General features: G+C 55.1%; 3 protein-coding genes across 8 annotated transcripts; 2 read left to right on the top strand and 1 right to left on the bottom strand.

Annotated features, from left to right (window-relative positions):
* Positions 1-12764: 12764 nt before the first annotated feature.
* On the top strand, positions 12765-19237 carry LOC140901086 (uncharacterized). Of its 6 annotated transcripts, none has more exons than XM_073319293.1 (3): positions 12765-12911; positions 16815-16916; positions 17321-19236. In XM_073319293.1, the coding sequence occupies exons 1-3, from the start codon at positions 12845-12847 to the stop codon at positions 18718-18720; spliced, it is 1569 nt and encodes a 522-aa protein (XP_073175394.1). In that variant the 5' UTR covers positions 12765-12844; the 3' UTR covers positions 18721-19236. The 6 variants fall into 6 exon arrangements, with proteins under 6 accessions (XP_073175394.1, XP_073175398.1, XP_073175396.1 ...); XM_073319295.1 differs by having other exon boundaries at positions 12827-12911; positions 16715-16916; XM_073319298.1 differs by lacking the exon at positions 12765-12911 and adding an exon at positions 13240-13437.
* Positions 19238-25473: 6236 nt separating this feature from the next.
* LOC140901046 (patatin-like phospholipase domain-containing protein 6) lies at positions 25474-39597 on the bottom strand. Its single transcript, XM_073319215.1, has 11 exons — positions 39592-39597; positions 37475-37513; positions 36240-36472; positions 35619-35775; positions 34740-34828; positions 34115-34142; positions 33862-33931; positions 30105-30221; positions 27208-27356; positions 26490-26642; positions 25474-25897 (listed from the first exon to the last, which is right to left on the bottom strand). Exons 1-11 carry the CDS (start codon positions 39595-39597, stop codon positions 25850-25852), a joined length of 1089 nt encoding a protein of 362 aa, XP_073175316.1. The 3' UTR covers positions 25474-25849.
* A 229-nt stretch (positions 39598-39826) lies between these two features.
* MCOLN1 (mucolipin TRP cation channel 1) lies at positions 39827-51997 on the top strand. The gene is made up of 8 exons (XM_073319216.1): positions 39827-39834; positions 40091-40187; positions 41005-41104; positions 41725-41831; positions 42510-42659; positions 44341-44442; positions 51300-51506; positions 51968-51997. The coding sequence occupies exons 1-8, from the start codon at positions 39827-39829 to the stop codon at positions 51995-51997; spliced, it is 801 nt and encodes a 266-aa protein (XP_073175317.1).
* Positions 51998-68754: the final 16757 nt, after the last annotated feature.

Genomic DNA, 68754 nt, shown 5'->3' on the forward strand with positions numbered 1-68754 from the left:
ACAGGAGGAATTCTCTAACATCAAGCTGCAGCTAGTTTAAGTTCACTTAGTGCTACTTACATGGTGCAAAATGAACTTGGTGGGCCAGAGAATACAGCCCTCTGAGCTCACAAGCCACAACTCTGAATAGCTGCCTATTAACATTTATTAAAGAGACAAGTTGGGTGAGATCATAGCTTTTATTGGACCAAGTTGGAAGTGGGAAGTTATTTGAAAGTTAGTCAAATAAAAAAATATTACCTTGTGCACCTTATCTTTCTAATATCCTGGGACCAACTCGGCTGTGACAACACTGCAGAGTAACATTTGTGTCCTGCACTTTCCTTGCATGTAGGATGGTGAATTATAACCAGTGCCGAGAAGAGCAGGACAATGACCTCCTGCATCTTCCAGCCCACACTTCCGTTCATACACCTCAGAATGACAATAACCCTTCTTGCAGCTGCTGTGTTGATTCATATTCAGTTTGTGAGGTGCCATAACCGCTGCTGTTTGTGTTGCAGAGACTTGTTACGGCGGCTAGCGTGGCTGTTCTTGGAGCTCCGGCATTAGCGGATTCAGCAGACCTCCACATTGCTCAGAAAGGAAGACCACAGGCTCAGTTCGGGGGGCGAAGCCCCTCGGTCAAGTTTATTGTTGACGAAGCGCGGTATTAGTGCCCTGGCTTACTGGTTACTGACACATGGCCACATGTATGCCTGTGACAAGGTAAAGGCTCAGTCGGGACACCGGGATCCTGTCCCCTCAGTCCAGGCAAAGATACCCTGTCTATGACTTCTCCTTTTCTACCTAGATACAAACAAGTTACGTATTACACCAGATATTGTTAGTTACCACCCATATCCTTGGACCTGCTAGTTCAAACAAAACACCCTCATCCATTACCTTGTCTTCCCCTCCTTATCTTACGAGGGGTCGACAAGTTCTGGTACCATCTCTTAAGAACATGTTTACATCATTACTTGAGAGATCTGTATGTTTTTGTACTGTCCTCTCCAGTCAGGAATGTGCTGACTTGGTTACCTGACACCTGGTGTGTTGCTATTTTGCAAAAGCCAGGCCTGCCCTGGTTCACAGCCTTTAGTTCACACTGTTACTTATGCTTCGGGCTCCAGCAAGGCCTACACCCCCAGATCCTTTCAAGCAGCATTACTGCTATGACCCCAAGCACCCCAGCATTCACACCCAACACACCATTGCAATAATATTTGTACACAATATGCCTTGTGCAGTATTGTATGAAAGCTAATAACACGCTGGTTATTAATATATTTGTATAATGTTATATGTGCAATTATTAACTCCCTGTCACAGACTCACAGGTCATACCCACTCTTGGCTCCATGTGGTCCCTGGGGAGAACCCCCTTCAGTGCCACAGCCCTTCTAGGGTGTCCACTCTCTCTCAGGGGTTAAGCCCCTCTGCCTCCTGGAACCGCACCTCTCTGAGCCTTAGCATGCCTGTCTCTTGTCATGGGCTCCCACAGGGAGTCCACTCTCTCTGGACCCCTGGGACACTCCCACTTTCCCTTCCTGCAAAGCTCCGTGAGGGGAGCTGCCAGGGAGCTAAAGTGTGGCACAAACCTCCGGTAGGACCCCAACATCCCAATGAAAGCCTGGACCTGCTTCTTAGTCTGGGGAGGGGGCCAGTCCTTGATTGCCTCCACTTTGGCCAGCTCCGGCTTCAGGTGGCCGCTCCCCACCTTGTGGCCCAGGGATGACACCTCTGCCATTCCCACCTTGCACTTTCCAGCTTTTATGGTCAGTCCTGCATCCTGGAGGTGACCCAGCACCCTCTTCACCTGGGACACATGTTCTTCCCAGGTCTGGCTAAAGACACAGATATCATCAATATACACTAGAGCAAAGTCCTCCATCCCTCTTAGTAACTGGTCCACCCGGGGCTGGAAGGTGGCAGGTGCCCCCTTGAGGCCGAAAGGCAGGACCAGGAACTTGAAGAGCCCTATTGGGGTGTTGAAGGCAGACTTCGCCCTGGCCTCTGGGTCCAAAGGCATCTGCCAGTAGCCTTTGGTGAGACCCATGGTAGTGGGGTACCGGGCGCCCCCCAACTTGTCTAGGATTTTTATCGGTCCTAGGGATGGGGTAGCATCGGACACCATGATGGCATTGAGCTTCCGATATCCACACAGAACCGGATCGACCCGTCCTTCTTGGGGACCAGCACCATGGGAGAGGCCCAGGGGCTGGAGGACGGCTGGATCACCCCTAAAGCCAGCATGTCTCCAACCTCTCTCTCCAGGTCCTGGGCTGTTTTCCCAGTGACTCTGAATGGGGAACACCTGATGGGAAGGTTGGCTCCCGTCTCCACCCGGTGAACAGCCAGGTTAGTGAGCCCAGGCCGGCTGGAGAACAGCTGCAGGTGTGAAGGCAGCACCTCTCTGATCTCTGCCTGCTGGGCAGGGGTTAGCTGGTCTGAGAGGAGAATTGATTCCAGCGAGGGGTCAGCCCCACCTCAGGGAGGAGTCCCACCAGGGGATCCTCTCCCTTCTCCTCCCACTGCCCACACCCAGCCAGCCCCAACTTCTCCCTGGCCCAGTATGGCTTCATCATGTTGACATGGTGCACCCGGTGGCGGTGTGCCCGGTTGGACAGTTCCACGACATATTTCACCTCATTTACCTGCCTGATGACCTTGAAGGGGCCGTCCCAGGCAGCTTGCAGCTTGTGCTTCCTCATGGGGATGAGAAGCATCCCCTGGTCCCCGGTAGCATAGAAGTAGGCACGTGCTGAGCGGTCGTACCAGACCTTCTGCTTCCTCTGTGCCCTGGCTAGGTTTCCCCAGGCCAAGCCCATGAGCTCCACGAGGTTTTCCCGGAAGGTCAGTACATACTCCATTGGGGGAGGCCTTCCCCCCGCACTCGTCCCTCATCAAGTCAAGGGGTCCCCTCACTCTTCTCCCATACAGCAACTCAAAAGGGGAAAATCCTTTGGATTCCTGGGGCACTTCCCTGTATGTGAACAGGAGGTGGGGTAAATACTTCTCTCAGTCCTGTGGGTGCTGGTCCATAAAGGTTTTCATCTTTAGGGTCCCATTGAACCTCTCCCCCAGCCTGTTGGACTGAGGGTGACACGCCGAGGCCCAGGTGTGTCAGACCCCACACTTCTCCCACAAGCACTGGAGCAGGGTTGACATGAAGTTGGACCTCTGGTCTGTAAGGACCTCCTTGGGGAACCCCACTCTGCTGAAAATGGTGAGCAGCGCGTCTGCCACGGTGTCTGCCTCCATAGAGGACATGGCTCTAGACTGTTCTCAATGGTAGCAGATGACAGAACGAGGAGTAATGGTCTCAAGTTGCAGTGGGGGAGGTTTAGATTGGATATTAGGAAAAACTTTTTCACTATGAGGGTGGTGAAACACTGGAATGCGTTACCTAGGGAGGTGGTAGAATCTCCTTCCTTAGAGGTTTTTAAGGTCAGGCTTGACAAAGCCCTGGCTGGGATGATTTAACTGGGAATTGGTCCTGCTTCGAGCAGGGGGTTGGACTAGATGACCTTCAGGGGTCCCTTCCAACCCTGATATTCTATGATTCTGTGGCCACTGCCTCGGGGTAGCGCACAGCGAAATCTACCACCACCAGAATGTATTTCTTCCCTGACCGCATTGCTCTGCTGAGGGGCCCCACTATGTCCATGGCCACCCTCTGGAAAGGCTCCTCTACGATGGGCAGAGGTCTCAGAGCTGCTTTACACTTCTCCTGGGCCTTCCCCTCCCTCTGGCAGGAGTCCCAGGACCTGCAATACTGTTGGACGGCATCAAAGACCAGTAAAATTCTGTTGCAGCCTCTGCCTGGTGCGCCAGATGCCCTGAAAGGGGAATATTGTGGGCCAAGTACAACAGTCTGTGGTGGTACCTCTGGGGGAGGACCACCAATTGCCTCCTGGCTTTCCAAGGTTCAGTTTGCCCTGAATCAGCCCATTCCCAGTAGAGGAATCCCTTCTCCCACAGGAATCTCTCCTGGCGGTCCTCCCCCTGGGATACTGCACCACTATGGCCAGCCAGGGCCCTCAGCTTCTCTAAGCAGGGATCCTCCTGCAGCTCCATCTGGAATTCGGCTGCTGGATTTGAGGGGACAGCCCTGGTTGGAGGTGCCTCAGTTTCCCCACCTTGGGACGGAGGCTCCTGCCCAGCACTGTCAAGCCCTACCCTCGTGCTTCGGTGTCCCCCCTGCCCCTGGCATAGCCCTATCAACTGCGGCCCCCTGGACCCACGGTGCCCCCTCTCAGTGGGCTTCCACCCAGTTGACTCCCCGTGGGTTCTGCCATTGGCTGCCATTTCCTCCATCTTCAGGCATTGAGCTACCTTGTGTCCTTTTTGGCCACAGTAATTACATTTCAGGTCCCTCAAGTCCCTCGGGGGGTTGGCCTGCCCCGGCCTTCACGGGCACCCATGAGTTGGGCTTCCTGGAATCCCACCTTTGAGAGGTCTCTGTGTGACTCCCCTTCTGAATCCCTGATGTGGGTCTCCCTCCTGTCCCTGATCTGCTGTTCACAAACTCATCCACTAGTGCCCCTGCACTGCGCAGATCTTTAGGCTTCTGGTCCACTAATCACATCTTAAGGTCTGGAGGGCAGATGTCATACAGCTGCCCCAACCCCACCAGGTTACACACCTCCTCTGCGGTAGTGGCCCCTGTGCCCTTCCCCCACTTGCGGAGATATTCCCCCAGCCGGTTGGCGACCTCCTTGTAAGTGACACCTGGGGTCTTGCGTACACCCCGGAATCGTTTCCTGTACGCCTCGGGGGTCAGTTTAAACTTCAGCAGTAAAGCCTGTTTGAACAGGTCATAGTCCCCCGTCTCAATACCATCTATTTGGCTGAGTGGCTCTATGGCCTTGGGACCCAGCAGGGGAGTCAGACAGCAAAGCCTGTCTGCGGGGTCAATCTGGTTCAGATCACAAGCCTTCTCAAAGGCTGTGAGATATGCATCAATATTCCCCCCCTTCCCCCGCTCCTTAAACTGTGGCAGCAGTTTGGTGTCTAGATTCCCCACAACACTGGCGCCTCGGGGCCCTTCCCCACTTACCCCCCGGCAGGCCCTCTTGGCCCGCTGCTCCTCCAACTCCAACTCGTGCTTCTGCTGTTCTGCACAGTCCACCAGCCTCCGCTCCTCCAGCTCCCGTCTCCACAGCTCCTCCAGGGAGAAACCTGACTGGGGTCCCCCTGTGCTGACTGGGGAGTTGGGTCTGATGGACTCTCGGCTGCTACACGGACTGCTCCCACGACTACTCCCTGGCTCTCTGGACACCCCGGGAGCCCCCCTGGGGTCTGGAGCCTGTTCCTCAGACTGGTCATTCTCTACAAGCTGAGCCATCAGCTGCTCCTTAGAGAGCCTCCCCACGCTTAGCCCTCTCTCTCTGCACAGACGTGCCAGGTCTTTCTTACGGAGCGGGGTATAGGCCATTCCTGCGCTGGTTCATTCAATTCCCTCGTTTTATCGCTGGCAGCCACTCCCTGCAAAGTGCCTGCGCTCACAGCCAGCCGTCTACAGGGTGCATCTGCCAATCATCCTCTGCTACCACGTTGTTATGGACTCACAGGTCATGCCCTCTCTTGGCCCTGTGCGGTCCCTGGGGGTTAAGCCCCTCTGCCTCCTGGAATCGCAACTCTCTGAGCCTTAGCAGGCCTGTCTCTCGCCGTGGGCCCCACTCTCTCTGGACCCCAGGGGCCTCCACTCCCAGAGGAAATAATGCAACCCTGTTCTCTAGACTGGAGTGACTCTCAGCCAGCATAAAGCAGGAGGGTATATTGAGCGTCTGAACACAACATAGGAAACTCTCAGGGCCCTCAGGCCTGGCCTCCCTCAGCACAGCAAATTCAAGTCTCCCCCGCATCCAGGTGTCTGGGCATCCGATATCAGCTCCCCCAAGCCCCACCTCTGTCCATTGTCTTCTGTCCAGGTAAACAGGGTCGCCTGGGCCTCCTCTCTTCTCTTCCGTCCTTTGTTCCCCTCTGGTTGGAACCAGCTGGTCAGGTCACCGGGGTCCTCTCTCCACAGCCCATTGTCCTCCCACTGGAAGAACTGGCTGTGACTCCCAAGCTGGGCCTCCCAGTCACCAGGTCACCAGTTGCTGGGGTATCCATTCTCCAGGCCATAGGCTGGGGTCTCAAGTTCTGTCACTGGTCCTTTGTAACAACAAACTCCCTCTCCCATCACCTCATTAAACCAGTAACACCCAAGGAAACCGTCCCACCCTCTCTGCATACAAACCATTGAAAAAACCAAGAAAAACCCCATTTCATCATACTCCCTCTCTATGAAGTTACTAAAATGTGTTTGAACCAGACAAGGCTGGGATGTGGGTAAACAGAGTAATTTGCATAGAGGAACGCAGCGGGAAGGAAACAGCAGGAATCTTCATCATCAGACTCCCTGGAACCTCTCCTCACCACAGTGCACTGAACTTTGACAATGCATTTCAAAAGTTCACTGGGCCATAAAAGAGGGGGGCAATGTTTCCTCCTCCATGTGGAAGTTTAATGCAGTGTTTGCTTGTGCGAGGATTACAGACCAGAAAAGCTCTTTATGCAGAGGCAGAGAACACCAAATGATGCAGCAAGTCCATGCAGAAATTCACGAAGAACCTTTCCTTTTGTGCAAAACAGGGGCTTATTGTACAAATCCTCACTAACGCTTAAATATAGGGGTTACCGGTGGTCAGCACTAACAGCAACAATTGCTCATTTATTTCAAATATTTTGAAAGTAGCAATTTCTTGAGTCAAAGTGAACAAGTTTAATAGATTAGGTCAAGAATGTGCACATCATTACATTACTGGTGAGCCATGCATATCACTTGTTTCACTTGCAGTTAAGTCTGATCACAGAAAGATTAAAGTCTTTGGCCCTTAACTATTTCCATTGGAGAATTCTGTGCATGATGGCAAGTAAATTGAAAGAAAACAAGATGTGTCTTGGTTAATGCATCTCAAAGTAGTGACCTGCCTCTTTTCAAATACCATTCACTGGCCATACAGACAAAAATGAAATGCCCCTACCCCACAAAAATGCTTCATTTGACCTCTCTGGAGCATTTTTCATGTAACCTGAATATGGCATTCATATTTACAATGCAGTTTCAAATAAGGATTAGTGCCACGTTCTGGAGTGCATTTCAGCTCAGTGAGATGTTGTGTCACTGCTGGTATTATAACCCTACGTGCCCCAAAATGCTTCTGCTCCTGTGGCTGCCTGCCTGGGGGTACACAGCCTTCAACCAGCATGCACTGTGTTCTGTGTTGTGACGAAGTGGGACTGTTCTTAATGTTTCCTCCAAATATTGTGGGGTGCCTCAGTTTCCCCTATGCAGTTCTTAAGTATCTAGGTGGTGGGGTAAGGGTGTATGATCACTGCAGAGCCCTAGAGGGCAGGTGTGTGCAGGGGTCTGGATACAGAGAATGGCCAACACCCTGTTTCCTGGCCACTGATGGCCTGGGCCCTTCCCCCCCTGCAAGGTGAAAGCTGAAGGGTTGGAGAACAACGGAATCAGGTGACCACCTGGCCCAGGAAAGAAACAAAGCCCAGAGGAGGAGGGGCTGGAGGGAGTTTCAGTTTGGGGCTGGCTGGGACATGGAGTGAAGGGCAAACGTGGTTGTCTGGCTCACTGCCCCCCAAAATGGACCCAGCTGAGGGGTCCTGTTCTCTGCACCTACCAGCTCTGTGTTAGACCATGTTCCTGTCATCTAATAAATCTCTGTTTTACTGGCTAGCTGAGAGTCACGTCTGACTGTGAAGTTGGGGTGCAGGACCCTCTGGCTTCCCCAGGAGCCCTGCCTGAGCGGACTCGCTGGGGGAAGCACATGGAGGGGCAGAGGATGCTGAATGCTCCAAGGTCAGACCCAGGGAGGTGGAAGCAGTGTGAGCTGTGTGTCCTGAAGACAGGCTGCTCACAGAAAGGCGACTGCCCCAGAGTCCTGACTGGCTTCATGGGGAGCAGTTCCAGAGCATCGCCCAGGGACTCCGTGACATGTGTACTGTACATGAGAACATAAAAACATGTGAACAGCCATACTGGGTCAGACCAAATGTCTATCTGGCCCAGTATCCTGTCTTCTGAGAGTGGCCAATGCCAGGTGCCCCAGAGAGCTTCTGACAATCAGAGGCTAGGGACACCATCCCTGCCTATCCTGGCTAATAGCAATTGATGGACCTATCTTCCATGAACTTATCTAGTTCTTTTTTTAATCCTGTTATAGCCTTGGCCTTCACAACATCCTCCGGCAAGGAGTTCCACAGGTTGACTGTGTATTATGTGAAAAAATACTTCTTTTTGTTTGTTTTAAATCTGCTGCCTATTAATTTCATTTGGTGACCCCTAGTTCTTGTGTTATGAGAAGGAGTAAATAACACTTCCTTATTTACTTTCTCCACACCAGTTATGATTTTATAGACCTCTGTCATATCCCCCCCTTAGTCCTCTCTTTTCCAAGCTGAAAATTCCCAATCTTATTAATCGCTCCTCATATGGCAGCCATTCTATACCCCTAATCATTTCTGTTGCCCTTTTCTGAACCTTTTCCAATTCCAATATATCTTTTTTGAGATGGGACAACCACATCTGCATGCAGTATTCAAGATGTGGCCGTACCATGGATTCATATAGAAGCAATATGATATTTTCTGTCTTATTATCTGTCCCTTTCTTAACGATTCCCAACATTCTGTTCATTTTTTCAATTGCCACTGCACATTGAGTGGATGTTTTCAGAGAACTATCCACAATGACTCCAAGATCTGAGTGGTAACAGCTAATTTATACCCCATCATTTTATATGTATAGTTGGGATTATGTTTTCCAGTGTGTATTACTTTGCATTTATAAACATTAAATTTGATCTGCCATTTTCTTGCCCAGTCACCCAGTTTTGAGAGATCCTTTTGTAGCTCTTTGCAGTCTGCCTGGGACCAAACTGTCTTGAGTAGTTTTGTATCATCTGCAAATTTTGCCACTTCACTGTTTACCCCTTTTTCCAGATCATTTATGAATATGTCAAATAGGACTGGGCCCAGTACAGAACCCTGCGGTGGGGGGACACCACTATTTACCTCTCTCATTCATGTATAGCTCTGATTCAGCCATTTTGTATCCAACAGCCTGCCACCACTTTTCACAGACATACTCTTGGCTTCCTGACTTGGCTGATGTTAGCAGGTGACCCCAGCACACCTCCCGTCTCAAACCTATGTGCTCTGCGATGTCCAGCCCTCTCCTGCAGCATTCAGAGGAAAATAAGGTCTGTTTCCTCCTCTAAAGAGACAAAATGCACAGCTTGCCACATTCAGTGGAGTTAGCTACACTTTTTATTCAAATACAGCACTGTTGGTTTAGCTCAAAAGTAAAACAAGTTTAGTAACAAAAGAAGATAGGATTTGATGTGAGTTCAGGTATAAGAGATAAAGGCAGAAGTGGTTTCAAACAGATAAAAGTGAAACGCTTTCCAGTGACTAAAACTGAACCTAGCAAGATACAGCCTTTGTTCAAGATGGCTTTTCTCACCCAAAGTCTTCCAGCAGGATGGCGGCTGTCCCTCCCACCTTCGGTCAGAATCTCCTCTAGAAGCCAAAGTGCTGGCTCCTTTGTCTTCTTAGGTGAAAGAGATCATTTGGGGGTCTTTGGCCTTCTCTTTTATAGTCCAGGGAACCTTTGCAATGGCTCCTTCTGAAGGTTACACCTCAACATTTAGTCAAGCTGTGAGAAAGGTGATGCTGAGCCTGGTGGTGAAGGAAGGGCCATGGATCATTGGTGTGCAGCTGCTTCTGCTTCCACAGCCCATCAGTATGCTTCTTCTTGCTGCTGCTTTTCTGCCTCCCGCTCCTGGGCTCCTGCTTCCCAGTTTTGGTGTTCACACTCTTTGGCTTCCTGCTCAGCTAAACAGTTCTGGCGTTCATGCTTCTGTCTTGATTTGTCACTCTCCAATTTGGCCAGCTCTAGCTTTGCAGTTGCTCTGCTGATTCTCCTGTTTTTGCTTTACTTTTGTTCTGTTTCCTTTACCCAAAATAAACAAACAGAAAATAATAAAATTGTAACCTTTCCTTTGGCTGTTTTCAGTCCCTACACTTGAGAATCACATAAGTGGTTCTCACCCAGGGGTATGTGTGTACTGGAGGTACGCAGAGGTGTCCCCAGGGTACATCAACTCATCTAGATATTTGCCTAGTTTTACCACAGGCTACATAAAAAGCACTAGTGAAGTCAGTACAAACTAAAATTTCATACAATGGCTTGTTTAGACTGCTCTATATGTCGTACACTGACAAGTAAGTACAATATTTCCATTCCAGTTGATTTATTTTATAATTATATGGCAAAAATGAGACAGTCAGCAATTTTTCAGTAATAGTGTGGCTATGACACTTTTGTATTTTTATGTCTGATTTTGTAAGCAAGTAGTTTTTAAGTGAGGTGAAACTTGGGGTGCGCAAGACAAATCAGACTCCTGAAAGGGGTTCATTAGTCTGGAAAGGTTGAGAGCCACTGACTTAAACTGTTACCCCAGTGCTTGAGCTGTAAATCTGTTAAAATAGCAAGCAGTATGTAAATCCTGCATGATTACACCACTGTCCCACAAAATTCTTCGTCTGCCCTCTCTGTAGCACTTTTCCATGTAACTTGAATGTAGCATTAATATTTAAAATAATGTTTCAACTATTGATCAGTTCAATAGAAATCATCAAAATTATTTGCATAAACAGTAGCATGTATTAAAGCAAAGGTGTCATGATAGCTTCAAAGCTGTCGGGATAACATACGACAGTGAGAACCACTTTGTACATATATTTATATATTTCCACAAACATGGTCAAACGGAGAACTGGAGTACTTGTGGCACCTTAGAGACTAACAAATTTATTTGAGCATAAGCTTTCGTGAGCTCACTTCATCGGATGAAGCTGTAGCTCACGAAAGCTTATGTTCATGTTTGTTAGACTCTAAGGTGCCACAAGTACCCTTTTCTTTTTGCGAATACAGACTAACACGGCTGCTACTCTGAAAACTGAGAGCTGGCATTTCTATGATGGAGTTTGGGGAATGTAAGAGGAAAGGAGGTATAGGTATTCTAGCAATACGATAGAGTTTCCAAACTCTATTAACGCATACCAAGCCACATTGCTGCTGTACGAGTCTCCCGAAAACACTAAGGATGCTAGCGGGTTTAACTTAGTGTAGTATCTAGGACTAGGAGAGTACTTCTTTAAATAGTTTGCGTACACTCTACTGCTTTGAGACAGACTTGAAGTTGAAGAAGGACTCAGAGATCGGACCCCATAGTGATGGGATTAGGGCTAGAAGACAAAGAGTTTGTGAGAACTGTAGTGCTATTCACTGTTGTCTATATTTTAGAAGCCATCAGAAATCACTCACAACTTCAGGATAGGTTAAGCTAGACCTTGGATTTTTGCACATAGTTAATAAACATGGTTATTTGAGAGCCAGCTATGCCCGAGCAGTGTCTTCATATGAATTTTGCTGTGTAACATGCAAAACACACAACTTTAATAATGTGTTTTATTATTTTGATTAACACAATGAAACAAATTTAGATAAATGTTGCCATTTTCCTGTTCTTAATTCACCAAACAACAAACTCCTTCCTTTGTAACTAGTGTATAATGTCCCCAGAAGGGGTGTACCAGACCCTCTGCTGGAGGTCTTGTGCCTTGCCACTCCCTGCCCCAGAAAAGGGCAGTGGAGAGGGTCCTCCAAATTGCCTAGAGTGGGTGCTTGGGACACAGCCAATCAGAAAGGGGCTGAAGGGAGCAGCTAATCAGGCCCCAGCAGCTTAGTATAAGAAGAAATGCAGGGCCATTATAAAATCAGGTCCTTGCTAGAGTTTGAGGAATGTGGTGGGGTGAGGGAGTAATTGGACCTCAGACAGAGCAATGCTGGTGGAAAGAAGAAGCTCTGGGCTGATTGCTGCTGAGGAAGTTGCAGTGGGGGAGGTTTAGATTGGATATTAGGAAAAACTTTTTCACTAAGAGGGTGGTGAAACACTGGAATGCGTTACCTAGGGAGGTGGTAGAATCTCCTTCCTTAGAGGTTTTTAAGGTCAGGCTTGACAAAGCCCTGGCTGGGATGATTTAACTGGGAATTGGTCCTGCTTCGAGCAGGGGGTTGGACTAGATGACCTTCTGGGGTCCCTTCCAACCCTGGTATTCTATGATTCTATGAAGGCGTAGGGCTACTGGGAAGCGGCCCTGGGAATTAGAGCGGTGGTGTAGATAAAGGGGCATGATGGACAACTGCTATCCGCAGGGGTAGCGAGTGGACCAGGGTCTTCCTCACCTGCCATTAACCACTGTGGGAAGTGGCCTGGATTTTGAGATACCCCAGAAGGGGAACTTGAATTCTTTAGTGGCCCAGTAGGAGAGCTGGGGCCTGAGATGCCCTCTGAGGACATGGCCTCAGGGGGAAGCCCTGGAGTAAGGCCTGCTGTCAGAGCTGAAACCACTACTAGACTATGGGACTGATTACGGATAAGGACCTAAGCCCAAGAAGGGCTTTAGGGGGAGGCCCTGCAGGCGCTCAAGCCCGGGGGACTGGGGAGACATGAGCGCTCTCCTCCTCTACAGCGAGTGGAAAAAATGATCGCTGGATTTGAAACCCACGGACTATGGCTTGTTGTTGATTTGTATGTAGGTATTGGGTGTGAAGGGACAAAGTAAACCCAAAATAAAAACGGGGTAAGGCATCTGTCAGGCCAGAAACCCCTCTGTGGGCTCTGGGAGGGGCGTAGCCGCCTCTCTCCATAGCACAAGAAGGGTCAGGTGGGGGGGCCAGCGTGTCACATCCCGGCGGGCTGCTCCGTGTGGCATTCACGGGCAGTTGATGAGTCGCAGGCCGGCCCGGGACGCTGGTGGCCTTGCGGGACACGGGCTCTTGTCCGGAGCTAGCAGTAAGGAGCGGTGATTTCCACGGGAGCCGGGCCTGGGGGGGGAAGCGGGTGTCAGGAGCGGGGCAGCCCGGCGGGGACAGGCAGGGAGCCCTTCCCCGGCATTGCTGCTTCGTGCGGCCGCTCGGCGTCCCCGCGCTGCACGGAGCCCCGGCCGCCGGCGGGCGAGGCCCCTGGTAAACAGCCGAGGCCAGGCTGGAGCCGAGCGGGGCGGAGGGCGCGGGCTGCGGCCGGAGCTCGGGGAGGCCGGGTCCTTCGGCGGCGGGGCGGGCATTGGAAGTGCTCGCGCTGGGGCGGGAGGGGCCGGGCGGCTGAGCCCCCGCGGCGCGGGGCCGGACGGAGGGGGCGGAAGCGGGGCCGGGCTGCTCCCGGGCAGCTCTGGGCACGCCGCGGGCAGCCCGGTCCGCTCCCCCGCCCGCAGCTGGCTCAGCGTGTGGGGCGGGCAGGCGCCCTCCAGCAGCCAGGCCGCTCCACGGTGGGGTGCACGGCTGCAGCCCGCGGATCTGCCCCGCCGGCTCCGGGACAGCTGGTACGGTGCGCTGGGGGGGGTGACCCCTGTCCGTGCAGGGCTCGGGGTGTGTGTGTGTGGGGGGGTGATCTGTGTCTGTGCAGGGGTGGGGGTTGGCTGCTCTTTGTGCAGGACTGTGTGTGTGTGTGGGGGTGATCTGTGTCTGTGCAGGAGTGTGTAGGGGGGGGGGTTGGCTGCTCTCTGTGCAGGGCTCTGTGTGTGTAGGGGGTGTGTGTGTGTGTGGGGGGGTGACCCCTGTCTGTGCAGGGCTCGGGGTGTGTGTGTGGGGGGGTGACCCCTGTCCGTGCAGGGCTCGGGGTGTGTGTGTGTGTGTGATCGGTGTCTGTGCAGGGGTGGGGGTTGGCTGCTCTTTGTGCAGGACTGTGTGTGTGTGTGGGGGGGTGATCTGTGTCTGTGCAGGAGTGTGTATGGGGGGTTGGCTGCTCTCTGTGCAGGGCTCTGTGTGTGAAGGGTGTGTGTGTGTGTGATCGGTGTCTGTGCAGGGTGTGTGTGTGTGGGGGGGGGGGGGTGACCCCTGTCTGTGCAGGGCTCGGGGTGTGTGTGTGTGATCGGTGTCTGTGCAGGGGTGTGTGTGGGGGTTGGCTGCTCTTTGTGCAGGACTGTGTGTGTGTGGGGGGGTGATCTGTGTCTGTGCAGGAGTGTGTATGGGGGGGGGTTGGCTGCTCTCTGTGCAGGGCTCTGTGTGTGTAGGGGGTGTGTGTGTGTGTGGGGGGTGACCCCTGTCTGTGCAGGGCTCGGGGTGTGTGTGTGTGGGGGGGTGATCTGTGTCTGTGCAGGAGTGTGTAGGGGGGGGGGTTGGCTGCTCTCTGTGCAGGGCTCTGTGTGTGTAGGGGGTGTGTGTGTGTGTGTGGGGGTGACCCCTGTCTGTGCAGGGCTCGGGGTGTGTGTGTGTGATCGGTGTCTGTGCAGGGGTGTGTGTGGGGGTTGGCTGCTCTTTGTGCAGGACTGTGTGTGTGTGGGGGGGTGATCTGTGTCTGTGCAGGAGTGTGTATGGGGGGGGGGTTGGCTGCTCTCTGTGCAGAGCTCTGTGTGTGTAGGGGGTGTGTGTGTGTGTGGGGGGGTGACCCCTGTCTGTGCAGGGCTCGGGGTGTGTGTGTGTGGGGGGGTGATCTGTGTCTGTGCAGGAGTGTGTATGGGGGGTTGGCTGCTCTCTGTGCAGGGCTCTGTGTGTGAAGGGTGTGTGTGTGTGTGATCGGTGTCTGTGCAGGGTGTGTGTGTGTGGGGGGGTGATCTGTGTCTGTGCAGGAGTGTGTATGGGGGGGGGGTTGGCTGCTCTCTGTGCAGAGCTCTGTGTGTGTAGGGGGTGTGTGTGTGTGTGGGGGGGTGACCCCTGTCTGTGCAGGGCTCGGGGTGTGTGTGTGTGGGGGGGTGATCTGTGTCTGTGCAGGAGTGTGTATGGGGGGGGGTTGGCTGCTCTCTGTGCAGAGCTCTGTGTGTACGTGTGAGGGGTGCCTGTGACTGGTGTCTGTGCAGGGGTATGGGGGGAGGCGGTGTGACCTGTGTGTGTGTTTGGGGGGTGGGGAGGATCAGTTCTGGGTTAGGGTTACAGTTCTGTCTGGTTCTGTTCAATATCTTCAGTGACTTAGATGATGGCGCAGAGAGTGCACTAATAATGTTTGTGGACGATACCAAGCAGAGAGGGGTTGCAAGTGCTTTGGAAGATAGGATTAAAATTGAAAATGATCTGGAAAAATGGTCTAAAGTAAATACGATGAAATTCAATACGAACAAATGCAAAGTACTCCCCTTAGGAAGGAACAATCAGTTGCGCGCATACAAACTGGGAAATGACTGCCTAGGAAGGAGTATTGCGGAAAGGGATTTGGGGGTCAGAGTGGATCACAAGCTAAATATGAATCAACAATGTAACACTGTTTCAAAAAAAGCAAACGTCGTTCCGGGATGTATTCGCAGGAGTGTTGTAAGCAAGACTCAAGAAGTAGTTCTTACACTCTACTCCACATTGATATGCCCTCAGCTGAGTATTGTGTCCAGTTCTGAGCACCACCTTTCAGGAAAGATGTGGACAAATTGGAGAAAAGCAACAAAAATGATTAAAGGTCTAAAAAACATGATTTATGAGGGAAGATTGAAAAAACTGGGTTCGTTTAGTCTGGAAAAGAAAAGACTGAGGGGGGACATGCTCCCCATTTTCGAGTACATAAAAGGCTGTTACCAGGAGGAGGGAGGTAAATTGTTCTCCTTAACCCTGAGGATAAAGCAGCAATGGGCTTAAATTGCAGCAAGGGCAGTTTAGGTTGGACATTAGGAAAAACTTCCTACCTGTCAGAGTAGTTAAGCAGTGGAATCAATTGCCTAGGGAGGCTGTGGAATCTCCATCACTGGAGATTTTTAGGAGCAGGTTAGACAAACCCGTCAGGGATAATGCTCACTCCTGCTATGAGTGCAGGGGACTGGACTAGATGACCTCCCGAGGTCCCTTCCAGTTCTATGATTGGGGGTATCGGGAGAGGTGCTGCTTTGCAATGGCAGCACCAGCTGGTGATTGCTCTTTGGCCCATGGTAGTACTCGGAGCCATTTGGAGATCAGGCCTTATGGCACCGGGCCCTGCACAAGCCCAGAACGAAGACGCTCCTTGTGCCAAGGAGCTGGGGTGCTGTCCTAGCGGCAGGGGTCCCTGGGTGTGCTGTGGAGCGAGGGGGGTTTCCTCATTAGTGTGAGGCACTTCCTCCCTAGGTCGAATCCAGTGGTGTGATGCTGTCAGATGTCTCCAGCACGAGCGCGCTCAGGGCTCTGTGGCTCAGAAGACCACAGAGCTGTTCCCTGTAGAGCTCTGATGGCCAGGCTGTGCGCTCTGAGGCTGGTTTGGGGCTCTTTCTGGAGGGCCGTGGTCTGTTTCCCCTGCAGGGCCTGAGTACGCGGTCTGCTCTGGAAAGTGCAGGAGTCTCTGCCACCCTCTTGTGACCGAGGGGATTGCTGGCTCTCTGCTCCATGCAGTGGGGTCCCCGGGGGGGCTGTTGGCTCACAGGACATGGGCGCTTCCCTGGCTTGCTCTTTTGCACGGAGTTGGTGTTCACCACACAGGGTGGCATTAGCCAGGCCAACTGTTTCCTACCAGTTCCGTTCAGAGGCTCAGTCCTGGCGCTGCACGGAGCCAGTTTGGTTCAAGTCTGAAGCTGGCAGGGGACTTTTATACCCCTGTGTTAGTGAACGGCTGTGGGGCCTCGCTGGCACCATGGCTCGGGGAGTCCGTGGGGTCGTCTCCCCTCCACTCTGATTGTTTGTGTCTGAATTGACCCTCCTGTGTTTCCACAGGTGTTTCCTGGCTGTTCTGTCCATGCCAGCCCAGAGTGGCAGATGAACGCTGAGCTGGGTGGGTATTTAGCTGGATCCCACCTGCTCCGTTCTCTCCCAGCAGGGCCCCAATCCCAATACTGGATGGAGCTAGGGGAAGAGCTGCAAGTCCCAGATCTCAGCAAAGGCGAGGACGATGAGAGCTGGCCCGGCTCCCAAACAGGTGGGGGATCAATAAGCCCAGCTGAGAGGGATGGGGGCAGATGGGACCCCCCCAAAGCCACCCCTGCAAGCCCTCCTGGCCCAGCTCCTCTCAGAGGTTGTCACCACCCTCTCCCTGATCTGTGTGCACCACGGCCCCCAGAACCAGATGAGAGCCGTGTCTTGGCTCTCCCTGAAAATGCAAATAATAATTCCAGCCTACACAGAGGCAAAGAAAGGCTTGTGAACCTGAGCTGGGTGGTGCTGACGCCTGCCTGAGTCTGCAGCCGCCTGAAAAAGCTGCAAGAGGTGTGTGGAAACCGGCTCCGGGGGGGCGGGGGCCACGTGGGTGGTGCCTCAGGGGCCCTGTCCTAGCTGGCCTCCTGTGGGGACGGCTCATGCCCGATTGCCCATTTGTTCCTGCAGGTGAGAGGCTGGCGAGCGTGGCTGGGGCAGAGGATGCTGCTCCGGGAAGGGGCAGCAGCAGCACTGGTGTGGAGCTGGTGAGGGGAGCGTGGCACGAAGACCCGGCTGCGGGGGCAGAGGCAGCTGTGCGAGGAGGCAGGGCCAGGGCGGAGGAGGCTGTGCCGGGAGGTAGCGCTGCTGCAGAGCCGGCGCGGCACAGAGACCCCGCAGCCAGGTGGCCCTTTAAATGCAGCGAGTGTGGGAAGAGCTTCCGGCAGAGCGCCACGCTGACAAGGCACCAGCTCCTCCATGCGAGCGAGAGGCCCTACGTCTGCACCACCTGCAGCAAAGGCTTTTGCGACCGCGCGGCGCTGGCCACGCACCAGCGGGCGCACACGGGCGAGCGCCCCTTCCCCTGCCCGGTGTGCGGCAAGGCCTTCGCGGGCAGCTCGGCGCTGCTGGTGCATCAGCGCGTGCACACCGGCGAGCGCCCCTACCGCTGCGGGGAGTGCGGGCAGAGCTTCCGGCAGAGCGCCCACCTGACGCAGCACCAGCAGGGCGCCCACGCCAGCCAGCGCCCTCACACCTGCGGTCGCTGCGGCAAGAGCTTCGGGCTGCGCTCCACGCTGGCACGGCACCTGCAGACCCACAGCGTCGAACGCCCCCACGCCTGCCCTGACTGCCCTCGCCGCTTCCGCCAGCGAGCCCACCTGCTCCGGCACCGGCTAGCGCACACGGGCGAGCGCCCCTTCCCCTGCCCGGTCTGCGGCAAGGCCTTTGCCCTGAGCGCCACGTTGCTGCGGCACCAGCTGGTGCACACGGGCGAGCGCCCCTTCCGCTGCGGGGAGTGCGGGCGCGGCTACACCCAGAGCTCCTACCTGCGGCAGCACCAGCGCAGTGCCCACGCTGGCCAGCGCCCCCACGCCTGCCCGGACTGCGGCCGCGCCTTCGCCGACCGTGCCAACCTCCTGCGGCACCAGCGGGGCCACGCAGGCGCCCGACCCCACGCCTGTGCCGAGTGCGGGCGGTGCTTTGCCCAGCTGGCACACCTCCGGGAGCACGGGCGCACACACAGCGGGGAGCAGCCGTTCGGCTGCAGCCAGTGCGGCCGAGCCTTTGGGCACCGTTCAGCCCTGGCAGCGCACCAGCGGGCACACAGCGGGGAGCGCCCCTACCCCTGTGCCCAGTGCGGGTGCCACTTTGCCCAGCTGGCCAGCCTGGTGGAGCACCGCCGGCGGCACACGGGTGAGAAACCGCACGCCTGCCCCCGCTGCGGGCGCCGCTTCCGCCACCGCTCGGCCCTGCTTCGCCACCAGCGCTCCCATGCCGGAGCCTGCCCCTTCCGCTGCGGGCAGTGCGGGCGCGGCTACACCCGCAGCTCCAACCTCCTGCTGCACCAGCGGGTGCACGCTGCTGAGTGACATCCCAGCCCCCGGGACATCACTGGCAGCCGGTGACTCCCACCCCCCTCATGCTGGGATGGTCCTGGCCTGGTCTGGCCCTGACCAGAGTCCATACTTGTGCGTGGCCACTCCCCCGCCCACTGCCAGGAATGGGGCTGGCTGGGCCAGGCCTGCGTTGCCTGTCCAGGTACTGAGAGCGAGTGAAGCTGCTGCCACCAGTCATGGTTTCTCCAGCCCAGGTAGCAAACATGGGGGCAGAGCTTCCTGCAGGTGGGGCCCTGCTCAGGGGTGGGGCTCAGGGAATGGGGGCTGTGCCCAGGCAGTGCCTGACCCCATTTTTCTCCCCTCTTGCTGGCTGGTGCTGCCCGGGCTGCTGCTCCAGCACCCTGGGCCCTGCGGTGTGGCCCAGCCAAGCCAAAGCCCGCCCTGCAGCTGCCCAGACGTGTGCGGGGCTGGGGAACAGAAGCAGGGGGACGCCAGCACTCAATGCAGGCTTGTGGGAAACGGGAGGGGCTGGGTGGAGGGATGGGGGGGCTGGCTGCGGGAGCAGCTTCTAATGAATTTTCTAAAATGTTTTGTTACAAAGTGAAAATAAACCTGTGAAATTCCCAGGGGCCCTGTGTCATGTCTGCAGCGGGCAGGCTGGGCCCCATGGCCTGACTGCACCAAGCGCTCCCGAGGGGAATGCCAGCTGGGCACAGGCACCCGGTGTTGCTAGGTCTTCATTGGTGCTGCCACATCCTGGCTCCGTTTTGGAGAAATGTCTCTCTGGGGGCTTTTGTTGTCACCACATTGTGTGTGAACGTGGGCAGTGCCACCTCCCTGCTCCGCGCCAGTCACTCTGAGAGGAGCTAGCTGTCTCCCTCGTCTCAGCAGGGCATGATCCTTTGCACTGTCAGTGACTGTTTTGCTTCCCAGCTCTTAGCACCGCAGCGGGAGGGTTCTGTTCAGCTTGCAGCCCCGCAGCATGCCCTCTCTTCCATCCCAGTTTCTCCGGCCGCCAGGTGGGACGGGGCTCTGTTGGCTCTGGCCACAATCCTGCTGCGCTGCGAGACCAGTCTGCATGAGGACACTGCCGTCAGCTGCCTGTGGAAATCACCAGCCCGCTGTGGCCCTGCGCGGGCTCTGCATTTCCTCTGCCTGGAAGTGTCTAAAGCTGCTGCAGAACGGCCTGCGGCAGGCCTGGGTACTCGGGGCCTTGCTTATGGGCCCAGAGCCCCAGATCAGCTTTATGCCTCATCTGCCACCTGTGGGGTGGGACATGGCTGCAGCAGCACGGCCAGGCAGCCACTGCCTGGTGTCAGCAAGGCGGGCTGACAATGAGCAGAGGGGAGATGGCTTCAGGCCAGGGGGTCTGTGCCCAGGTCTGGTGGAAAGGGGCAGCGATTGGGTCTTGGCTTTCCTAGGAGCCGCAGCTCCTCATAGTTCCAGCTCCCTAGACCTGAACACTCCCCGCTAGGCAGCAGGCTGAGGGGCACCAGCTCTGCTGCATGCTACTGTGGGCCTGGTCACTGGCAGCAGGCACCCTGGCCGTTAACCCCTGGAGCATCGATTCCCGGTGATGGGGCCTGCATGCTGCATGGGTGCCTTGGCCCTGGATTTAGTGTGAGCATCACAGGTGCCCAGCTGAGGGGTGTCTCTGTGCTAGGGGCCTAGTGCCTGGGGGAGGGGGCTCTTGGGGGTTGCAGTAACGGGGGGACCCTGCAGTTTGGGTCTCTGGGCAGGCCTAAGCTTTTCCATATAGTGGAGGCTTCCTAGAGCAAAGCTGGGGGACAGCTTGTCACGGAGTCCCTGGGCAATGCTCTGGAACTGCTCCCCATGAAGCCAGTCAGGACTCTGGGGTAGTCGCCTTTCTGTGAGCAGCCTGTCTTCAGGACACACAGCTCACACAGCTTCCACCTTCCTGGGTCTGATCTCGGAGCATTCAGCATCCTCTGCCCCTCCGTGTGCTTCCCCCCAGCGAGTCCGCTCAGGCGGGGCTCCTGGGGAAGCCAGAGGGTCCTGCACCCCAACTTCGCAGTCAGACGTGACTCTCAGCCAGCCAGTAAAACAGAAGGTTTATTAGACGACAGGAACATGGTCTAAAACAGAGCTTGCAGGTGCAGAGAACGGGACCCCTCAGCTGGGTCCATTTTGGGGGGCCGTGAGCCAGACAACCACGTCTGCACTTCACTCCATGTCCCAGCCAGCCCCAAACTGACACTCCCTCCAGCCCCTCCTCCTCTGGGCTTTGTTCCTTTCCCGGGCCAGGAGGTCACCTGATTCCTTTGTTCTCCAATCCTTTAGCTCTCACCTCCCAGGGGGGAAGGGCCCAGGCCATCAGTGGCCAGGAAACAGGGTGTCGGCCATTCTCTGTGTCCAGACTCCTGCACACACCGGCCCTCTAGGGCTCTGCAATGATCATACACCCTTACCCCACCACCTAGATACTTAAGAACTGCCTAGGGGAAACTGAGGCACCCCCATACTATTCAGAGGAAACATTAAGAAGAGTCCCACTTCGTCACATCTCTCCCCCCTTCGAGATCGAACTGAGCGGGGTCACTTTAGCTGGTGACCTGGGGAAGTTCGAAGCCACCAACGTTCCCATGGATGCCCCAGCCTTCCTTGGTAGGAGTTACACCAGGCCCTTCCAGTTTCACGCCCTCCCTTAGGTCGGGGGTGGTCGATAGCACTCGCAGGCCGCATGTGGGAAGGTTTATGCAGCCCATGCCCTTTGGCCACCCCAAGAATGTCTCCCCATTGACCATCACCTTCTGCTCCCACTGGAGATCCGAGGGGCCTGGCCCCAGGAAACTCCACACAGACATATAGGTTGGGACCAGGAGTGGGAGCCTGTCCACATCCCCACCCATCTGGATGACGGAGTCTATGGCCTTGGGACCCAGCAAGGGAGCTAGACACCGGGGCTTTTCCGCAGGGTCCCCTTGGTTCAAATCGCCAGCCTGCTCAAAGGCAGTGAGGTGGCATCCACATCCCCCCCTCCTTAACCAGGGACAGCAATTTAGTCTCGAGGTTCCCTGCGGAACTGGCCCCCTGGGGTCTATCCCCACTCACCCCGGGGAGGTCCCCTAGGCCTCTCCGCCCCACCACCACCAGTTCATGCTGCTGCTGCTTCTGCAGCTCTTTCTCGGGCTCTCGCTGTCTCCCACAGTCCTCTTGCTCCCTCGGACTCAGCTCCAATCCCGTCCATCTCCGATCCCCCGATGGGGAACCCGATCGTGAAGACCCTCGTCTGGTCGGGGACAGGAGTCTTGGGGATGCCTGGCTACCACTCCAGCTGCTCCCAGATCCTGCTATAGCCCCACTGGGGGTCAGGAATCTGTTCCTTAGAGCGGTCATCCTCCTCCAGCTGCACGATTAACTGTGCTTTGGTGAACTTTCCAACGCTCAACCCTCTCTTTTTGCACAGGGTTACAATGTCCTTCTTAAGGAGACGGTGACAGACCATCACTCCGCTCCTCCCAAGTTGTTGTGGACTCACAGGCCCGTGTGTTCTCAGCTCCCCACGGTTTCCAGGGAGAACCCCTAGTGTGCCAGCCCTTCTCGAGGTCACCACCTCTTTGCCAGGGTCGAGCTTCAGACTCCTCCGCCCCTTGGACTGCTCACTGCAATCCCCAGGGGAACCCTGTTACTGCAAAAGTCCTTCTCTCTCCCCGGGCCAAGCTGCAGGCTCCTCCGCCCCTGAGACTGCTCACTGCAGTCCCCAGGGGGACCCCATTACTGCACAGTCCTTCTCGCTGGTCACACACTCCCAGGGGTTAACCGCCCCCCGAAACCGCTCCTCTCTGAGCCTTCAGCAGGCCTGGTCCTCGGCGATCCCCCTTCGTGTTACTGCTCCCCAGTCACTTACTGCAGGAAGCGCCATCCACGGGGTGCAGTACATCCCACCGCTGGCACCAGTTGTCACGGAGTCCCTGGGCGATGCTCTGGAACTGCTCCCCATGAAGCCAGTCAGGACTCTGGGGTAGTCGCCTTTCTGTGAGCAGCCTGTCTTCAGGACACACAGCTCACACAGCTTCCACCTTCCTGGGTCTGACCTCGGAGCATTCAGCATCCTCTGCCCCTCCGTGTGCTTCCCCCCAGCGAGTCCGCTCAGGCGGGGCTCCTGGGGAAGCCAGAGGGTCCTGCACCCCAACTTCGCAGTCAGACGTGACTCTCAGCCAGCCAGTAAAACAGAAGGTTTATTAGACGACAGGAACATGGTCTAAAACAGAGCTTGCAGGTGCAGAGAACGGGACCCCTCAGCTGGGTCCATTTTGGGGGGCCGTGAGCCAGACAACCACGTCTGCACTTCACTCCATGTCCCAGCCAGCCCCAAACTGACACTCCCTCCAGCCCCTCCTCCTCTGGGCTTTGTTCCTTTCCCCGGGCCAGGTGGTCACCTGATTCCTTTGTTCTCCAACCCTTTAGCTCTCACCTCCCAGGGGGGAAGGGCCCAGGCCATCAGTTGCCAGGAAACAGGGTGTCGGCCATTCTCTGTGTCCAGACTCCTGCACACACCGGCCCTCTAGGGCTCTGCAATGATCATACACCCTTACCCCACCACCTAGATACTTAAGGACTGCCTAGGGGAAACTGAGGCACCCCCATACTATTCAGAGGAAACATTAAGAAGAGTCCCACTTCGTCACACAGCTCCTGGACTCCCACTGGGCCCTGCTGGGAGCCAGATTGGGCCGCATCTCCTGAGCCAGAGGGAGGCCCCTAGGGCAGGTGGGAGGCCACCCGTGCAGTGATCCAAGGGCAGTAACCGGGGAGTAGCTGAGAGGAGAGCCGGGCCAAGCAGCTGACAGGGGCATGGGGCCTGCTCAGCCATGGCCAACTGCCCACCAGGTGGCTGCAATTTCTCCTTGCTGCTACTAGACCAAGGTTAATTGCAGAAGCTGGGGCTACATGGGTCCTGGTCCTTGGGTTGGGGGCTCCATGACAGTGATGGGGTGCCTGGAGGGAGGTGCAAACAGCATCCCAGCAGCTCAGCCAGGAATGTGGGGGTACCCAGGAGCCAGGGGGGGGGCATGTCTGCTGAGCCCAGGAATAGCAGCCTGACCTGGCAGAGTTACACACAGCCAGGGAGCAAGGCTCTGGCCTAAATCACCCACCACCCCCTGGCCATGGGTCCCCTGGCTTCCCCTACAAGCCAGGCAAGCTGGGGCTATAGCAGGCCCTGCTGATCCCTGATACTGAGTGCAGGGCCCAGCTCTGCCCCCCAGAAAGCCCAGGCCCTCTCTAGGGGTGTCAGGTGGGGCTGGGAAGGAGAAGCAGCTGCAGGAGAGATGCTGAGGGGCATGTCCCAAAGAAGCAATGCGGAGGAGGGCAAGAGGGAAATGACACTGCCCCATACACAGTGCATGTAGGGGAGGAGGGAGAGGCAGTGTTTTCACCAAAGCACTCAGCCTGGGTAGGGAGACGTAGGACTCCCAGGTTCTGGACTCAGTGTGGTGTTCAGGACCCCAGGTGGCAATCCAGGGGAAGAGAAGCCGGCAGAAGCTGGGGGCATCTGCCTCACCCCATCTTGCAAACCCCCCCTCACTTGAGTAGGTCATGCAGCAGCACGCGGCCAGGAGCTGAGCCCTGGCACCCAGCAAGGAGTGTGCAGGCATAGGGCCATGGGGGAAGTGTGCATGGCCCTGGCTGCCAGCTGCACCCCATGGCCCTCCATGAGGCAGGCAGAGGGCAGGTGAAGGGAGCAGCAAGGAAGGGCTATGGGCCCTCGTGTGTGTGGCGGGGAGGGGCTGGGGTAGGCCTGCCCCAGCATCCTGCCCTCATCCCCACCCCCTACCAGCAGAGGCTGCTGGACTGGGCCCTGCTGTCCCTGAAGCGATGCAGGGCCTTGGACCGAGCAGCATAGTGTTATACCAATATAATAAAAACCAGCAGGATCTTATTAAAGGGGAAAAGGCAAAATGCCACATTTATTGTGAATACAGAAAGAATCACAGTAAGCAGTTAGTTATAGCTATAACATTCCATTCAATTTCATATTTATACACACACACACACAGAGGTTCTGCAAGGTTGTTATCATAGTTACCAGCCTTAGAGTTGCTCATGCCAAGCCACTGGCCAGGTGGCCTGGATATGAGGAGGGAGCAGGGCCTTGTCAGATGCACATCTGACGCTCCTGGAAGGTGGTTTGCAGAAGCAGACCCCAAAGTTCTCACTTTCTAGAGTCCATTTTTATAGGAATTTCTTCTTAGGCCAGTCTGTGGGAATTGCTTCATCATGCTATTGCTGAATCAATCAGCAGATGGCACATTCCTGACGGCTCCGTGCTGCCAGATGTTATCTTGTTCTTTGGTTCTCCCATTCTTGAGGCTGTTGGGTGGATTCCAGTCTGCCCTCCGGGGGTCCTCTGGTTATTTCCACTTGGCGCCTTCTTCAGCCGATGGACACTGGATTCTTAGGCTGGCACCTCCCTGATCATTCAGTTATTATCCACACCAAGCATCCATCCACATCCTATCTCTATTTTAATCACAATTGTTAACAAAGCGAGATGAATACAACAAAAGGGCGGGGAGTCTCTGGGTGCTGTTTCTGTTGTTACAGAGTATTGCTTTGAGTCTCCCTCCGTGTGAGTAGTTGTTACAAAGAATTGCTTTGAGAACGGACTCTGTCTTAGAATGTACTAACACAATTAGCAGCTTGCAAGTTTTACCCAGAGAGGGAAACAAAACCAAAACCAAGAGACCTCTTAATTAGTAATACCCTGGAATTTAAACTATGGGGAATCAAACTCATTTGTGATTTTAATACAGAACTTCAATATAATCCAACAATAGGCCTGCAACTGATACAGCGGTTAGCTGAGGGCCCCCCTGGAACTGCAGCAGCGCTGGCCTGGGTCAAGTACTAGCTGATGGAGAGTGCTGGGCCTAGTGGCCGCCCCTCCACCCTGCGGTGCGTCCAGGCCAGGTCCCACTGCATACTGGAAGATGCAGAAGGGCTGCTGACCCCAGCAGAACCCTGGCCATTAACTGAGTGGAACCAGGCTGGCCTCAGGACTCCAGCAGCAGATGCAGGCCGGGGGGATCTAGCGCAGGATAGGCTCCAGTGCCCCAGCTACATGCAGGCCGCAGTCTCCAAGTGCCAGCCCTGGGCCTGCAGGCTCCATCTGTCCCAGTGCGGGAGCAGGCGGCTGGGCTCACTCCTGGGGCGGGGAGTTGCGGTGCCGCAGACTCTTCTCCTCATCCTGGAAGGAGAAGACACCGTGTGATGGCACAGCCCCAGCCCCCGGGGAGAATGGGGCCCAGCCAGCCACCAAGGGGCAGGAGGGGGCAGCAGTGCTGCTGTCATGGTGGGCCCTTGCCCTCAGGCCAGAGAGCTCAGGGCCAAGAAGGACCAGCAGGACAAGTGTGAACTCAGACTACAGCCCAGTCAGTGGCTGAGCGGAGAACACACACAGGGCCTCTCCCTACCTGGGCACAGCCCATGGCCCAGATTGGGGCCTCCCACCCACCCCGGCCAAGCGCAGCCCCCAGCCTCCCATACCCTGCTGAGCACAGACCCCACCCTCCCCCCAGATCAGGACCTCCCACCTGCCCCACCCCCGGCCGAGCACAGACCCTCCCCTGGCACCCCAGATTGGGGCCTCCCACCCTCTCCACCCCTGCCCGAGCACAGACACCCCCCCCACCAGATCAGGGCCTCTCACCCCCAGGCCAGTGCAGCCCAGGGTCCAAATCAGGGCCTCCCACCTCCCCGCCCCCAGCTGAGCACAGACACCCCCCCAATCAGGGCCTCCCACACTCCCCACCCTCACGGCCCAGGCCATCTGGACTCACGTAGATCTCGTTGAACTTGCCAAAGTCCATGGTTTTGAAGTGGTCGATGGGCGGGCGAATGTATTCGCAGTAGGAGCTCAACTTTACTACCTCCAGCTGGCGCACACACAACACATAGGCCAGATGTGACTGGATCTCCGCCATGTCGGGCACCTGTATGTGTGTGGGGAAAAACAGGAGTGTCCTGCAAGGGGCTGGATCAGCCCCACCTGGGACAGCATCCTGGGGCAGGAGGCTGCAAGGGACAGTCTCTCCTACTTTCTGCAGGTCTGACTCCCCTCCAGCTGGCTCAGTCCAGCTGAGTGGCTGGAGCCGGATCCCAGCAACTGCTCCTGGGGCATCAGGAGTGACTGTGCCCAGCCAGCCTGAGGGAAGCCACCTGGCTGCCAAGGCAGGCCCGCATGCTCAGGCAGGAGCAGCCCTGGGAGGCAGGGGCTGTGGTGGAAGGGACCCTGCCAGCACCAAGGGCTGTCGCTGCCCTTGGGGTAGAGGGCAGAGTCACAGAAGGGGAGAGGGATGGTGAAAAGCCCCAGCCCTGGGTGGGTGGGGCCCGCCTGCCTCCCCTCACATGCCCCCCCGGCCTGCAGCATGTGTCAGGTGCGGCCCAGGTGGCTGGGGGGACGTGCCTGCAGGCAGCAGGAGAGATGGGGCAGATTCCCCTTGGAGGGGGCTCGGGCACGGAAGCCCCCAGGGCAGGGCAGGGCAGGGCAGGGCTCACCTTGACCTTCTGGGTCCAGGGATTGAGGCGTTTCCACAGCAGCCACCAGCCTGAGAGGCTGTCGCCGTAGTTGCAGAGGTCAGTCTCGTCCTGGCTGCCCACGTCGATGGCGACCACTGTTTTGGCGCCCATGGTCCGGGCAATGTCCGCTGGCGTCAGAGAGAGCGTGTCAGGGGCGGCGGCCCGGCAGGGAGTGGCACTGCCGGCTCCCCATGCTCCTGCCTGTTGCCATTAGGGCAGCTCCCCGCCCCATGCCCCAACCACAGCTGGGGAGCAGGGCAGAACCCCAGCCACAAGCAGGAGGTGGGGAGCAAAGCCAGGTTTGCAGCAACCACTTTTCTCCCCTCACCCCCATTTGCGTGGGAGGCATGACCAGCATGAGAGCAGGCGGGGTAGGTGGGGGTGGCTCCGCAGCACCAGGGAGTCCAGGGACCCCTTCCCACTAGCACTGCCCAACTGGCCAGGCGTGGAGCTTCCCAGTGCAGGGTCCAGCATGGCTAGATCTTCCCCATCCCCCCTCTGACTTTCTCTGTGTGAAGTGCAGGTCCAGCTCACCCAGCCTCCCCCGGCTGGCTCTGTTGTGCCTGGGAGCTCCCCCTCCATGGCACATTCAGAGGGCAGTAGGAACCCGCAACTCGTCCCAGGCAAGGACCCCTGGCCAGACAAGCTGCAGCAGGACTGTCCCACGCTGAACTCTGGACTCCAAGCTGCGACAGGGACAGCCCATCGCAGTGCTGGGGAGGGCCCAGTGCAGCTCCAGGGGCAGTGTGTAAATGGCTGTCTGCCAAAGACCTGCTGAAGGCTTCACCCAAGCCCGTGACTGCCAATGGGTGCAGTCTCTTCTGTTAGGCTCCATGGAAGGAGCAATTAAGCCCCTTTATGGAGTGAGGTAACTAAACAGAAGCCATTGCCCAAGGCCCTGGGTGTGTCACATGGCAAGGCCAACCATCAGCTGAACTGTGTGAGCTGAAGGCTTCCCTGTAAGTTTTTGTAACATTTTTTTGAAAGTGTGTGACTCAGTTTCCCTATTGTGTAATGCTACCTCCTGGGTATGAAGGGGCTAATCACTCCTCAGGGACAGGGAGATGAGCTGTGGGTGTTACAGAGGCAGGTCTGCGGTGGTTTGAATGAACTATCAAGAACTGTCCCCACATGGACAAAGTTGCCTCGGAGACACCCTGAGCGGACAGTGACTGTCACAGACTGGGAGCTGAGGGGAGCCCTGCAGGACAGCCGCGGAGACAAAGAGAGCAGGTGTATGTGTGTGGAGGGGGTTAAGATGGCTGCTGCCCAGCCAGAAGATTGAGAATGCAGGCGGATTGGAGCAGAGGCTACTGCTAACAAAGGCTCTGAGTTCAGACAGACTTGAGCCCCTCGGTCCTGGAGTCCAGGTGACTAATGACGGGGCCGTGGTCTGAACAGGCTGTGCAGCGTCACTGCCACTCCCTGCTGGCTGCATTGTTGCCAAAAGGGTCGAGTCTCCCACGGGGTCTACACTCAGCTGGACTCACTGGGGAGCCCCGGCGAGAAGCAGGGGGGCTGGAGCCTGAAGTCTCAGAGTCGTGGGGCTCGCCCTTGCAAAGAGGAGGCCTGAGGCCTAGCACAACCATAGGGGCATCCTGAGCATGATGGGCACCCTGGGACACCAGGACAGAGGGGGGACTGGTTGAAGCTGTGAGGACCTGAACTGAGCAGCCAGCGGCAGTAGTAATGGTGGGGGCGGCCATGACGGGGACAGAGACAGAGCTCTGGGGGGACAGGACAGGCAGCTGGGAAATCGGGACCAAGGAACGTGCCTGCTGCTGTTTGCTCCTGCTGCTCCCATGTGAAGGCGGCTGGGGGCGTTCTCAGTCCACAGACAGAACCACCTGGTTCTCCCTGTAGGAGGAGGCCCCGGCAAGGCCTCACTTCACTGGGGCTGAAGGGGAACAGGGACATTCCAGGGCCTGACAGGCCCACGCTCAGCCCAGCTCCTGCATGTAGCGATGGGAACCGCCACTCGTGGAGCCCGCTCGGCCCAGGGCATCAGCAACAAGGCTGGTGCTCCGTTCCAAGCAGCCAGACCCCGCCCCTCCCCGGGGCTGCCTGCCTGCGCTGGTACCATTTGGCTGCAGCACGGATCGGCAGGTGCTGATGCACGAGGCTGAGCTCAGTGCGACTCCACGCAGCTGCAAAGGGAACCTGGTTCCTTGGGACCTGAGGCTGTTTGCTCTGGAGCCTCAGGTACAAGCCTCCCCCGTCCCTGCTCGGGGGCTTGTGGGGCCAGGGGCTGAGGGAAAAGCTCAAAACCTCCATGGGTAAAGAGCTGGGCATGGTTCCAGTTGGGGAGCAGCCTGGGGTTCTTCTGTGGCCTTTGCTCCAGTTTAAGAAGCCCTCACCCAGGCCGGGGCCCAGCACTGCGGTTCCATAATGTCCAGCCCTCAGCCTGACTCCAAGGGGGAGGCAAAGCAGGGACCCCCCGACCCCCCAAACCCATTCCCCACTTGGGATGCCAGGGACAGCAGACAGCAAGAACGCAAAGGAGCCATTGGGGAAGAGCTGCTCCCCTACACACACATATAACATGAGCCTGCCCAGCTGGCCATGGGCCCAGGTGCTGCACCAGCCCCGCAGGGTGGTGGGAGGGAAGCCCCACTCCCTGAGCAGGATCCCCACTTCGGGTGAGTTGCTGGTTTTAACGATAACATTCCTCCAGCCCCACAGAAGGGCAAGAGGCCCGGGCCCCAGCTCAGCCGTGAGGAGGCTCTAGTGCTGCGGAGACACCAGAGGGGGGCGATGGAGACGCGCCAGGGCAGAGCCAGGCGACGGGGGCAGGGAACTCTGGCAGCAGTGGTGCCTCCCCCGGTGGCCTGCTTCGCGGTCTGTGAGCAGCGTCTCCATCAGCGGCAGGTACTTGCCTGGCAGGTTGTTGGTGTAGCCACCGTCCATCAGTAAGTTGCCATCCTTTGGGTCACAGAGTGGTGGCAGGTACCCGGAAAGGGTCATGCTCGCTCGCACATACCGCCACAGTGAGCCTAACCGGCAGGAACAGACACAGTCAGGAGACGGCCTCTTGCAGGCCCGGAGCCCCGGGGAAGGGAGGGCGCCCCGGCACCCAGGCTGGGGAATCTGCACAGTCCTTGGAGCCAGCGAGAGACTAGCCAACTGCCTAGAACTCAGCCAGGGGTTGGGTCCCGTCCTTGCCCCTTGCTCTGGAAGAGCTGGTGCCTTGGATTGACTCCCAAAGGCCTCAGGAGAGACCGAGCACCTGGCCTCGTGGCCGAGGCTCCCAGCACCGGCCCCCATGAGGTGCAGATTTCTCAGCTTGAGCAGCACACATCTGGCCGGGGTGCTGGGATCCAGCCTGTGCCCTCAGGCCTGTCAGAACCAGCCCTCGCCAGGGAAGGACAAGCTATGGCATGGAAGGAGGCAGTGGCTGCAGCCCAACTTGGGGCGGCCGTGGCAGAGTATGGTGGGCAGGGGTTGCAGCCAGTTGCCACCCCGGCCCAGCCTGGCCCTCCCTTCCAAGCCACGCAGGTCATCCCCGTGGCCCAGGGCCCGAGGAGCGCATGATGCTGACCTGGGACATTGTTAACATAGCAGCCGTCCACAAGCAGGTGGCTGTCCTTGGGGTCGCAGAGAGGAGGCAGGTAGGGGGGGTAAGATGCACTGGCTCTGACGTTGCGCCATACACTGCCTGCTGGAGGGAGAGGAGACAGTCACAGGGCACGGGGACAGCACAGACGGAGAGAAGACAGGAAACGACAGGACAGAAGCTTCAGAAATCCAGATGCCTTCTTTGGAGTAGGGGTACTGGGAGGTCTCCCCAGCCTGGCAGGGAGAGGGCACACCGGCTCAGACAAGGGGCGGTCTGTGCTAGGAGTCAGGCTGGGTGTGGGAACAGGTGCCACCCCCAGCCTAATAGAGGGACAGACCCTTGTGACATACCCAGAAATCTGCCCCCCACCAGAGGAGGGACCAATTCCCTGAACACCCGTCCCCCTCAGCCCACTCCAGCTAGTGGTGGCTACACTGACAACTGGGCTGGGCTATTCTACCTACCCCAACGCCCTGCTCGCTCTCCCTGCCATGGGGCAGTGCCAGGCCCTGGCCCAACGAGACGCTGCTGTGTGCTTGCTGGCAGAAGGCTGCCCGGCAACACGCACACGGGCATGTTGGGACCAGCACTCAAGGGGCTGCGGGACCCTGGGGGCCAGGCCAGCTCGGGAATGAGGCTGCGCAGGCTATGACTTCAGTTGGCTGTCAGGAGCTCTTTGCAGGACTTTGCCTCAGCCTGCAGCCTTCACCTTAGACAGAGCTCTTCAGCGCCCAGGGCTCAGACGCCAGGACAGGACTGTCCAGGGCCGGAGGCAGCAGCACAGGCTGGGCACTGCTGGCCCAGGAGGAGATGGAGGCACACGCTGAGATGGGGGTTCAGGGGGTCCCCAATCACTGCAGGAGGCAGAGGCCCCATTCCATGGGCTTTGGGGGAAGGGCTTCAGCTGATGCCTCTGGATGCCAGCTGAGGACCCCTGGGTAGGACAGCAGGGTCCTGGTAGGGAGAAGGCCTTCCCCTGGCATCTGCCCAGGAAGAGAGCACTCACACGCACACAGACACGCAGCAGAGCCAGCCCTGCCCCTCCCTGACCCATCTCCCTGGCCCCTGGCCCATGGACGCAGTGAGTTAGGGGTGAGTGGGGTTAGTTGGCGTTAGGACAGACAAGCAGGCAGAGTGAGAGCCAGGCAGTTACAGCTGCCGGGGCACCCCGTGGACAGGCATGGATGGATCAATGTCCCAGGTGAGATCAGGCGCCTGTGACAGACAAGGCACAAGATGAGGACCGAGGGCAGAGACTGAGTTTGAACCAGCAGCTCCCCCCTCCTACCTCTCCAGGGAGCCCTCAACCAGCACCAGCACCTAAGTGCAAGGACGGAACGCTGCCCCTTGTCCGCCCCAGCCCCGCCACACGCACCCCCCTCCACCTGCCTCCCCCAAGAGCCTCCAACCACCACCGCCTGAGTGCAAGAACAGAACGCTGCCCCTTGTCTGCCTCAGCCCCAGCCTCACCACACACACACGCACCCCCATAGCAGGCCCTCGCTCCACCCAGGGCTCCCAACCACCACCACCCAAGTGCAAGGACAGAATGCTGCCACAGCTCCCCCCACTCACCCAGAGCTGCCCCTGCTGCTGCTGCTAACACGCCATCCAGCTGGCCCAATGGGGGTGTCAGATGACAGGAGGGCCGCTCAGGCCAGACGTGAGGGGCAGGGGGCAGCAAGGTTAGTGTGTCCCATAGCCCCATCTTGTGTTCTCTCCACACAGTCAGGGGTGGAGGGTGTTACCAGGGGTTAGTGAGTAGCAGAATTGTTACAATCAGGGAACAGGGGAAGAGCCAGACAGGGACCAAGTGGGCAGCAGAGTGTGGGAATGGGCAAGGGGGAAGGGAGGGTCCAGCTCTGACCAGGAGCAGCGTCAGCAGCTCTTGGGCCTGGGTTCTGCTGGCCCAGGCTGGCCCTTGCTGCCCCCAGAAAGATAGGAATGGTGTTTGGCTGCTTGGGGATTCTGGGCCCTGAGGCCAGGTGATCAGGGGGAGCCAGCAGCTCCTGCTGCCACGGGCAGAGCCCTGGGTGGGGGAAGCCCCCAGGCTCTGGTGTTTGGCCCCAGTCAATTTGGGCTGAGTGCTCCCTATAAGGGGTGCCCCAGCCCCTGGGAGAGCAGCCAGGGCTGCTGCGGAAGGAGGGGGTGGCCCAGAGCCTGGCTTCGCCTGTAGCCCAGCCCTGGCAGCAGAGCTAGCGCTCCCTGTGCCACCAACAGCAGCTTCTGCCCTGGCTCTCTCGCAGGGGTGGGGGCGTCTCTCCTTTATTTCAGCCCATCACTCCTAATTAGACCTCTGGAGCCCTGCCCTGACAGCCCCTGCCCTCCTTTCAGCCCTTTCCTGTAACATTATCCTTCTCTGCAGGGCAGGGCGCCGAGGGGCCCTGACAGGTGTGGGGGCAAAGACATTGAGATGGCCATGCCCAGCCCAGTCCCTCACTGTGTTAGTAGATGGCTTGGCAGTCGGGTGGCCCATGCCAGCTGATGTGGGCTAGGGGTTACAAGCACTGCTTCCTGGGGGGCAGGGGGCACTCTCTAGAGCAGGCGATAACCTGCTCCCATCCTTAGAAACATCGGTTCGGCACCTGAGGGGCGGCAATGCTCAGCTAGGGTTGCCAACCCTCCAGGTTTGGCCTGGAGTCTCCCGGAACCAGCATCGATCCCCCGGCGTCTACTGAAAGCCATCCAGGAGATTTTGATAGGCTATTTTAAGGAAACGACATTATGTCATGTTGGAAAAAAAAAATCTCCTGAAATAGCTTCAGTCAGAGTAGGCCTCCCTAAACTGAGCCCAGGCCTGGCCTGGCCACGTGGACCCATCGAGCACACACACAGCAGGGCTCTTTGGAGAGAGCCAGCAGGGGCCGAGACAGGCCAGTGAGGCCCATTACTCTCAGCAACCAACCAGGCTCCACCCCACAGGCTGCGCTCCTGGCTCAGGGTGGGGGGCAGGGAGAGGCCTCTGGCTCTGGGCCCTCACATGAGCAGGATGCTGAGGACTTGGGCCCCAACAGCCAGGGCGCCATGCACCTCGTGCAGCCTGGGACACGCCACGGGTGTGGGGCGCAGGCGCTTACCGTCCTTGTGGACCCGCATGGCCGAGGCTGTGATGTCTGTCGTCACGTTGAAGTAGGGGAGCCACAGATCCTGCAGGGGCACAAAGGGCTAATCAGAGACGTGGGGGCTGTGCAAGGCACCACGCTCCTTGGGCAAGGCCGGGCTCCAGGGAACACCGCTGCCGGCAGGGGGCGTTGCTCAGGGCTGCCCAGCAAGAGGCTACTTTGAGTGTTCTGCACCAGGACCCCCGCCCAGCTTCCTGGATCTCCCTACCTCAATCTGCTTGTCCTGGAAGACCTTGTTGATGCTGGTGTTGCCGGCACCCAGTGCCGAGAGGCTGAACAACAGCTTGAGTGGTTCGTTACCCGGTGTGCTACACCCAATAATCACAACGGGGTGGAGAAGCAGAAAAGTTTATTTGCAGCTGCAAAAAGGTACAGGGAGAATAAAATCTCAAATCCTGCACACAGAGCAGGAAGTTACACAGGCTTTTATACATCCTTTTTCCCAGCATACCTATCCAATAGCAAGCTGCCCCAAGTATCCATATAGCCAGCCAATCCAGTTCCCAGCTAGTTCCCTGATTCTCTGTATCATTTGTTAAACCATACATAAAGCTGCTTTAGTCAGCATTGTTCTTCCATATCTCCCCTGTTTGGCCTTGCTTAGTTTCAGGCAGTCTGACTCTGCAACATACTGTTGCAGATTCTCAGCATAACTGCTGTGTGTGCCTCCAGGCAGGGGGGCCAAGGACACTTGGGCCTAGTACGCAGAGCTGCTGCGAGTGCCTCCAGGCAGGAGGGGGGGCCAAGGACACCTGGCCTGGTGCGAGGGGGCTTCATCGATACTCGTGGTCTGCCATCCCCTCGAGTTACCTAGTGGCCATGCCCCAGTGTCCCTAACACTGGTGTTGAAGGCTGAGCCGGAGAACATGGAGGTGATGGGGTAGGTGAGGTCCAGAACCGTCTCAAACACGGAGTTCATGCTCTGCAGGAGGAGGGCGGGGGGTCACTCCGCGGGGGGCACAGCCCAGCACAAGCAGTGTTCGGAGTCCAGGCTCATGGGGACAGGCAGGGAGGATTGTCGGGGAGCCGGCAGCGAGCCTGAAGCTCACAGGACACTCACTCACTGCATGTGGCTGTGAAGCAGGCGGTGCTCTGGTGCAGCCCCTCCACTTGGCATGCTAGCCCCGGAACTGCTGGTGGGGGGTGGCATGTCCTCCAGCCAAAGCACTGTGTGCCAACTAGCATGACGGCTTGTTACTGGGGATGCTGCGGTTCCCACCGGAACCCCCCTGCTGCCCGAGCCTGCTGCATGCGCAGCAGAGGCTGCCGTGCCTAGCAGCACAATGCTGCAGCGCGCCATGGGGCTCTCCGCTCCAAGCCAAGCAGACGTCCCAGGGCCAAAGGGAGGACAAACCCCCATAGCCTGCAGGCTTGCCTCTGAACTCACAGGGCAGAGCTGCACAGCATGAGCAGGGGGCAGAGACGCCTGCAGCAGAGAGAGCCTGGAGGGTCTCTAGGCCCCCTCAGGCAGAGCGATCAGGCCCCAGTGCATGCTGGGACCTCTGTATTGCACTTGCTGGCCGTGACGCCCAGCTCCCAGTGCAGCCCTGGGCCTGCTGCCAGCGGCTGTGGGGAAGGCTGGGTCACGGGATGGCAGCTCTGGGAGGGGCTGGTTTGGGGAGTTCTCCTGCTCCCACCCTCCCAAGTCTGGCCCTGCCCACGGCACACCCACCCTGTGTCTGCCCCACCCCACAGCAGGCCTTGCCCCTCACCTTGGCCCATTCACGGGCACGCTGCTTGGTGCGCACAGCACTGCGCTCTTCAGCATAGAGAGCCCCGATGAAGGAGCCAATGGATGTGCCCCCGATCAGGTCAATAGGGATCCCGGCCTCCTCCATGGCCGTGATCACCCGGATGTGGGAGCAGCCCCTGGGGGAGAGGGGGGGCTCAGAGACCAGTGGCAGGCAGGGAGCCTGTCCCAGGGCCCATCACACGGCCCCAAACTCTGCAACCTGCCACACAGCTGCCATGCCTCCAACAGGCCAGGCGGTATGCAATGGTGCTCCCAGCATGCACTGCTCTGGGCAGGGTGGTGGGCAGCAGGGTCACTGTCCCAGCCCCACTCCCACGACTCTTATTGAGAGGGAGTGTTCATGTACCACTAGGGACATGGGGCTGGGAACGAGGACTCCTGGGTTCTATCCCCGGGTTTGTCCCCCCGGCCCACTGTAAAGCTGGGGTTGTGGATGCCTACGGCCCCCCTTTGGGGGCAGGTTTGCGCCTGGGTGCAAAGGAGTACCATGGGAATTCAGTGCCCCAGCAGCTCTGTGCCCACCCCCATGGGGTTTTGTCTTCCTTAGCACAGACAGCTTCGCCGTCTGGCACCATGCTACACCAGCCCAAAGGGTCCTGGGGACGAGAGGGACATCCTGGGGATGAGTACCAGCTTGTTGGGGCTCCGGCGGGAGAAGACACGGCGTGGGCACTTGATATGAAGGTGTCCTGAGCACCAGCTGCACATGTTGAGCCACTCAACGGTGCGGGAGGGGCTGGGGCCGTCCTCCCGGTGCAGCAGAATCAGCTGCTTCAGGGCACGCACGGCTGTGTTCTCCAGCATCTGCTCCAGCTGCAAGGGCAGAACAGGGGCCCCTAGAATGAGTCACCTCCCCGGTGGAATGATCCCCGCCCCAGCACAGCACACACAGCCCCATCCCAATGCACAGATGCCCGCCCCGCACAAGCCTCCATCCCTGCACGACATATACAGCCTCTGCACAGCCCCCTCAGCAGGCAGTTCCCCCTCCCCCCTCCCAGCATGAGTCTGCTGCAGCCCAGCCCAGCTCATAGCCCCCCCCAGGATGAGCCCCCCACCCCTGTATGGCACGCACAGCCCTTTCCAGCAGGAGTCTGGAGGGAAGTTGCAGAAGGGACTTGGAAGCTGGTCACAGATTCCCACACCAGAGAGGACCACTGTGATCATCAAGTCTGACCTCCGCCTGATGCAGGTTAGAGGACTGCCCCCAAGGATTCCTAGAGCAGATCTTTTAGACCAGTGACTCTCAACCTTTCCAGACTACTGTACCCCATTCAGGAGTCTGATTTGTCTTGTGTACCCCAGGTTTCACCTCACTTCAAATCTACTTCCTTACAAAATCAGACATAAAAATACAGAAGTGTCACAGCCACACTATTACTGAAAAATGGCTTCCTTTCTCATCTTTACCATATAATTATCAAATAAATCAATTGGAATATAAATACTGTGCTTACATGTCAGTGTGGAGTGTACAGAGCAGTATAAGCAAGTCATTGTCAGTATGAAATTTTAGTTTGTACTGACTTCGCCAGCGCTTTTTATGTAGCCTGTTGTAAAACTAGGCAAATAGCTAGATGAGTTGATGTACCCTGGGAAGACCCCTGTGGACCCCCAGGGGTACACGTATCCATAGGCGCTGACTCCGTGGGTGTTCCGAGGTTGGAGCACCCACAGGGAAATATTAGTGGGTGCTCTGCACCCACTGGCAGCCGAGCTCCCCTCACCCCCTGCCCCACCTCCTCCTCATTCGCCCCCTCCCTGAGCGTCCCTGCCACATCCCTGCTCCTCCACCTACCTCCCAGCGCTTCCCACCTGGCCGCCACCAAAGAGCTGTTTGGCGGCGTTAGAACGCTGTGGGAGGAGGGGGAGGAGCGGGAACACGACGCGCTCAGGGGAGGAGGCGGGGAAGAGGCGGGGATTTGGAGAAGGAGTTGGAATGGGGGCAGGGCAGGGGTGGGGCCTCATGGAAGGGGTGGAGCATCCAAGGGAAAGAGGGGAAGTTGGTGCCTATGCACGTACCCCTGGTTGAGAACCACTGTTTTAGACAACATCCCATCTTGAATTTAAAATGTCGAGCGAGGGAGAATCCACTGCCACCGCTGGTCAGTTGTTCCAATGGTTAATCACTCTGTCTGTCTCCTCTCTGACTTTGTCTAGCTTTAAGAAGAGCCCTGCAAAACCGCGGATATCCGCTTTATATCTGGGGATGTGGCTATCCGGGGACCATTTTCCGGCTTGCGACTCAGATGCACATACAGATGTTGTTTCCGTGCAGGGCTCTGCAGAACATGCTAAGCCAAAGGGAGCGGCTGTCATCAGCCCTCAGGCTCCAGCTCAGCTCTCTCAATCATATAGGCCTAGCCCGCTGAGCATCCTGGGAGTTGTAGTCCCCAGCTTGCTTGGACAGAGGAGATAAACTACAGCTCCCAGAAGGGAGTGAGCCAAGTGCCATTTGAAAGAGGTGCGGTTGTATTTTACATTAGCAAGTGGCAACTGCGGTGCTGTGAGGAGAGCAGCCTGTCTGTCCCGGCCGGGTCTGCGTGCGCTGGACCCGCCGCGGCTGCATAGGGCTGTCCGAGCCACTGGGAGGGTGGCGCTGCACATGAGGGCTCAGGATTGTAGCCTCCCTCTCTGGAGTGGGGCAGGATGTAGGGTTGCCAACCCTCCAGGATTGGCCCGGAGTCTCCAGGAATTAAAGATTAATCTTTAATTAAAGGTTATGTGATGTGATGAAATCTCCAGGAATACATCCAACCAAAATTGGCAACCCTAGGCAGGAGGGACAGAGCCATCGGGGGGCAGTTGGTGTCACGGAGTCCCTGGGCGATGCTCTGGAACTGCTCCCCATGACGCCAGGCAGGACTCTGGGGCAGTCCCCTTCCTATGAGCAGCCTGTCTTTAGGACACACAGCTCACACAGCTTCCACCTTCCTGGGTCTGACCTCGGAGCATTCAGCATCCTCTGCCCCTCCGTGCGCTTCCCACAGCGAGTCCGCTCAGGCGGGGCTCCTGGGGAAGCCAGAGGGTCCTGCACCCCAACTCCGCAGTCAGACGTGACTCTCAGCCAGCCAGTAAAACAGAAGGTTTATTAGACGACAGGAACATGGTCTAACACAGAGCTTGTAGGTGCAGAGAACCGGACCCCTCAGCTGGGTCCATTTTGGGGAGCAGTGAGCCAGACAACCACGTCTGTCCCCAGCCAGCCCCAAACTGAAACTCCCTCCAGCCCCTCCTCCTCTGGGCTTTGTCCCTTTCCCCGGGCCAGGAGGTCACCTGATTCCTTTGTTCTCCAACCCTTTAGCTCTCACCTTGCAGGGGGGAAGAGCCCAGGCCATCAGTGGCCAGAAAACAGGGTGTCGGCCATCCTCTGAGTCCAGACTCCTGCACACACATGCCCTCTAGGGCTCTGCAGTGATTATACACCCTTACACCACCCCCTAGATACTTAAGAACTGCATAGGGGAAACTGAGGCACCCCCACACTATTCAGAGGAAACATTAAGAACAGTCCCACTTTGTCACAGTTGGGGGTCGGGGACTTGGCACAGCCCTGTGTCACTGCTGCACGGTGACCTGTGACGCTGTTAGTAGAGCCCTGGATATCCGTGGGTATCTGCAGATATCCCCATTCAGGGATGCAGAGATCCACGGACAATTTTTGCGGATCACGGATCGGATGCGGATATATATTTTTGTATCTGTGCAGGGCTGTAGCTTTAACTATCAGTGACTGGATCACGTTAGACCTTCGTCAGCTAGACTGATGATCCCAGTATCAAATATCTGTTCCCCAGGTAGGAACTGAGATCTAGTCACCCCCTAACCCTCTCTTTGTTATACTAACTAGATAGAGCCCCGTGAGTCTGACTCTAAGGTAGGTTTCTAATCTTTTAATCTCATGGCTCTTCTCTGACCCCTCTCCAATTTACCCACATTCTTCCTGAATTGCAGGCTGCAGAGCTGGACACGGGATTCCTGTAGCAGCTGAACCAGTGCCAGATACGAGGTTAAACCTCCCTCCTCCTACTTGAGATTCTCCTGCTTATGCATCTCAGGATTGCATTAGCCCTTCTGGCTACAGCATTGTGCTAGGCGCTCATGTTCAGCTGCAGTGTAAAGACATTACCTTGGTTTCCCTTTAGGCTGTGTTATCAAGTGGTTGGGATGGAGCAGTGAGTCAGAATTCTGGGTTCTGCTCCTGGCTCTGCCACTGCTCCCGTGATTTCAGCTAAGTTGCTATTTCCCCATCTGTAAATTGGGCCAACACCAGCTTCTTAAGGGGGGGTGGCCTGTGTAGCTTTGGGCCGAAAAGGGCAGTATGGTGCTGAGTTTCTAGCTGTGAAGAGCAGCTCCCTCGTGGAGTGATTGAATGGTATGGTCCATTCCATTCCGAAGATGTCCTGTTAGTCTGATCACTGTCTCCTGCAGGCTCATTAACGTCACCATCCAGTTTAAACTGAAGGCCATCAACATCCAGACGATCATTAACAATGAGATCCCGGACTGCTACACCTTCACCATCACTGTGAGTAACCCTGGCCCAGCTCTGAGCTGCACCTGCTTGCGCCAGAGAAATACATAGCCAGCACTCCCCTAGGTCTGCAGCTGCCTGAGGGAAGCATGGGAGTTTGGGATGAGTTAGAGATGGACAAGCCGTTAGCCTGTACAACCTTCTTCCTGGGAGACCACCCCACAGCCTGGTCGCTCTCGCTGTCAGGGAACGCTCGCTCTTGAGCAAAGGAGTGGTCAGGCTGAATTCCTCCGAGCGATGTGCCCCTGGGCCAGCAAGCGAGGGCAGGTAGCTCTTTGGGCTGAGTCCCTGGGGTGGTGAGCAGCCGTGACATAGGAGGAGGGAGCCAGGGAGGAGGCCAAGGTTTCTGGCTGTGGTGCAGTTCTAGTGGGGCTCTCAGCTGGAAAGACACTGTGAAATTGCCCTTGCTCCACAGTGCCACCTGCTGACTCAAGCAACGAAGTCTGCTGCTGCTCATTCCTCTTGCCCCTGCAGAACCAGCTCAGGAGCTGGATTCCAACTGGCTCATGCGTCTGAGCCAAGAACTCTTCCCAGAGAGCCAGGAGGAGCCCAGCTGGGCTCCCTGAGCCTGCGGGGCTGCCAGGTGCACCCTCTCTGCATGGCTGCTCGCTGAGCAGGTTCTCCGTCAGAGGGTCAGTGTGAGACCCAGCTGTGCTGCTGGCACATGCTGCCTGGCAGAGCAGGACTATAATAAGGGACTGAGAGTCCTGCGGCAGGAGCAGGGCTGGTGAGGACTATCCAGCCAGAGAGGTTCCTGGCCATCCCATTCCCTCCTCGCTGTGCAGTAGCAGTCTTCCTCTTCCTTCACCAGATCACGTTTGACAACAAGGCTCACAGTGGCCGGGTGAAGATCAGCCTGGACAACAAAGCTGACATCAAAGAGTGCAAGGACCCCAGCGTGTATGGCCGAGGTAGGGGGTGGGAAGGGCAGACAGAATGGGGGGCAGTCTTCCTCCCCCCCCCCCACCACTGCTAACTGGAAGGGCCATTGGTTTGGCTGCGCTAGCATTGCTGTGAACCATTCAGGCCTGTCCATTCTAGACGCCCCCTTTCACAGCAAATGTGACCTCGCCTCTGGGCTGAGCCTTCCTCAGCTAGATCTGTGCCGGGGGATGATTTGGGCAGGTGGAGGGATCTGTTCAGCAGCGTTGGAGTGATCTCTGAATGACTCAGGGCAGGTGTCCATGGAAGACCATGCACCGCTCCTGTGATCGGAGCAGACACGCCTACTCCTTACTTCCTCACTCCCACGTAACTAAAATCCTGGCTTCAGGATGGGCACTGGGTGTCACCCCTGCTGTCTAGCAGGCTGATGGTGGTGGCTGCTCTCTGCTGGGCGTTCTTGGCCGGTGTGGCATGTGGGCTCCGGGCGCTGCTGTCTCCATTCTCAGACCCCTGAGCACTCCGTTCTTGTGGAGGAGCCTGTCTCCTTCGCTGCTTCTCCTCCACCGGGGCTGTCCTACACCGTACTCTGGGCTCCGCTTGGCCACCTTGGTGTTCCCTTGCTGAGGAGATCCACTGCCTCTTCCAGGAGACAACACCTTCCGCGTGTTCTTTGACGTGGCTGTGATCCTTGTTTGTGTGCTGTCCTTCATCCTGTGTGCCCGCTCCATCATCCGGGGCTTGATGCTGCAGCATGTGAGTACTGGCCTGGCCTGCTGGGCTGACCAGCATGAACCCTTCGAGTGCCACTGGGCAAACATCAAGCTCTGACAGCACAGCCCCTTGCACTCCTGCAGCCTCTCAGGAATGATGGGCCTCCACTTGGGTGTAAGGCTGTGCCTGCTGCAGCGATCCCCTTTGAGGCTGGGTCTCTCTGGCAGGAGGTAGGGTTCCCAGGGCATCTCCTATGAATCCCTTGAGGCACACATCTACTGAATAAGGCTGAGGGCCGTGGGCATCTCTGGGGGTGGAATGCCTCAGTCAGTCTGAGATGGAGCTGTCAGAGGCTGGAACCTGCTGCTCCCAGCTGAGTTGCCCTGGAGGTGAGCAGAGCATGAGACCAGTGAAGTGAGAGAACGTGATGTTCTGACCTGGTGAAAAGGGCACATATGAATTTTATTTTGAGCCAGGTGAAAATCTCTCTCTCCTGGAGCACTGGGCAGAGCTGGGAGTTTTGCTTTGTCTATTTCTCCCTCTGCAAGGTGAGGATTCTGGGAGATGGGGCCCTGCTGCTCCCACCTGGGCCTTCTCTGCCCAGCAGCCATGTTCCAAACCAAACATCCCCAAGGGACTCTTGGGAGTCCACCTCAGCCACCTGTCTGGGGAGCGTTGTCCCTGCTGTGGGTCCATCACCGCTCTCCATCCTGCTTGCAGGAGCTGGGCCATTTCTTTCAGAGACGCTACAACCAGGATGTCTCCCTGTCAGACCGCATGGAGTTTGTGAATGGCTGGTACATCCTGCTGGTGGTGAGTGATGTCCTGACAGTGTCTGGGACCATCATGAAGATCAGAATTGAGTCAAAGGTGAAGGGATGGCCAAGCATCCATTCCTGTGTGTGCTCTTCCCCCTCTCCCCCATGGGGCTGTGCCGGGGAACCCTCCCAGAGAATCTCTCTGATAAAACATCTCCTCTGCACCCTGGGAATGCTGCCAGGGCAGGGGCACTGGCAGGGTGTGCAGAGCCACTGGAAGGCCACACCTTCGCTCCCAGCAGGTGGCGGCTGCTCTCTTGTGGCTGGGGCGCTGGGATTCCTCCTTGTGCCTCCCTGATAGGGTTAGGGGCAAGGACCCTGCTCAGTCAGGCCAGAGGAGAAGAGGAAGATGCTGGTCCTCTGGGAATGCACCATTTGCCCCCTGCCAGAGCTGTTAATAGCTGCAGCCTGAGGGGATTTTCATGGAGGAACTAGAGGAACCAGCTCCCTAGCGGCCCCAGGCCAGGGCGCTCAATGGGAAAGCTCATGCTCAAATAAATTGGTTAGTCTCTAAGGTGCCACAAGTACTCCTTTTCTTTTCACAAAACAGAGAGGCAGCCAATAGCCTCACTGACAAGTGACTTTGGCTGTAGAGCTGGCAGCTTGCTGGGCATGGAGATCCCAGCCTAGGTGCAGATGTGGGCACTGCCAAACCTCCTGCCTTGGGGTCATGTTCCCTCCTAACTCAGGGCTGTTTGTAAGATCAGTGCAGTAATCCTGTGGCTCTGTAGGCTCCTGCAGAGCTTGAGGCACCATTTGCCTGTTCTGTTCCCAGCAGGGAGAGAGGGACAGGGAAGGACCCACTCTGAGACTGGGTGGCCCGACAGCTCCATATGGGTGCCGGATTGCTGCTGTCCCCATGCTCTGGAGTGAGGGAACAATCATGCCTACTGAGCACATCTGAGTGTTTAGTGAAGTCCTGGTCTGCGCAGGTCCATACAGGGCCCTGAGTGACGATCCCCCTCCAGTGTACAGCCCCTCCCCGCCACAGACGGTAACGTAGGGGACCCAAGTCACTAGGTACTTGTGCCAGGTCTTTGCCTAGTTTAAAAGGGCCCGAGTGGCTTCCTCCCTTCCCTTGGGAAACCATGCCAGGTTCCGAGCCAACCCTGTCCTGAGCCCAACCTGTTCTGGCCCTTGGCCCATCCCAAAGGGGACCCCTGGCCGGGTTAGGATGGTCAGACTCTGCTGTTGTCCTGGAGCCAGGCTTGGGAGTGATCAGTCTCCTCCTCTCCCCTCTGATTGGTCCTGTTGCTTTTCGCTGACCTGCCCTGCCCTCCCCTCGCTTGCCTCCCCACTCCAGAGGCTGCAAGGCCTTTCCTGATGCAGATCTTTTCCAATCCATCATGTTCCAAATGCATAACGGGCTGAGGGCTGCCCTCACTGTCTTGTATGGCTGCTCCTCGGGCTCTCCTGTCCACCTGCTGGTAGCTGTCAGCTGGATTCTGCTCCCCTGGCTGTAATGGATTCATAGATTCCAAGGGCAGAAGGGACCATTGGGATCATGTGGTCTGGCACAGGCCAGAGAACTTCCCCAGAGCAGAGCTCTTAGAAAAACTTCCAATCTTGAATTAAAAATTGCCAGTGATGGAGAACCCACCACAGCCCTTGGCAGAATGGTAGTGAGTGCTGGGTAGTCCGGGATACTAAGCACGTCAGCTCCTGTGAATGATGGGAGGCACGTTTGCTGTGAAGGGCGGGGCCGCCTGATGTGTCTGTGTCTGTGTCTGCAGAACTTGGCCAGCTACAACGTGTGCAGCATCCTTCTGGGCACCTCCACACTCCTGGTCTGGGTCGGGGTCATCCGCTATCTCAGCTTCTTCCAGAAATACAATGTGAGTGATGCCTGCGTGCAGACGCACGCAGCATGTAGCGAGAGAGCTCTGTCCCAGTGAGTGGCAACGCTGCTCGAGGTGCTGTATTCTGCTCGAAGCGAAGGCCTGGGCAGACTTTGCCCCCTCAATCCTGACCTGCAGCATGCCACTGCATCTCCCTACCCCTGGCTCTTCTCTCACAGCTCTGCCGATACCCCTCAATCCTGACTTGCAGCCGTGCCCCTGTGATTGCAGATGGGGTTCACCCCCCCCCAGCTCTGCCAGTGCCCCTCAGAGCTGACTTGCAACCCTCCGCTATTCCAGCCCTGCTCTCTCAGCAAACAAAACTGGAACAATTCAGTGTAAACCTGTTGTGTTAGCTAGTGCTCTGTCCACTCCACATTAGTGCTCTGAAAGAATGGGGCTTCCAATGCTCCCTTTGAGAATCATTTTGAAGCCTGCTGAAAGAACAGGAGGACTTGTGGCACTTTAGAGACTAACATATTTATTTGAGCATAAGCTTTTGTGAGCTACAGCTCACTTCATCGGATGCATGCAGTGGAAAATACAGTGGGGAGATTTTATATACACAGAGAACATGAAACAATGGGTGTTACCATACACATTGTAAGGAGGGTGATCAGGTAAGGTGAGCTATTACCAGGAGAGAAAAAAAACAAAACAAAAAACCTTTTGTAGTGATAATCAAGGTGGGCCATTTCCAGCAGTTGACAAGAACATGTGAGAAACAGTTGGGGGGAAAAATAAACATGGAGAAATAGTTTTACTTTGTGTAATGACACATCCACTCCCAGTCTTTATTCAAGCCTATTTTAATGGTGTCCAGTTTGCAAATTAATTCCAATTCAGCAGTCTCTCACTGGAGTCTGTTTTTGAAGTTTTTTTGTTGTAATATTGCAACTCTTAGGTCTGTAATCGAGTGACCAGGGAGGTTGAAGTGTTCTCCAACTGGTTTTTGAATCATATAATTCTTGACGTCTGATTCATAGATTCATAGATTCATAGATATTTAGGTCAGAAGGGACCATTATGATCATCTAGTCTGACCTCCTGCACAATGCAGGCCACAGAATTTCACCCACCACTCCTAAAAAAGACCTCACACCTATATCTGTGCTATTGAAGTCCTCAAATTGTAGTTTGAAGACCTCAAGGAGCAGAGAATCCTCCAGCAAGTGACCCGTGCCCCATGCTACAGAGGAAGGCGAAAAACCTCCAGGGCCTTCCAATCTGCCCTGGAGGAAAATTCCTTCCCGACCCCAAATATGGCGATCAGCTAAACCCTGAGCATATGGGCAAGATTCATCAGCCAGATACTACAGAAAATTCTTTCCCGGGTAACTTGGATCTTACCCCATCTAAAAACCCATCACAGGCCATTGGGCCTATTTACCATGAATATTTAATTACCAAAACCATGTTATCCCATCATACCATCTCCTCCATAAACTTATCGAGTTTAATCTTAAAGCAAGATAGATCTTTTGCCCCCACTACTTCCCTCGGAAGGCTATTCCAAAACTTCACTCCTCTGATGGTTAGAAACCTTCGTCTAATTTCTAATCTAAATTTCCTAGTGGCCAGTTTATATCCATTTGTTCTTGTGTCCACATTGGTATTGAGTTTAAATAATTCCTCTCCCTCTCTGGTATTTATCCCTCTGATATATTTATAGAGAGCAATCATATCTCCCCTCAACCTTCTTTTAGTTAGGCTAAACAAGCCAAGCTCCCTGAGTCTCCTTTCATAAGACAAGTTTTCCATTCCTCGGATCATCCTAGTAGCCCTTCTCTGTACCTGTTCCAGTTTGAATTCATCCTTCTTAAACATGGGAGACCAGAACTGCACACAGTATTCCAGGTGAGGTCTCACCAGTGCCTTATATAACGGTACTAAAACCTCCTTATCCCTACTGGAAATACCTCTCCTGATGCATCCCAAGACGACATTAGCTTTTTTCACAGCCATATCACATTGGCAGCTCATAGTCAACCTATGATCAACCAATACTCCAAGGTCCTTTTCCTCCTCCGTTACTTCTAGTTGATGCGTCCCTAGCTTATAACTAAAATTCTTGTTATTAATCCCTAAATGCATGACCTTACACTTCTCACTATTAAATTTCATCCTATTCCTATTACTCCAGTTTACAAGGTCATCCAGATCCTCCTGTAGGGTATCCCTGTCCTTCTCTAAATTAGCAATACCTCCCAGCTTTGTATCATCTGCAAACTTTATTAGCACACTCCCACTTTTTGTGCCCAGGTCAGTAATAAAAAGATTAAATAAGATTGGTCCCAAAACTGATCCTTGAGGAACTCCACTGGTAACCTCCCTCCAACTTGACAGTTCACCTTTCAGTAGGACCCGTTGTAGTCTCCCCTTTAACCAATTCCCTATCCACCTTTCAATTTTCCTATTGATGCCCATCTTATCCAATTTAACTAATAATTCCCCATGTGGCACAGTATCAAACGCCTTACTAAAATCTAAATAAATTAGATCCACTGCGTTTCCTTTATCTAAAAAATCTGTTACTCTCTCAAAGAAGGAAATCAGGTTGGTTTGGCACGATCTACCTTTTGTAAAACCATGTTGTATTTTGTCCCATTTACCATTGACTTCAATGTCCTTAACTACCTTCTCCTTCAAAATTTTTTCCAAGACCTTGCATACTACAGATGTCAAACTAACAGGCCTATAATTACTTGGATCACTTTTTTTCCCTTTCTTAAAAATAGGAACTATGTTAGCAATTCTCCAATCATATGGTACAACCCCTGAATTTACAGATTCATTAAAAATTCTTGCTAATGGGCTTGCAATTTCTTGTGCCAATTCTTTTAATATTCTTGGATGAAGATTATCTGGGCCCCCCGATTTAGCCCCATTAAGCTGTTTGAGTTTCGCTTCTACCTCAGATATGGTGATGTCTACCTCCATATCCTCATTCCCATTTATCATGCTACCATTATCCCTAAGATCCTCTTTAGTCTTATTAAAGACTGAGGCAAAGTATTTGTTTAGATATTGGGCCATGCCTAGATTATCCTTGACCTCCACTCCATCCTCAGTTTTTAGCGGTCCCACTTCTTCTTTCTTTGTTTTTTTCCTATTTATATGACTATAGAACCTTTTACTATTGGTTTTAATTCCCTTTGCAAGGTCCAACTCTACTTGACTTTTAGCCTGTCTCACTTTATCCCTACATATTCTGACCTCAATAAGGTAGCTTTCCTTACTGATCCCTCCCTTCTTCCACTCCCTATATGCTTTCTGCTTTTTCTTAATTACCTCTCTAAGATGCTTGCTCATCCAGCTTGGTCTACAACTCCTGCCTATGAATTTTTTCCCCTTTCTTGGGATGCAGGCTTCCGATAGCTTCTGCAGCTTTAATTTAAAATAATCCCAGGCCTCCTCTACCTTTAAACCCATAAATTCTTCAGTCCAATCCACTTCCCTAACTAATTTCCTTAATTTTTGAAAGTCAGCCCTTTTGAAATCAAAAACCCTAGTTGCAGATTTATTTTTGTTAATCCTTCCATTCAGTTTGAACTGAATTAGCTCATGATCACTTGAGCCAAGATTATCCCCTACAACCATTTCCTCTATGAGATCCTCATTACTCGCCAAGACCAGATCTAAAATGGCATCCCCTCTAGTCGGTTCAGCAACTACTTGTTGAAGGAATCCATCAGCTATCGCATCTAGGAAAATCTGAGCCCTATTATTATTACTAGCACTCATCCTCCAGTCTATATCTGGGAAGTTAAAGTCTCCCATGATCACACAGTTTCCATTAGTATTTACTTTATTAAAAACATTAAAAAGGGCTCTATCCATATCCAAATTAGATCCCGGTGGTCTATAGCACACCCCAAGCACTATCCTAGGGGAGGCTCTAATAGTTTTCTTCCCCAATTTAATTATTGCCCAGACAGACTCAGTCATATCCATTTCATCGCTTCTTATTTCTTTACATTCTATCTCATCATTGATATACAGTGCTACTCCACCACCTTTACCTTTATTTCGGTCTTTCCTAAACAGCACATACCCTTCAATACCTGTAGCCCAGTCATGACGACTATTCCACCAGGTCTCTGTTATACCTATAATATCTGGTTTCACTTCCTGCACCAGTAACTCTAGTTCCTCCATTTTGTTACCTAGGCTCCTTGCATTAGTGTACAAACATCTTAATTTTTGCTGTTTGTCCTCACTCACATTCTGTACCCTATTAGGCACGGTTATTTTACTACCAGTATAACCTATTAGACTTGTATCTACACTGCCCTTCCTCCTACCTACAGCTGTATCCACTCTTACTTCATTTTCTTTCCACTCTATGCTAAATTCTGGCGTGGAGATTACCTGGACATCTCCCAACCATCTCCCCCAAATTCCTAGTTTAAAGCTCTCTTAATCAGTTGTGCCAGCCTCCATCCTAGAAGTCTATTTCCTTCCCTACTCAGATGAAGTCCATCCCGAGAGAACTGTCCTCTATCCATGAATGCCTCCCAATGGCCATACATCCCAAAGCCCTCCTTATAGCACCACTGCCTAAGCCATCTATTGATAGTCATAATCTTGTCACACCTTTGTTGCCCTTCTCTAGGAACAGGCAAAATCCCACTAAAGATCACCTGAGCCTCAATTTCCTTAAGCGTCCTCCCCAGCCTAACATAGTCTCCCTTAATACTTTCCAGTGAGAATCTAGCCGTATCATTTGTTCCCACATGAAGGATAATTAGGGGATTCTTTCCCGCTCCCTTTAGAATCCTTTTTAACCTCAGGTCTACATCCCGTATCTTAGCACCTGGAAGACAGCACACCCTCCTATTTTCTGGATCAGCTCTGGTTACAGGCCTATCTATTCTTCTCAATAAAGAGTCCCCAATCACATAGACCTGCCTTTTCCTAGTGACGGTGCTATTCTCCAGTCTATCCCCTGTTCCCTCTGGCTGCAAGTTTTTTCCATTCCCATTCTCCCTTGTAATCCTTTTTAACCCATCCTGTATCCTCCTGGGGCTCATATTTGGTGTAATCTCCATTAACTCTTCCCCTTTTCCTATAGGACTAACCGCTCTTCTCTTCTTCCTTGCCCTGTCACCTTCAGTGACTACCTGCTGAGCCCCTTCTTCATTTTCCAACTCTGCAAACCTATTCTGAAGCTCTATTTCTCCTTCACTAGCCCGTCTTTTCCTCTGCCTAGTTCTTTTAGTCACATGCTTCCACTGACCACTGATATGTGTCCATTTATTCTTTTACATAGAGACTGTCCGGTTTGGCCAATGTACATGGCAGAGGGGCATTGCTGGCACATGATGGCATACATCACATTGGTAGATGGGCAGGTGAACGAGCCTCTGATAGTGTGGCTGATGTGATTAGGCCCGATGATGGTGTCCCCTGAATAGATATGTGGACACAGTTGGCAACGGGCTTTGTTGCAAGGATAGGTTCCTGGGTTAGTGGTTCTGCTGTGTGGTGTGTGGTTGCTGGTGAGTATTTGCTTCAGGCTGGGGGGCTGTCTGTAGGCAAGGACTGGCCTGTCTCCCAAGATCTATGCGAGTGGTGGGTCGTCCTTCAGGATAGGTTGTAGATCCTTGATGATGCGTTGGAGAGGTTTTAGTTTTAGTACCCAGAAGTTACCTGCTACAGGACAGGCCCAACAAAGAGAGTAACAGAACGCCACTAGCCGTCACCTTCAGCCCCCAACTAAAACCTTTTGAAATGAATTTACCTTTTCTCACTGCTTTTAAAACCAGTGGGTAGCAGCAGCGAGGAATCACCCTCTCTGTCCTATTGCCCTGTTTAGTGCAGCATAGGGTCTGGAGCCAGGTGAGGCTGCTACAACAGAACCTCTGGCCCATGGCTCGGCTCGGCCTGGCTTGGCTCTGCCAGAGCCTCTGCTCCTGGTCAGGCAGCGCTAAGCAGCGGGTGGCGAGAGAGGCAGGAGAAAGTGAGGCAAGCAGGAAATGGGAGCCCTCAGGGGCCTGTTCCTGTTGCTACCCTGCTGGGGGATGTTGGCTAGTCCCTTCCCCTCTCTGCACCCATTTGGGGAAGGGGGCTAATGGCCGGATAGAGCTTAGGGCCTTTTGCTATGAAGAGGGAAGATCTGTGTTGCTGGTAGCTGTGCTGCCATAGAATCATAGAATCATAGAATATCAGGGTTGGAAGGGACCCCAGAAGGTCATCTAGTCCAACCCCCTGCTCAAAGCAGGACCAATTCCCAGTTAAATCATCCCAGCCAGGGCTTTGTCAAGCCTGACCTTAAAAACCTCTAAGGAAGGAGATTCTACCACCTCCCTAGGTAACGCATTCCAGTGTTTCACCACCCTCTTAGTGAAAAAGTTTTTCCTAATATCCAATCTAAACCTCCCCCACTGCAACTTGAGACCATTACTCCTCGTTCTGTCATCTGCTACCATTGAGAACAGTCTAGAGCCATCCTCTTTGGAACCCCCTTTCAGGTAGTTGAAAGCAGCTATCAAATCCCCCCTCATTCTTCTCTTCTGCAGGCTAAACAATCCCAGTTCCCTCAGCCTCTCCTCATAACTCATGTGTTCCAGACCCCTAATTATTTTTGTTGCCCTTCGCTGGACTCTCTCCAATTTATCCACATCCTTCTTGAAGTGTGGGGCCCAAAACTGGACACAGTACTCCAGATGAGGCCTCACCAATGTCGAATAGAGGGGAACGATCACGTCCCTCGATCTGCTCGCTATGCCCCTACTTATACATTGAGCCTAGATGGTCACGCAGCGCTGCTCCAGCTCCCCATGTGGCTTAGCTCCAGGGTCTGCCTGGCCATACTGTACTCAGGGGCTTGGCTCTCTCTGTCCCATGTGCAGTTCCGCTCCCTCTCCATGGTGTCCGAATGCCTCTTCTCCCTCATCAATGGGGATGATATGTTCGTGACCTTCGCTGAGATGCAACAGAACAGCTACCTGGTGTGGCTCTTCAGCCAGCTCTACCTCTACACCTTCATCAGTCTCTTCACCTACATGGTGCTCAGCCTCTTCATTGCACTCATCACCGGCTCCAATGAGACCATCAAGGTCAGTCTGGGGAGTGCTGCCTTCCCTGGGCTGCAGGCTTGTCCGAGCCGAGAGCCATGTCCAACCTGCATGAAATGGACCTTGTCTCAGGTTCCCTCAGCCACCTCCGTCTTGGGGTGAAGCACAGCATGTTGGGACATGAAGCCCTTCCAGCAGGGAGTATTGTGAACTCCATGGGCTGCCCTCTTAGAGTGGTGCCAACGGTGGGCTTAGTTACCCAATGACAGGAGTGTGGGCTAGGACACGTCCCCTCCCCTGGGCCTAGCTGCAGCTGGCAGTGATCGCCTGGGGACGTGCTTTGGAGACAGCTTTGCTTGAGACCATAAGCACTTGTGTGCCTGAGCCAGCCCGTTCCCAGTACGACCCAGGGGCTCCACCAATTCAAATCCAAAGTGGCGCCACCTATGGTCCCTCCGGCCCTAGCATGTCTGGTCGTGCTGCCATTGTCCTGTTGCTGCCAGCCCTCCAAGGGCTGTGGGGAAGGGGAGTGAGGGCCCTGGAGTCTGCCCTCATGTGTACTGAGTAGGGAAGTCCTCTCTGGGGAGGCTTTGGCTTTCTCTTCAGTTCTGTGGAACTTTTCCTTCCACCACCACCCTAGGTAACCCATTCCAGTGCTTCATCACCCTCCTAATGAAATAGCGTTTCCTAATATCCAATCTAGACCTCCCCCACTGCAACTTGAGACCATTGCTTCTTGTTCTGTCATCTGCCACCACTGAGAACAGCTGAGCTCCATCCTCTTTGGACTCCCCTTCAGGTAGTTGAAGGCTGCTACCAAATCCCCCCTCATTCTTCTCTTCTGCAGACTAAATAAACTGAGTTCCCTCAGCCGCTCCTCGTAAGTCATGTGCCACAGCCCCCTAATCATTTTCGTTGCCCTCCGCTGGACTCTCTCCAATTTGACCACATCCTTCTTGTAGTGGGGGGCCCAAAACTGGACGCAATACTCCAGATGAGGCCCTCACCAGTGCTGAATAGAGGGGAATAATCACTTCCCTCAATCTGCGGGTAATGCTCCTACTAATGCAGCCCAATATGCTGTTAGCCTTTTTGGCAACACGGGCACACTGCTGACTCATATCCAGCTTCTCATCCGCTGTAACCCCAGGTCCTTTTCACCAGTTCCTTATCCACCTTTCAATTCCCATATTAAACCCCATCTTCTCCTATTGAGCTAATAATTTCCCAATTGTATCAAATGCCTCACTGACATCCAGATAGATTAGATCATTAGTTCTCAAACTGGGGGTCACAACCCGGTTATGTGGGGGGGTCGCGAGCCCTGACCCCTGCGCCAGGCTGTGAGCCCCGACCACGACGCATGGCTGTGAGACCCAACCCCTGTGTGGAGCTGCGGCGCTACGAGCCCCAACCCGGGCGTGCAGCTGTGAGTCCCAACCCCTGCGCCGGGCTGTGAGCCCCGACCCTGACAGGGACGCGAGGCTGCAAGCCCTGATCCCGGTGCGCATATGCGAGCCCCGACCCTGGCGCGTGGCTGTGAGTCCCGACCCGACCCCTGTGCGTGGCTGTGAGCCCCGACCCTGGCACGCAGCTGTGAGCCCCGACCCCGGTGCGCGGCTGTGAGCCCCAACCCTGACAGGGAATCATGCCTGTGATCCCCGAGTCTGACTGCCATGTGTGGTTGCGAGTCCTGACCCGAACCAGGAGTGGGGCTGTGAGCCCTGAGCTGGGGCATCCAGGACGCTGGGAGCCCCGACCCCTGTACTGGGGTTGTCAGGCAGAGCTCAGCCATGTTGAGGGTTATCAGCCGGGAGCACACACAGGGTTGTCAGCCCCGAGCCCTGCCACCCGCTGTGTTTTAGTCTTAATTTAAAAGCAGTGAGAAAAGGTAAATTCATTTTAGGCAATAGGGTTTAAATTTAGTATTTAGCATAGTGTTAAATATCAAAAATCGCTGGATTAGATCTACTGCATTTCCTTTGTCTAAAACCTCAGTTATCTTCGCAGAGAAACAGATCAGGTTGGCCTGGCGGGACCGACCGATTGTAAAACCAGGTTGTATTTTATCTCAATTACCGTTCACCTCTATGTCCTTTATTACTTTCTCTCTCAAAATTTGTCCCAAGACCTGGCAGACAGTTGAGGTCAAATTAAAAGGCCTGTAGATACCTGGAGCACGTTTTTTTCCGTTTCTCAAACATAGGAACTATATTAGCAATTCTCCACTCCCCCTCCCCCCCGAGTTTACAGAGTCATCAGAAATCCTTGCTATTGAGCTTGCAATTCCAGGTGCCAGTCCCCTTACTCTGCATGGATGGAGCTTATGGGGGCCAGACCGGCTCAGGATTTGGATGGGGGATGTTCAGAGGAAGCCCAGTTCCACAGGCTGTGCTGGGGGCTCAGCAGGAGGTGCTCTCCCTGCACAGCCATTGCTGGCCCCAGTGTGGTGCTCGGGGCTGCAGTGAGTGGGGTGGGAGGACCCAGTAGGGGGCGCTCGCCCCTTATAGTCTGTGCTGGCCCCAGCATAGTGCTCAATTTGTGCTATTTTGGGGGTTGTAAATCTAAGCTCCTGAGCGCTTGTCACGAAGGAGCCCATGTGCAGCGCAGCCTGGTGTCTGGGCCAGGCCCAGCTCCCCACGCTCTGTGCAGCGCAGTGCAACTAGGTGTGGGATTCTTCACTTGTTCTCATCTACTGTGCTGTGTGGCTGTTAAAGAGCTGCTCCGTCCCACCCCAGAGGTGGCTGCATCTCAGTGCTGGGCAAAGGATCCCTGTATAAATAGCCCCTGCATCCCACCCCAGAGGTGGCTACATCGCAACCCCAGGGATGAACTGAGTGACTGGAATACAAGTGACTCTAGTCCTGGGAGTGACCAGGACTGCTGGGCCTCTTGCCGGGGAGGTGGGCAAGGCCTCATCAGAGATTGGGGCCCTGGGGTGGTGCAAGGCCAGGGCTGAGATTCCTCTGGCTGTGGGAGCCCAGTGACTCAGTCAGTGCCCCGCTCCCAGCCAGCCCTCCCCATTCACCAAGCCCTTTGTGCCAGCCATGTTGCTCTGAATCTCACTATGTGCCACTTGATAGGTCACCTATAATCACACAGTTTCTTTTTGGTGCCTCGACTGGGCAGCTGGTAATAAGGGGTGGATAACGGATTCTCTAGGCCAGGACTACGGACCTGCTCCCCTGCTGTGCCAGGGATGCCCCGCTGGTCCCATCTCTGCCCCAAGAGCCTCCCCCGCAGTCCCTGGCAGGGAAGGGATTGCCCTACTGCCAGCACCCAGCAGGCCTATGTGTGACATGAGGTTGGGGGTCTCAACCCCGTCCCTAGGGGGATGGGTCCATGCTCTGACGGGCATTAGCTAGCAGCCAAGGACTGGCCAAGAGTGCCCCCCACTTCTCAGGCAGGGCAAGGGATGGGGTGCAGAGTGATCTGCTGTGGGGCCCAGGCCCTAAATTTCTGGGGCTAGCAGCACTGCCCCAGTGATGAACCTCCCTGAGAAGCAGGGAGCAGCTGCCGGGTCCAAAGCCTCCCAGCAAACACTGGCCATTCGGCACCAGCCAGGGGAAGGTCTCGCACCCAGGCCATTCTGGATCAGAACCGTGTGTGGGGAGACAGGAGCTGAACACGGACCCCTCTCCAAACTCCCAGCAGCCCCCTGGGCCTTGTCCCTGCGATCCCTCTAACGCCATGAGGCCCAACAGTGGGGAACCCAGCCCCTTACCTGGCTGGTCCCTCCCACGGCTTTGACGCTGGCCCCAGTTCAGCCCAGTTCCCCCACTCTGCAGGGCACTGGAGAAGTCTCCACTGTCAGCTTTGCCCGCTGGCACTCTGTGGCAGCTCCTGCCGAGGCCCCAGGGCCCAGGCCGGGCAGCGCTGCCCTCCCAGGGGGCTCGTTAGCCAGGGCCATGCAGAAGCCTGGGGCCCAAAAGCCAACCATGGCTCCCCAGCCGGGAGCGGGTTTCCTTGACACCTGGGTACCCCAGGGGGCCAGATCCTAAAGAACAGGAGGGGAAGATGCAGAAAGAGGAGAGCTGTGCACGGGGCCATGGAGTGGGGGGAAGGGACAGAGAGACGTTTAAACCAGAGGGGCGGAGGGCGCGCCCCATCTTCCTCAGAGCCCTGGGCTGGCCTGTGCCCCCTGGCACCAGGGGTGGGGGCTGGAAAGTGACTTGCCTTGCCCCAGAGTGCCAAGGCCACTGGCTGTACCGGAGAGGCCGTGCGGCTGCAGGAACCGCCTCCCTCCCACCAAGCCGGGCTCCGTGGGGCCGGAATTCAGGCCTGGGGAGCTTTGGGCCTTGTGGAGGGGACTCCAGCACTGGGGAAAGGGCCAGCTCGACTGCCCCAGAGCCCAAGGCTTGCGTCACACCCCCATCCCCCACGCCAACGGCCCTGCCCTGAAGGGACCCATCTAGGGGCAGAGCGGAGCTCAGGCTCTGTAGCCCCAGCGTGCCGGTCCCACAGCCGGCAGGCAACATGGGTGCTGTCCCAACAGGAACTGGACTGAGCCCCTCTCCACAGCCACCCCCACTGTCAGACACTGCTCCCCGGGGACAGATTCAAACCCGTGCCCCAGAGAGGAGAGACGCCCCCTACCCCACCAGCCCAGAATATTATTATTCATCTTACACAGCACTGTCCAGCAAAACACTTCCCAAAGGAGGTCAGTGTCATCATCCCCACTGTACACATGGGGAAACTGAGGCAGAGGGCAGGGAAGGGATTTGCTCAAGGTCACCCAGTGGCAGAGCCAGACATAGACCTCCAGTCTGCTGCATCCCAGTTCAGTGCTTTACCCACTAGGCCACACTGCCTCCCTTGACTCTGTGGTCATAGCTCGGGAGCGGCTTTCCCTCCACGCACTGCCAGGGGGAGCCATGAGATGTTTAGTATTGTCTGTCCCAAGTGTGGGGAGGCACGAGCCACCCCAGCTCCCACACAGGTGCCTCTGTCCAGATGGCACGAAGGCCGAGCAGGCCCATCAGCTTTGGTGCCCCTCTTGTCCCCCAACATTCAGAAGTCACTGGTCAGGCCTCAAAACCATGAGATTTGCTTAAAAAATCACAAGATTTTAATATTCATTTGCATTCTGGCGTGGCTGTGTTTGGGAGGCGTGAGGTCTGGAGCTTCTCCTCCACGCCGAGGGGGGCACTTTATATAATGAAAAACCGGTGACTCACTTTCTCGTAACTGTTGTTCTTCGAGATGTGTCGTTCACGTCCATTCCAAGCAGGTGTGTGTGCGCCGCGTGCATGCCAGCCGGGAGATTTTTCCCCCAGCAACATCTGTCGGGTCGGCCTGGGTGCCCCTGGGATGTGTCTTCATGGCGCCTAATATCGAGCCCTGCTGACCCCCCACCCCCTCAGTTCCTTCTTGCCGACCCTTCCGACAGAGGGGCAGGAGGGTGGGTATTGGAATGGACGTGAACAACGCATCTCGAAGAACAACAGTTACGAGAAAAGAAAAGGAGGACTTGTGGCACCTTAGAGACTAACCAATTTATTTGAGCATGAGCTTTCGTGAGCTACAGCTCACTTCATCAGATGTTTACCGTGGAAACTGCAGCAGACTTTATATACACACAGAAATCATGAAACAATACCTCCTCCCACCCCACTGTCCTGCTGGTAATAGCTTATCTAAAGTGATCAACAGGTGGGCCATTTCCAGCACAAATCCAGGTTTTCTCACCCTCCACCCCCCCACACAAATTCACTCTCCTGCTGGTGCTAGCCCATCCAAAGTGACAACTCTTTACATAATCAAGTCGGGCTATTTCCTGCATAGATCAAGGTTTTCTCACATCCCCCCCACCCCCATACACACACAAACTCACTCTCCTGCTGGTAATAGCTCATCTAAACTGACCATTCTCCAGGTTTAAATCCAAGTTAAACCAGAACATCTGGGGGGGGGGGGTAGGAAAAAACAAGAGGAAACAGGCTACCTTGCATAATGACTTAGCCACTCCCAGTCTCTATTTAAGCCTAAATTAATAGTATCCAATTTGCAAATGAATTCCAATTCAGCAGTTTCTCGCTGGAGTCTGGATTTGAAGTTTTTTTGTTTTAAGATAGCGACCTTCATGTCTGTGATTGCGTGACCAGAGAGATTGAAGTGTTCTCCGACTGGTTTATGAATGTTATAATTCTTGACATCTGATTTGTGTCCATTTATTCTTTTACGTAGAGACTGTCCAGTTTGACCAATGTACATGGCAGAGGGGCATTGCTGGCACATGATGGCATAGATCACATTGGTGGATGTGCAGGTGAACGAGCCTCTGATAGTGTGGCTGATGTTATTAGGCCCTGTGATGGTGTCCCCTGAATAGATATGTGGGCACAATTGGCAACGGGCTTTGTTGCAAGGATAAGTTCCTGGGTTAGTGGTTCTGTTGTGTGGTATGTGGTTGTTGGTGAGTATTTGCTTCAGGTTGCGGGGCTGTCTGTAGGCAAGGACTGGCCTGTCTCCCAAGACTTGTGAGAGTGTTGGGTCATCCTTTAGGATAGGTTGTAGATCCTTAATAATGCGTTGGAGGGGTTTTAGTTGGGGGCTGAAGGTGACGGCTAGTGGCGTTCTGTTATTTTCTTTGTTAGGCCTGTCCTGTAGTAGGTAACTTCTGGGAACTCTTCTGGCTCTATCAATCTGTTTCTTTACTTCTGTAGGTGGGTATTGTAGTTGTAAGAAAGCTTGACAGAGATCTTGTAGGTGTTTGTCTCTGTCTGAGGGGTTGGAGCAAATGCGGTTGTATCGCAGAGCTTGGCTGTAGACGATGGATCGTGTGGTGTGGTCAGGGTGAAAGCTGGAGGCATGCAGGTAGGAATAGCGGTCAGTAGGTTTACGGTATAGGGTGGTGTTTATGTGGCCATTGTTTATTAGCACTGTAGTGTCCAGGAAGTGGATCTCTTGTGTGGACTGGACCAGGCTGAGGTTGGTGGTGGGATGGAAATTGTTGAAATCATGGTGGAATTCCTCAAGGGCTTCTTTTCCATGGGTCCAGATGATGAAGATGTCATCAATATAGCGCAAGTAGAGTAGGGGCTTTAGGGGACGAGAGCTGAGGAAGCGTTGTTCTAAATCAGCCATAAAAATGTTGGCATACTGTGGGGCCATGCGGGTACCCATAGCAGTGCCGCTGATCTGAAGGTATACATTGTCCCCAAATGTGAAATAGTTATGGGTAAGGACAAAGTCACAAAGTTCAGCCACCAGGTTAGCCGTGACATTATCGGGGATAGTGTTCTTGACGGCTTGTAGTCCATCTTTGTGTGGAATGTTGGTGTCAAATCCAGACTCCAGCGAGAAACTGCTGAATTGGAATTCATTTGCAAATTGGATACTATTAATTTAGGCTTAAATAGAGACTGGGAGTGGCTAAGTCATTATGCAAGGTAGCCTGTTTCCTCTTGTTTTTTCCTACCCCCCCCCCCAGATGTTCTGGTTTAACTTGGATTTAAACCTGGAGAATGGTCAGTTTAGATGAGCTATTACCAGCAGGAGAGTGAGTTTGTGTGTGTATGGGGGTGGGGGGGATGTGAGAAAACCTTGATCTATGCAGGAAATAGCCCGACTTGATTATGTAAAGAGTTGTCACTTTGGATGGGCTAGCACCAGCAGGAGAGTGAATTTGTGTGGGGGGGTGGAGGGTGAGAAAACCTGGATTTGTGCTGGAAATGGCCCACCTGTTGATCACTTTAGATAAGCTATTACCAGCAGGACAGTGGGGTGGGAGGAGGTATTGTTTCATGATTTCTGTGTGTATATAAAGTCTGCTGCAGTTTCCACGGTAAACATCTGATGAAGTGAGCTGTAGCTCACGAAAGCTCATGCTCAAATAAATTGGTTAGTCTCTAAGGTGCCACAAGTCCTCCTTTTCTTTTTGCGAATACAGACTAACACGGCTGTTCCTCTGAAACCTGTCAGTTACGAGAAAGTGAGTCACCGTTTTTTCTCCTTCGAATGATTGTTCATGTCTATTCCAAGCAGGTGATTCACAAGCTAGAGCTCAGGAGGAGGGGTCGGAGTTATCCACAGAAAAGGGCACGGTTCTCCCAAAAGCCGCATCGTCCCTGGACTGTTGTGTAATTGCACAGTGCAACGTAAATGTATGTATTGAGGACCAGGTGGCTGCCCTGCAGATTTCCTGAATAGGGACTTGTGCCAGGAACACCTCAGAGGAGGCCTGGGCCCTGGTATCTGCGGAGCGGGCTCCTTTGCCAGGGTATAGCACTCCCTAATGAAGGACGTTATCCATGACGATATGTATTGAGATGATACCGGAAGGCCCTTCATTCTGTCCGCCACGGCTACGAAGAACTGGACGGATTTCTGGAACGACTTAGTTCTCTCTATGTAGAAGGCTAAGGCCTTACGCACGTCCAGTGAGTACAGCCTGCGCTCCCTATTGGAGGATCGTGGCTTGGGATAAAACACTGGGAGGAAGATGTCCTGGGTCATGTGAAAATGGGAGACAACCTTTGGGAGAAAAGCTGGATGAGGCCTGAGCTGGACCTTATCCTTATGAAAAACTGTGTAAGGGGGCTCAGACGTGAGGGCCCTGAGCTCCGAGACCCATCGGGCCGAGGTAGTTGCCACGAGGAACACGAGGAACGAGGTTCAAATGGTGGGCCTGTAAGCCTGGAGAGGACTAAATTGAAGTCCCAGGCAAGGACTGGCTGATGTGTATGTGGGAAGAGCCTGTCCAAACCCTTGAGAAAACGACTGACCATAGGGTTTGCAAAGACCGAGAGACTGTCTGAACCTGGGTGGAAGGCGGAGATAGTGGCCAAGTGGACCCTTATTGATGACCGGGACAAGTTCTGGTGCTTTAGGTGAAGGAGGTAGTCGAGTATAAATGGCATAGGGGCGAGGAGCGGTGGCTGACTACGTTGCTCCGCCCAGATGGAGAACCTTTTCCACTTAGCCAGGTAAGTAGCCCTGGTGGAGGGCTTTCTACTACCCAGGAGGACTTGTCTGACCTGGTCCGAACAAGAGAGCTCTGTGGCACTTAGCCATGGAGCATCCAGGCTGTAAGGTAGAGCGACTCCAGATTCGGGTGCCGGAGACGGCCCTAGTCCTGCGCGATCAGGTTGGGAACCAGCGGTGAGGTGAGAGGGGCTGCTATGGACATTTTCAGGAGTGAGGTGAACCACTGCTGACGCGGCCATGGCAGCGCTATTAGTATGACTCGAGCCTGGTCCCTGCGGATCTTGAGGAGCACCCTGTGGACTAGGGGGATGGGTGGGAAAGCGTACAGCAGGCAGCCCTCCCACGAGAGGAGGAAGGCGTCCCCGATGGACCCTGCACCGTGGTTCCTGAGAGAACAGACTGTCTGGCATTTCCTGTTGCCTGGAGTGGCGAACAGGTCTATCTGGGGAGAGCCCCAGAACCGGAAGATTGAGCTCACCACATCTGGCTGAAGGGACCACTCGTGGCCGTTGAAGGTCCGGCTGAGGCTGTCCGCCAGTGTGTTTCCCACCCCTGGAAGGTATGAGGCCTGTGGGTAGATCGAGTGCTCTATGCAGAAATCCCACAGTGCAAGGGCTTCTCGGCACAGGGGAGAGGAGCGTGCACCCCCGTTTGTTGATATAAAACATCGCCGAGGTGTTGTCAATGAGGATTGAAACACATCTGCCCGTTATGTGCGTTTTGAAAGCATAGCAGGCCAGACGCACTGCCCTCAGCTCTTTGACATTGATGTGAACAGCGAGGTCCACCGGAGACCAGAGGCCTTGGGTCTTGAGGTCCCCTAGGTGAGCCACCCAACCCAGATCCGAGGTGTCTGACACCAAGGTGAGCGAGGGCTGAGGGCTGGCAAAAGGCACCCTTGCGGAAACCATTCGAGGGTTGAGCCACCATAGGAGGGAGTCCAGTACCAGGCGGGGCAGGGTTACGACCCTGTCCAACGCATCTCAGGCTGGTCAGTACATCAACGCCAGTCAAGACTGGAGTGGGCACAGCCTGAGCCTGGCATGCTGCACCATGTAAGTGCATGAGGCCATGTGTCCCAGCAGCTTTAGACAGTTTCTTGCCGACCACATGGGGAACTGTCTGAGGCTCTGTATGATGTCCTGAAGTGAGCGACACCTGGCCTCCGGGAGGTATGCTCTGGCTTGAATAGAGTCCAGGACCGTGCCTATGACCTCTATCCTCTGCACTGGAGACAGAGTGGATGTCTCCTTGTTCAGGAGGAGACCTAAGTCAAGGAAGGTCCTCCTTATAAACTCGACCTGAGCTTCCACCTGGGCCCTCGAGCAACCCTTGATCAGCCAGTCGTCGAGGTATGGGAAAACCTGTATTTGGCGTTTGCGCAGGAACGCCACAATGTCTGCCATGCATTTTGTGAATAATCATGGGGCAGTCAACAGTCAGAATGAGAGGACTGCAAACTGGTAGTGGCCTGTGTTCACCACGTATCTGAGGTAGCGTCTGTGATGTGGGACTATTGCGATATGAAAATACGCATCCTTCAAGTCGAGGGCAGCGTACCAGTCTCCTGGATCCAGTGAGGTGCTAATGGAGGTTAGCGAGATCATAAGATACTTGAGATTCTTTACGTACTTGTTGAGTTGTCGCAGGTCCAGTATGGGTCTGAGGCCCCCCTTGGCCTTCGGTATTAGGAAGTACCGGGTGTAAAAACCCTTGCCCCTTAGCTCCTCCATTGCCCCTACCGAGAGGAGGGACTGCACCTCTTGACACAGAAGTTGCTCATGAGAGGGGTCCCTGAAGAGGGATGGGGAAGGGGGTGGGGCGGGAGGGTACAGAATTGGGTGGAATATCTCCTCTCTACCGTGTGGAGCACCCAGCAGTCCGAAGTAATTTGAGACCAGGCACAGTAGAAAGGGGATAGACGGGACGAGAAAGTAAGATGGGAAGGATCCAAAGGTCGAACTGGCAATCCATCCTCGACCATACCCTCAAAAGGGTGGTCTAGAGCCCTGTGGGGCCCTAGGCTTCCCCGAGTTTTGCCCAGAGGGAGGACGTTGCCTCCTCCGAGTGCTCCTGTTCCACCTATGTGGAGCGTCCTGGTGGTTCTGGGGTTGATAACGATGAGGAGCAGGTTGAGGCCTAAACTGTCTGTGCTGGGTAGCAGGTGTGTGAAGCCCCAGCGAATGAAGGGTAGCCCTTGAGTCTTTCAAGCTGTGAAGTCTCTTATCCGTCTTCTCAGAGAAGAGAGTTACACCTTCGAAGGGGAGGTCTTGAATGGTCTGTTGGACCTTGTGGGGAAGACCAGAGACCTGTAGCCAGGAGCCTCTCCTCATAATCACCCCTGTGGCCAAAGAGCGAGAGGCCACATCCGCCGCGTCCAGAGCCGCTTGTAAAGACTCTCGGGAGACCAGCTTCTTCTCCTCCATGAGCGCAAAGAACTCTCCCTGAGCTTCCTGGGGCAGAAGCTCCATAAATTTTGCCATGGACGAACAGGTGTTGTGTCTGTAGTGGCTTACTATGGCCTGTTGGTTGGCTATATGAAGCTGTAGACCTGCTGTGGAGTAGACCTTCTGGCCAAACAGGTCCAGTTTCTTGGCATCCCTGTTTTTAGGGGTGGAGCCTTGAAACCCCTGACGTTCTCTCTGATTGGCCATGTCGACCACCAAAGAGTCTGGAGGAGGGTCGGTATAAAGGTGTTCATACCCTTTATAGGGAACAAAGTAGTGGCATAAACATGGAATTGTTTGCACCTTTGGACTTCGGTTATTGTTGCTCTCTGTTCATGCGAGAAGGACCAGGGAAGTAAGTGGGTAAAGGAATAAGCCCCCTAACAGTGGCGCTCAGATTTCTTGGCGCTAGGTGCCAGAGAAGCAGGGGTTTGCCACAAGTTCTTAGACATTTCAGTTATTGACGTGGTAAATGGCAATGCAACCCTGGATGGGCCGGAGGGAGCCAGGATGTCTGTGACTGGGTCTAAGTCTTCTTCTACCTCCTCTGCCTGAATCCCCAGGCTTTGGGCGGCCCACTTCAAAAGCTGTTGAAGAACCAGGTTGTCCTCCAAAGCTGGGGCCGGTGAAGTCCCCGCGACCGCTTCGTCGGGTGAAGACGAGGAAGAGAGGCCCAACCGGAGGTGGACCCAGTTCACTGCCTTCAGCCCCCCGCTCGGCGTACCTCGGCACACAGTACTTGGACTGAGGAACCGGCGCCGATGAAGAACTCTGTATTGCAGCCGGTGCCAGGGCAGGTAAAACTGGTGGGACCGAGACCGTCGAGGTTGGTTGGGACGGAGCTGAGGTTTCCACCGGTGCCGTCAGTTGGGGAGTTGGTGCCGGGGCTGGCTGAGGCACAAACGACGCTGAGGAGACCGACACCGTTCTGGAGCACGGACCATGGACTTGACCCTGGCTCTGATGGTACGCCCAGGGTGTCCAGAAAGGCCATGGAGCAGGAGGTTGCCACTATTGTTGTCATGGTGCCGGATATGGTTGTTGACTGCGCCGGGGCCAGGATCTTCTGCTGCGTGATCTGCTCGATCAAGCCGAGTCTACCTCCGACTCCGAGGTCTCCGAATAAGAAGACCACGGAGGAGCAGTCCCCTGGGTCGCCAATGAACGACGACTTGACTCCGGGGAGCGGCGCGCTTCCTGTGTCTGTGCCGGAGATGCCAGTCAGTGCCGGAGATGGAGACCGACGAGCCATCATGGTTGACTTGCCCCTGGAGTGAAACAGGGGTCGTGCGGTTGCCGGAGACTTGTCCCTCCTTCGGGGGAGGCCGGCACTGGGCGGTGCATCAGGTCCATTGCCACCTCGAACGCTGTATGTCCACCAGGTGGTCCGGGGACTGAGGAGGGTTCGGAGTCAACTGGACCCTGGCCGGGGCAGGAGTCAACGAGACCCTGGGTGGAAGCGAGGTGGATGCGGTCTGTGCCGAGCCACTCGCGGATGGCACCAGCCCCTTAGGCTTCGGGGTCGGGGGGTGGTGATCTGTCCCTCACTGGCCTCTTCTTCTTTACCGGCACCGGAGATGGAGAACGGTGCCGAACTGATGCCGATGCCCTATGTCCCAAAGAGTGGCGGTGCCGATGGGCTTTAGAGTCCTTAGTCTGGCCCAATTCGTGCGCCGTTGGTGCCGGAGCACTGCACACCGAAGAGGATGTGCTCGGTGCCGGGTCGTTGGGTCCCGGGTCAGATTGCGGTCTCAGAGCTGCCTCCATGAGCAGGAGTTTCAGTCTCTGCTCTCTGTCCTTAAGGGTTCTTGGGCGGAAACCCTTGCACTTGTCCTTTTTGGTGAGTCTCACCCAGGCACCGCAGGCAGGACGCGTGAGGATCGCTCTTGGGCATAAACTTGCCACAGGACTCACAGAGTTTAAACCCCAGAGACCCGGGCATACCCCCGGAGGGGAAACTAGCTATCTACCAAACACTACTAACTCTGCGATAAGTACAACTATAGAGAAAAAAACTATTTACACTAAGAACAAAGACACGGCTAAGGCACTTGCTGCAAGAGTGAGCAAAGTTCCAGCTAGCCGTCAAGGGTGGTAAGAAGGAACTGAGGGGGTGGGGGGGTCGGCGGGGCTCGATATTGGGTGCCATGAAGGCGCCACCCTAGGGGACACCCAGGCTGACCCTACGGACCCTGTTAGGGGAAAGATCTTCCGGCTGGCATGCACGTGGCGCGCACGCACCTGCTTGGAATGGACGTGAACAATCATTCAAAGAAGAAAGCGAAGATTCTTCATTACTGATCCCATTCCAACTGAACCCACCAACTGAACCCAAATGAAGGGAGCTGTTGCTCATGGAAGCTTATGCTCAAATAAATTTGTTAGTCTCTAAGGTGCTACAAGTCCTCCTTTTCCTTTTGCGGATACAGACTAACACGGCTGCTACTCTGAAACCATTCCAACTCACCCACCCACCCACTGCTGGGCTCACCATGCAATGATGGGCGTTGGCAACGCTGGCCATTTAAGGGTTAAAGTGTGACAGGGCGTTGGTCTACCTTGGCACTAGAAGGGCAGCAGGAAGAGCAGCAGCCCCACAATTAAGCTGCCTTGGAAATTTGGGTATCTGTGCGTGGGTGGGTGGGTGGGTGGAACCCTTATATTTTCATCCCTTGCAAAAAATTTTCAAAAGCCAAAAATGTGTGTGTGTGTGTATGTTTTCATCCCCTCCCGTCCACTTTCCAGTGGCAAATGAGAAAAGGACAAAGGGCAGAGAAATGGGGGAGGGAGGAATAATTTTTCGAAGGCTTTTTTTAAATTGCTCATCAAAAACCTGAAATGTTTAGAAAGAAGCAAATTTTTTCTACAACACTGTCAAGAAAAAGGCCAATTTACCAACAAAAAAGCTGAGGCTTTAGTTTAAAGAGGAGCGAAAGAAGCAGGGCTGAAATAGGTACAGAATATAATGAAAGGAGGGGGGTGCTCCTATTTGCCTCCCCCTTCACCTGCCCCAGTGTTGCAAGAACAATGGGATGCTCTGTGAAAGCAAATGTCAAGGGAAGTTACATAATTAGCCTGGGGAACTCATTGCCACTAGATGTCACTGACATTGCGAACCTGGCAGGATTCAGACAAGGATGGTGGGGGGTTATGGGGGGGGCAAGGGTGTTAGGACAGAATTTAGAAAACAGGCCACAAGGCCACTGCTGACAGTCAGGATGAGGGGGATATGCCCCCCTTCCCCCCTCCCCCGACTGGTTATTTCATCATTAGCCACTAGAGGGGGTTCTTGCACCTTCCTCTGAAGTAGCTGGTGCTGGGGTGGCTGGCCCCATTGATCTGGTTTGGGGAAGGAGGCAGCAGGGAGAGGGCGGGGTACTGGGCTAGATGGGTCCTGTGACGCTAGCAGACCAGGTGCCAGCTCATGCCCAGACCCTTAGGCCTCACTGAACACTGACAAGCGCAGAGCTTGACCCAGCCTGTGTGTTAGCCGTGTGACAACAGCTGCTGATCAGCGTGTGTGGAGTGTTTCGACTTGTGGAATTGCTTGCAGGATTGATCTCTCCCATAACCTCTGTAGCCCGTGGTATAAAGTTAGAATGAATGTTTGCATCGTAAACCTCTGTAACTGCTCCACACCACTGAGTTTGCGAGGCAGCTTACGTCCACCTAACACTGCGTCTACACTAAAATTTGGCTCCCGCTGATGTAACTCACCTGCTTTGCCGACTTAATCCTGCCACTTCCCCCAGTCAGCGTAGTTAGGTCAATGCAGTGTCAGTGTACATACTGCGTTGCTTACATCGACTGTCCCGCAATGCCCCACACTGACAGTACAATCGATATCACACACCACAGACACAAGGAGCCAGGTGTACACACACACAAGTGCTGTAACTACTGTGGCGGCTGCACGCAGGGCAATTTGATTTTGTAGTGTAGCCATGGCCTGTGTAACTCCCTCAACAGGGGAGAAGCATGAATTAGTGTAAAGTGCTGGGTCTGCCCATCGAAACCAAACGAGCCATTGCGAAATATCCTTACTGATTGCCTCTCTTGTTAGATATTTTACTGCGTGTGTGTGTGTTCTCCCTGTGTGCTGCCCCAGCTCTGTGCAGACAGCCAGCACAGCAGACCTTGAGTGAACCGCCCAATGACCACAAGATCCATTAAGGGACGAAGGCACCCGGCCAGGTTTATTGTTGACAAGGCATGCTAATAGCACCTGGCAGACTCTACGAGGATATTAAGACATGTATGCCTGTGAGAATGGACGCAGCTCAGTGAATGGCAGGACTTTCCATTTCCCCCTTGGCTGGACCAACACATTCTCTCAGAGATACCCTGATACAAACAAGCTGCCCCTCTGACTTAGATACTGCCCTCTGACCTGGCTAGTTATTGTCCACTTTTTTGTACATGTTGGTTTGATTAAAACATTTGTATTTATTATGTTGCTATTTGACCTTATCTTTTAGGAGGGCTCAGTGTGTTCCTGTTATCCTTGGGGAATGTTTTTGTCCCATTCTTGATATTGTGGTTTTTGTACCACACTTCTGGAATGTGTTTGTGTGAGTCCTTTGTGCCGAGCACTGTCCAGGACTGCGCGTTTCTGCACCATCAGGGCTGGGCTCACCAGATTCTGGGAACGTGCAAGTGGGCAGGGCCTGATGTTTGCTCACAGCAGGGAGAGGGGATACTGGGCTGGATGGACCCTGTAGGAATCAGCCAGGCTGAGTTTCCTGCAGGGCAGAGGGAGGTGAGTGGGCCTCGTTAGATGCAGCCTGGGGGGGCTGGCTGTGGTGAGGGGGGTCTCGGGCTTTGTGGGGGTTCTCTGCAACAGGCTGTCTCTGTGACTGATGCTGATCACACTACACTGCCCCCTTCTTAAAGCCCAGCACAGCCCAGCCCAGCCCAGCAGCTGGAGCCCACCCAGTAATTAGGAAATGAGATTTAATTTCAGGCAACAAAATGCCACGAAAGTGGCGGGTGAGCCGGCTTTGGGCTGCGCGGTAAGATGATAAGCAGCATCACACGGGCTGGTTGCATAATTGTGAACTTGGCTCAGGCCGGTTGCCTTCCCCGCCCCCCCGCCCAGCCCTGGAGGTTGGGGGCTGACTCTGAGGAGGGCTGGGGGACGAGATGCTGGGTCCCTGCCCGGGAGAAGGGGTGTGCGCTGGGCATCATTCTGGGATCGCTCAGCCCCCAGCATGGCCTGGCCCAGGGCAGGGGGCACTGGGCCGCAGTCCATACCCACAAGGGATGGGCAGGTTGGGGACAGGGCTAGCTCAGCCTGGGTTTGGTGAACTCCGATCTTGAGACAATATTTCCTCTACGGCCCACTGGATGCACCTGTGCTGCCTACAGGGGGCACTGCCGCTGCATGGGGGTATCACCCACCTGCACCTCCTGCCTCCCACTGCCCCACCCCAAATCACCCCCTGGCCCCTCCACCCATGCACTGTATACAGCTTGCAGTTACTGTAAACCTCTCCCCCTCCCTGCTACCCCCACTGCCTCCCCCCAGCCCTGCTGTAAGCCCCCCAAGTCACCCCGCTCTGCCCCAAGCAATCTCCCTCCAGCAGGGTCTGCATGCAGGGCTCTGCAGGATGAACTCTTCTGCAAGCCTGGTGCAGCTTCACCTGTCCCTGGGTCCCAGCTCCGCCCTAGTCATGATTCCTAGTAGAGAGGAATGGTGCAGTCATGGATCCACAGGGTCGGTGCCAGGGTCCCAGCTGTGGAAATCTCTGGGAGGAAGCCCTTTGCTGTGCCAGACCCCAACAGGTCTCTCTCTTCCTCCAGGACAGGCCACATGGCCTTCCCGCCTCCTGAGACTGAACCGCTAGGCTTTACCCCGTGAGCCCTGCCCAGCGAGTCCAGCTGGGACAGATCCTGGTAGAGACCCGTCCACT

Source organism: Lepidochelys kempii, chromosome 20 (genome assembly GCF_965140265.1).
Source record: "Lepidochelys kempii isolate rLepKem1 chromosome 20, rLepKem1.hap2, whole genome shotgun sequence".
Classification (NCBI taxonomy): domain Eukaryota; kingdom Metazoa; phylum Chordata; order Testudines; family Cheloniidae; genus Lepidochelys; species Lepidochelys kempii.

What these genes read in the sequence shown, in the direction of transcription:
- LOC140901086 (XM_073319293.1), top strand. Translation starts at nt 12,845, where the DNA reads ATGAGTCGCAGGCCGGCCCGGGACGCTGGTGGCCTTGCGGGACACGGG. An exon ending in GCTCTTGTCCGGAGCTAGCA is followed by an intron (nt 12,912 to 16,814) that starts GTAAGGAGCGGT and finishes GTTCTCTCCCAG; the next exon opens with CAGGGCCCCAATCCCAATAC. An exon ending in CTGGCCCGGCTCCCAAACAG is followed by an intron (nt 16,917 to 17,320) that starts GTGGGGGATCAA and finishes TTGTTCCTGCAG; the next exon opens with GTGAGAGGCTGGCGAGCGTG.
- LOC140901046 (XM_073319215.1), bottom strand. An exon ending in CCTGGACCCAGAAGGTCAAG is followed by an intron (nt 26,643 to 27,207) that starts GTGAGCCCTGCC and finishes ACACACATACAG; the next exon opens with GTGCCCGACATGGCGGAGAT. An exon ending in GCAAGTTCAACGAGATCTAC is followed by an intron (nt 25,898 to 26,489) that starts GTGAGTCCAGAT and finishes TTCTCCTTCCAG; the next exon opens with GATGAGGAGAAGAGTCTGCG.
- MCOLN1 (XM_073319216.1), top strand. An exon ending in AGATCAGAATTGAGTCAAAG is followed by an intron (nt 42,660 to 44,340) that starts GTGAAGGGATGG and finishes CTGTGTCTGCAG; the next exon opens with AACTTGGCCAGCTACAACGT. An exon ending in GCTTCTTCCAGAAATACAAT is followed by an intron (nt 44,443 to 51,299) that starts GTGAGTGATGCC and finishes TCCCATGTGCAG; the next exon opens with TTCCGCTCCCTCTCCATGGT.